The 52,661-nt window shown below is 48.7% G+C and overlaps 3 protein-coding genes across 3 annotated transcripts; 2 read left to right on the top strand and 1 right to left on the bottom strand.

Moving 5' to 3' along the window:
* The first annotated feature begins 296 nt into the window (after positions 1-296).
* CTRC (chymotrypsin C) lies at positions 297-6,794 on the top strand. Its single transcript, XM_070767680.1, has 8 exons — positions 297-336; positions 1,360-1,435; positions 1,698-1,869; positions 1,968-2,065; positions 3,222-3,347; positions 4,209-4,345; positions 5,136-5,281; positions 6,425-6,794. Exons 1-8 carry the CDS (start codon positions 297-299, stop codon positions 6,734-6,736), a joined length of 1,107 nt encoding a protein of 368 aa, XP_070623781.1. The 3' UTR covers positions 6,737-6,794.
* Positions 6,795-13,955: 7,161 nt separating this feature from the next.
* Positions 13,956-30,391, top strand: LOC109570435 (chymotrypsin-like elastase family member 2A). The gene is made up of 8 exons (XM_019976409.2): positions 13,956-13,995; positions 14,262-14,350; positions 19,282-19,379; positions 21,145-21,273; positions 23,498-23,634; positions 25,115-25,260; positions 26,416-26,568; positions 30,374-30,391. The coding sequence occupies exons 1-8, from the start codon at positions 13,956-13,958 to the stop codon at positions 30,389-30,391; spliced, it is 810 nt and encodes a 269-aa protein (XP_019831968.1).
* CASP9 (caspase 9) lies at positions 29,465-52,324 on the bottom strand. Its single transcript, XM_019976406.2, has 9 exons — positions 52,124-52,324; positions 46,502-46,898; positions 41,883-41,917; positions 40,850-41,026; positions 40,126-40,215; positions 38,806-38,953; positions 34,262-34,441; positions 33,524-33,633; positions 29,465-31,615 (listed from the first exon to the last, which is right to left on the bottom strand). Exons 1-9 carry the CDS (start codon positions 52,253-52,255, stop codon positions 31,526-31,528), a joined length of 1,359 nt encoding a protein of 452 aa, XP_019831965.1. The 5' UTR covers positions 52,256-52,324; the 3' UTR covers positions 29,465-31,525.
* Positions 52,325-52,661: the final 337 nt, after the last annotated feature.

Raw genomic sequence — 52,661 nt, 5'->3', positions numbered from 1 at the left:
GTGCCTAGTAAACGACAACTAAAAAGAATGAGTCAGGCCAAGTAGTGTGATGGGGCCCCCAAACGTGCAAATGCAAGAGTTTGCTCTGTCTGGATATTTGGGAAATCCATGCCTCCAAGCCAGCTCCATCTCCGCCCAAATTAAACAGTAACCACCCAAGGTCAGGGAAAAGGCCTTGGCAGAACAGGTTTCTTCCAAGTGGTGGCTCGGCCTTGATGAGGTGGGCCCACCCCCCACCTGCCTATAAGTGCTGCCCTGGCCACCGTGACATTCACCTGATTCTGAGCATTCACAACATGTTGGGCATCACGGTCTTCACCACGTTCCTGGCCTATGGTAAGCTGAGGCTCCATGACCAGCTGCAGCTATCAGGCTGTGAGCTCGGACAAGGACGGAGGCAAGGGCCCTCTGCTCTCCAGGGCTTTGGGAAAGGATCTTTGGGGTCCAGTGTGGGTCCAGTTACTACTGATCAGCTGTGTCAAATGAGCTACTTGCCCGCTGGGCAACTCTGCTTCTGTATCTGCGAAACAGGGCTGATGATCTGACCTCCCCAGGGTGAGGATGAGCGATGAGGTGCAGAAAGATGTAGCATCAACCTGGGGGAACAGAAGATGCCTCATCCCTAGGGACCCTGGGGACCATCAGGGTGTCTGGGCTTCCCAGCTTGCTCAGTGGTAAAGAACCCGCCTGCCAATGCAAGAGATGCAGGTCCCATCCCTGGGTTGGCAAGAGCCCCTGGAAAAGGAAATGGCAACCCATTCCAGTATTCCTGCCTAGGAAATCCCATGGACAGAGAAGCCAGGTAGGCTACAGTCCATGGGGTTGCAAAAGAGTTGGACACAATTTAGCAATTAAACAATTTCGGGGCCTACCTTTCCTGGGATCAGCATCTCTCCTTTGGGGATTCTGTGTTGGCACAGAGGGTGGCAGCTTCCCGTGTTGGCAGCCTTCTCCCAGATTGGGAGTCAAGGCACTTGACTCGAATGTCACTCTCTCTCAGCAGGACCTAAACAAGCCATATCACCTCTCTAAAGCCCACTGGCACTTTTAGCAAATATGAGCACTTCATTAAGAGTCCTCCAGTTGATAACAACAGTAGTAATAATAACAATAGCTGCTTCTGTGTATTGCATGCTTACTCTGTGCCAAGCGCTCTGCTAAGCCCTTGACATTCAGGAGCTAATTTGATTCTCCATCAACCTTGAGAGGCAGGGTCTATTAATATAGACCCATTTTACAGATGAGGACCCTGAAGCACAGTGAAGTTCAGTATCTTCTTCAAGATCCCATGGCTGGTTAGTGGTGGAGGCAGAATTTGAGTCCGAGTATGCCTAGCACTTGCTCTTGACCGTTCCACAGCTAGGACAGTCTGGAATTCTGTGGGTTCCATGTTCACACATCCTCACCGTGCTGTGGCTTCAAAAGGGACAGCAGGGTAAGGATGAAGAACACAGGTGTACCTGGGCACTCACACCAAGCCAGCCTATCTGGGTGTTTCCTTCAGTGGTTTAACTTTCACTCTATACCAGATCTTTTGCTCAACTCTTCATATGCATCATTTAGTTCTCAGGACAAACTTACCAGGTTAGTGCTATTCTACCCATTTCACAGAAAGGGAAGTTGAGGCCCAGCAAACTCAATGGCTTCCCCAAAGTCTAACAGGAAAATTCAAGCCCAAGTCTGCCTAGTCCCTAAAGGTGTGCTCTTTCCACCTGTGCCTTCCTCAACGAGATACCACCCACACTGACCTGTGCTCTCCCTCTCCTGTCTCCCCCAGCCTCCAGCTGCGGGGCCCCCATCTTCCAGCCCAACCTATCAGCCCGCGTGGTGGGAGGAGAGGATGCCATTCCCCACAGCTGGCCCTGGCAGGTAAGCTCACTGCAGTGGGCGTGGGAGGCAGGGTGGAGAGGGGCGTGGGCAGTGGGCCCCTGAGGGCTGACACGGCATCCTTCCACATCCCCCCCCAGATCTCCCTCCAGTACCTCAGGGATAACACGTGGAGGCACACCTGTGGCGGCACCCTGATCACCCCCAACCACGTGCTCACAGCTGCCCACTGCATCAGGTGAGCCGGAAGTCACCCAGACACACCGTCCGCCGCCCTTCCCGGGCACACACTCCAGACACCGGGACAAGCAGGCTACGCGTACCCAGTAACTCAGTTGTCCATTTATTCATTCAGTGAGTATTTAGTGAGCGCCTACTATGTGCCAGGGAACGTGGCAGTGAAAACGCAGTTTGTGCTCTCAGGGAGCTTATTACATTCTAGTGGAAGACAGTGACAGGCCATCCAACAAGTAAACATGTAGCAAAATAAGTGGGAGTGAAGGAAAACAAAGAAGCAGGAAGAGGATAAGAAGTATGAGGGGCTCTATTTTAAATGACATGACCCGGGGAAGAGATCTCTGAAAAGGGCATGCTTGAGTCAAGATCTGAAGAAAATAAGGGAAGAAATCTTTGGTCTGGAAGTAAGGTGTCACAGGTGGAGGGAAGAGCCAATGCAAAGGTCCAGAGGAAGGAGTCCATTTGGTATGTTTGAGAAATTAAGTGGAAGCCAGTGTGGCAGGAGCGGATTGTGTGAGGGGAGAGGAGGAGGTGGCTAGAGAGGAATGCTGCTGCTGCTGCTGCTAAGTCACTTCAGTCGTGTCCGACTCTGTGCGACCCCATAGACGGCAGCCCACCAGGCTCCCCGTCCCCGGGATTCTCCAGGCAAGAACACTGGAGTGGGTTGCCATTGCCTTCTCCATTGTGTGAAAGTGAAAAGTGAAAGTGAAGTCGCTTAGTCACGTCCGACTTGTAGCGACCCCATGGACTGCAGCCTACCAGGCTTCTCCATCCATGGGATTTTCTAGGCAAGAGTACTGGAGTGGCTTGTCATTGCCTTCTCCGATAGAGAGGAATACAGGTGAGATAATGCAGGCCAGCAGCAGTGTGGACTAGTTCATCCTCACAACATCCCTGGCAGGTGTTTTAAGATTATCTCCACCTTACAGGAGAGGAACTGAGGCCCAAGCCTGCCCACCCAGCAGTCAGAACGGACTTGACTCCAAGACCATGGTCCTTACCCCGTGCCCTAGGAAGGGTCAATGGGGTGAACCATGCCTTCCCCCAAATGAGTCCCACAGTGACCCCGAAGCTGCATCACCAGAGCCCCAACTTCCCTCTCTACCCTGCCAACCAGTGGGGGCAGGACCCTGACTTGGCCCCCTTGCTCTGTCCAGCAACACCCTGACCTACCGCGTGGCCCTGGGGAAGAACAACCTGGAGGTGGAGGACGAGGCAGGCTCCTTCTACGTGGGTGTGGACACCATCTTTGTCCATGAAAAGTGGAACTCCTTCCTAGTTCGGTGAGTACCCAGATAGCCATCACACAGCCCCTAGGGGCAGCTCAGAAGAAGAGGGGGTCCCTGAGATGGAGACAGAGCCTGTCCCTGAACCCCATCCTCACCCTGAACAGCCCACAGATGATGACTTTACACAAAATAGCAAAATGCTAAGAGGAGACGGACACCCCTCCCATTCGCATCATTGACCAAGGGGCTCCAGAAAGTACACATGGAATAAGAATCCCGGGGCCCCCATGGTATGTTACCTGAAGTGTCAGCCAGGGGATGAGTCAGCACTCCCCATTATTGATGCTTACTGCACGCCTGCCCGCATTGCAATAAGCACTTTACATGCCATCTCTTATTTAATCCTCACAACAGCCCAAGACAAGAACGCGAGGATCAGAGAGGTTAAGGAATGTGTCTCAGGTCACACAGCCCACTAAGTGGCAGAACCACAAGTCAAACCAAGTCTACCTAGGGTTGTCCACTTTCATTCGGGTGACACGGAAACATTAAAAATGGAATCTGCAAGTATTTTTATAGTCATAATTCCCAATTTGCTTTAGCTTAATTTCGCTTGATGCGGTGGTTCAATGACAGTGGCTCAGAAGGCTTCTGCTCTGTCACTTCTCTGTTAAGGCTGTCGTGATGTGAAGACACAGGTAGGGGAAGAAGCTCCATGTACAGGGGCAGGCGATGGAACTAGAAAGCAGATCATTCGTTCCCCAGCATCTCTGTCCACCAGTAAAACCCGGCAGTCCGGGATGTGTGACCCCTGGTCACCCTTGGCCTGACTCCCAGCTCCCAGGCCAGGCCTCTTGGCATTTGCTTGGTGCACCAGGCCCTCCTGTGATTCACCACCTCCACTTTGGATTCCAGCAATGACATTGCCCTTATCAAGCTGGCAGAGACCGTGGAATTGAGTGACACGATCCAGGTGGCCTGCCTGCCAGAGGAGGGCTCCTTGCTGCCTCAGGACTACCCCTGCTTCGTCACTGGCTGGGGCCGTCTCTACAGTGAGTATAGCCCCTGGCACATCACGAGCGCCTTCCTGGAGGAAGCAGCTCCCACAGTAAGCATGCCACCCACATTTGCCCACCAGTTTCCTTCCTGCCTTAACATTTTTGCATCTTCTTAAACTGTGTAATGATGGCTAATATTTATTAAGCACATGCCATGTGACAGACACGCCAAGTGCATATAAGGGATGCTATAAGGATTAAATGGACTAAAATTTGTCAAGGACTTAGAGCAAGGCTGGACATCTACTAAATGCCTTGTAAATGACTATTGAATCAATGAAACTAACCATTTTGGCATAGGAGATTAGATCATATACCAAGTATATTCCAGTGAATGGAATTCTCAAGTAAATTCTAGCTGAATTTAAAGGTTAAATGCAAATAAATGAACCTACAGAAGACTTAGAGGAAAATGGAGATCAGTACTTGGAAAATTTGGGGCTGAGAAAAATCTTTTAACATGTGACTCCAAAGGTAGAGAACTACAAGGAAACCATTGGCAATTAAAATCCCAGAACATAAATTAAAGATAAATGGTAGTTATTTCTTGAGGGTTTTCTATGGGTTGGTTTTACCTTTCCGACCCTTTGAAGGGTGTCTAACCCAGTTTGGGACCATTAGCTCAGAGTCTTGCCTCTCAATAAAAGGCATGTGAGTATGTCCCTTAAAGTCTTGCCAGAACTTGCCTGGCCTGGCCCAGCCCCATGTAGCCCTCTGCTCCCTGAAGGCCTGGGGCCAGGGCTTCCTGGGCTGCCTGCCCAGTCACCACCCATTCTCTCTCCAGCCAACGGCCCCATTGCCGCCGAGCTGCAGCAGGGCCTGCAGCCCGTGGTGGATTATGCCACGTGCTCCCAGAGAGACTGGTGGGGCACCACGGTGAAGGAAACCATGGTCTGTGCCGGGGGCGATGGAGTCATCTCAGCCTGCAACGTGAGTGTCCAGACTCTGCACCCCAGCCCTAACGCAGAGGGCCAAGTGCTAGAGGCAGGGATGAGAGCAAAGGAGTGAGAAGTGGGGAGACCCCACGAGGAACCCTCTCCCTGGGGGGAGACTGAGTCCCAGTTGGGCTCAGGAGACTTAGGAAAAACTTGTCACTGTCCCCCTTCCCCTCCCCCACCAGCACTACCGCCAGAGCTTGAAAGCTGAATGTCAGTCTCTGGATCCAAGTCCCAGTCCCACCCCTTCATAGTTGCATAACCTTGGGCAGGCTGTTCAACCTCTCTGAACCTCAGTTTCCCCACTATAAAACGGAGCGACAGTAAGCACAGAGCTGCTGTGAGGACTAAATGAGTCTGACGCATGTAGAAGAGACTTCATTCAAGTCTGGGCACACGTTCCGACATACCATCAACTCCATTGGTCCAGGGAGACAGAGGACTCAGGGAATCTGACACAGAAGCAAGAAGCACCCAGGGAAATCAGAGACTGTCCCATTTTTAAACACAGGACTCTTTCCCCATTTCCACTTTCCTCACTTTCCAGGGTCCCCTACACAACTCCCAGCATCTTCACCTCTCTGGACAGCTCAGACTCAGGCATGGGACACTGAGGCACAGAGAGGGTTCTCATCATCCCAAGATCACACAGCAAACCAAGACTTAATCTGATACTTTAGGGCTCCCCTAGGATAAAGGTCAATGGCACCCCACTCCAGTACTCTTGCTTGGAAAATCCCATGGATGGAGGAGCCTGTTAGGCTGCAGTCCATGGGGTCGCTACAAGTCGGACACGACTGAGCGACTTCACTTTCACTTTTCACTTTCATGCATTGGAGAAGGAAATGGCAACCCACTCCAGTGTTCTTGCCTGGAGAATCCCGGGGACGGGGGAGCCTGGTGGGCTGCCGTCTATGGGGTCGCACAGAGTCGGACACGACTGAAGTGACTTAGCATATAGCATTAGCATAGGATAAAGGTCAAGTCACTCCCAAATCATATCTTCTCTGCCTCCCTCACTATGGACAAGCTGAGGCCAAAACAGGAGGTAACAAGGCAGAGAGGCCAACTCCATGCCCCACTCTGACCCGCCCCTGTGGCCCAAGCCTCCCTCTGACGCCCACCTCATCTGGTGCAGGGGGACTCGGGCGGCCCCCTGAACTGCCAAGCCGAGAACGGCAACTGGGATGTGCGAGGCATCGTCAGCTTCGGCTCCGGGCTGAGCTGCAACACCTTCAAGAAGCCAACGGTCTTCACCCGTGTGTCTGCATACATCGACTGGATCAACCAGGTGGGTGCCCCTCCCAGGCCTCCTTCCTCACTGCCCACCCCTCACTTGCCTTTCCTTCAGTTGTTCCTCTACTCATTCCTTCACTCATTCATTCATTCACCTGCTCAAGAAGTATTGATTGAGTGTTTGCTGCACGCAACCTTGAGTCAGGTGCAGTAAAGGAAATGGCCATTGACTCCTCAACCCTTTAATCCATTTGCTTCAGCAAACACTTCTGTCCCAACCCTAGGCTCCCCACCAGGGCTCCCAAAGGTGAACTATGGCCCCCACACAGGAGAGGCGGTGGCATGGATGACCATCTGTCTTTTGAGGAGGGACAGGGGGTCACTTTGGGAGCAGGCAGTGTCCTGAGCCCACTTGCATGGTGGTGGGAAGTGCTGAGGGGGCCAACCCTGGGGGCAGAGGCAAGCCTGGCTCATTAAGGCCTGGTACTACCTGCTGTGCCCCCTTGTTCCTTCCCTCCCGGCGAGACTCATGCCGCCCTGAGTCCCTCACTGTTCTCTGCTTCTCCAGAAACTGCAGCTGTGATTCATCCCCAGGAGCCCAGGCCACAAATCCCAACAACCACAATAAACCTCTCTCCCCCTCAAGCTGCCTGCTTTCTTTTTTTCTTTAATTTATTTATTTGGCTGCACTGGGTCTTAATTACAGCACTGAACTCTTAGTTGCAGAATGTGGGGTCTAGTTCCCTGACCAGGGATTGAACCTGGGCCCCCTGCATTGGAAGCTCGGATTCTTAGCTCCTGAACCACCAAGGAAGTCCCCTGCCTTCATTCTTGATTCTCGTGTCCCCTGCGGGTTCGGAAGCTCTCTGGGAGCTGCCCCTTCCACACCAAGGATGCAAAGAGAGGCCCCCTCATTCAGGCTGGTTTGGCCTTGAGGGGGAGCTGTTGGAGGTGCTGGGGGAGGAGGCAATCCCAGGAGGCTACCCGGTGCCTGAGGGGACGTGAGTTAAGGACACACCAGAAATTTGCCGCCCACCCCCCCTCCTCACACACACACACACACACACACACACATCTCATAACACCACACCCTGGTCAAACAGCAATGGCTTCCACAGTAGTCACAGCAGGTCAGAGGTGGGCAAGCTTGCACTGCACTAGACAGGCAGGGAAACTGAGGCCCAGAAAGGAAAAAGTTGAGCCTAGTCACAGGAAGAAACGACCAGTAATGCACAAATAAGAGGCTCAGTTCAGGCTCCTCTTGTCCTGAGGCCGCCTGGAGGGCACATGGAGCCAGAAAGGTGAGGGACCCAGTGTCCAGTAAGGTGGATCCAAGTGGGGCCCCTGATCCCTGACCACAGTGTCCCTAGTTTAGGGCACTCCTGAGGATCGCCAAGGCTCCTAGTCCAGGGCTGATCTAGGAGGGAGGTGCCCCCACCCCTGCCTCTAAAGTCTTCCTAGGAAAACCCTCAACTAGGACTACCTCTGGTTGGTCAATGAGTTGCCCAGTTTCCCCATCAGACTTTGGTTCCTGGAGGTGGGGACCATGACCTCCCACAATGCCAAGCTCATTCTCAAAAAGTATTTACTCAACAAGCAATGGAGGCTACAAGAAGCCCAGCACCAACTCAGCCCTGGGAATCCAGGGAGAGTCCAAACAAGACCCATGTTCTGCAGGAGACAGACCCATAAACAGATCATTGAGGTCACGGTATAAGTGTGAAGGTAGGAATACAATCCAGGAGCACCGATAAGGGACACTTAAACCAGTGTCAGTTGGTGAGAGGAGTCCATGACAGCTTCCTAGAAGTGGTGATACCCCAGGCTGAGTCTTCACATTTGAACAGATGTTGCTGGTTGCTTGACCCAAGGGCCCCCTGGTCCTGCTTGACCTCCTTCTTTTGAAACTGTCTCTATATTGGAAGGTAGATGCGCTAAACATTAACACTATTTGTGCCCAAGTCCCTTACAATTATAATAATGAAGTAATAACTAACACATACTGAATACTTGCTATGTGCCAGGCACTGTTCTATAGGCTTTACATGTATTACCTCACTTAATCCCCAAAACAATCCTAAGATATAGTCTATTAATATCATCCCCATTTCACAGATGAAAAAACTGAGGCTAGAGATGTTTCATGACTTCCCAAGGTGATTTAACCAGAAGGTGATGGAGCTGGGATCCAGACTTTGTTAATCTGGCTCCAGAGCCCATGCTCTGGATCACCAAGCTCTACTGCCCTGTGATGAACATGAATGTGGATGTGATACCTAGAGCTAAAGCAGCCATTTTGTGGCCAAGAGAATTACAGCGATATGAGTTCATACATCATCAAGCCGCAGATCTGATGCCAGCAACCATTTTCTGAATATCAAGTTTTGTGGGAAAAAAATAAATCTGCATTTGTTTTAAACACTGCAGTCAGGTTTTCCATAACTTGCAGCTCAGAACACACCTAACTGATACTCTTGGGGATATCATAAGGGGTCACTACTTTCCTGGCTAAGGGAAGGGTATGAGCAAAGTCATGGTGACTGCTCAGGAGGATCTCGAGGCAGCAATTTCTGCTAGAGCATAAGGCATGGAACATGGATAGGGCGACCAATAGTCCTGGTACCATCCAAGAGCTTCACATACTCGACCTCATTTATACAATAATCTTGACTACCTTGATAATTATCCCCCTTTACAGATGAGGTAACTGAGGCTCAGAGGGGGTTTAAAAACTCACCAAAGGCCACACAGTTAGTAATGGGGCACCAGGACTTAAATTCAGGTGGTCTGACTCCAGAGTCTGTGTGACTAACAACCATGTTATTCTGCCATTAATCCCCAACTCTCAAGGATCCTCTCACACAGATTCCTCTAAAGGCCATACCAGGGAGGGGTGGAGGCTGTGGGTGTGCTGACAATCCTGAGCAAAACTGGCAATTTTGAACTCAAATAGAAACCTGAGGAGAGAGTTATTGCTCACAGATGTTCACAAAGGCCTTCACCAGCTGTATCAGCTACTTCCAGCATAATTAATAGTGCTTGATAACAACCAACCACAAACTTTCAGTAGCATCCAAAGACAGGTATTTATTGCTCACACACTTGGGTTCAGCTGGGAGTCAGTTAGGTGGCTTATTTTGGCTAACTGCCGATTTTGGCTGGAAACACTCACATGTCTAGGGGTCAAGTCTGGTTTTGACTGGGGAAGCTCAGCTCCACAGGGCTCTCTCTCATCCTCCTCCCAGGAGGCCATTGCAAAATTGCAAGGCAAAGGGCAATGGATAAAGTGAGAGGTGAAGAATCAGAGCCATCCTGGAAGTCTCTCATACCCTCACACTATCTAAGACACAAATTAATAGCATGAAATACGGCAGAGCAGAAAGGAGGATATTTATCGGCTAACAAGCAGTGACAGCAGCTGAGTCACCTAACCTCTCTGAGACTCAGTTTCCCCATCTGTAAAATGGGCACATCTTCCACCTCCCTTTGGAAGCCAACAGAAGCTTGTGACAGGCGGTGTCATTACTACTACTGACCTCATACCTGGACCCCCAGTGGCACATCTCCCCTCTCCCTTTTATTCCTTAGGAGGGGGAGCTTTATTCCTAGCAGGCCCTGGTGGTCAGTCCCCTAAAACTCACTCATCAAGCACATATCTGCAAATGTTCACATGGTGATAGGCCAGGGGGCATGTAATGGCAGAGAATAAGCACAGAGCATCTTCCCAAAGCACCGATTTCCTTTGAAGATTGTGTGGGAAGAAAAAAAATGCACATTAAGATAAACCCAGCTGTGTGATGAAATAAGCTACAAAATTCAGATCAAGCTTTCCAGGTGAAGAATGAAACTTCCCAGACATTTGCTGTTGTGACTGCCACATGCTAGACCCCAGATCATTAATCAGAACATCAGAGCCTGAAAAACAAATCTGTTTTGTAAATAAAGTTTTCCTGGAAAACAGCTATGCCTATTGGGCTGCTTTTTGCAATATAACAGCAGAATTGAATAGTTGTAACTGAGACCGTATGGCCAATAAGCCTAAAACATTTGCTGTCTGGTCATTTGTAGAAACAGGTTGCCAACCCCTGATCTCCTCAGATTCTTTGATGGTAAAGTTTGAATAATTCTGTGCTATTCTGATATCTGAGGTCAGCAGGTCTCAGGACTGAAGAGTGAACATTTTATTGCACATTGACAATTCTCAGTGTTCTAAGTGAATAAACCATTGTTTAACTCTAACAACAACCCTAAGAGCTGGATAAGATTTTTCTTGTTCTATTTCATAGGTGAAGAAACTGAGTTAGAGATGAAACTTGTTCTAGCTCAGGTCTTCTCAAATTTTAACAAACAGGAGAATCACCTAGGTATCTTGTTAAACTGCAGACGCTGGATCAGTAGGTGTGGATACATGAGTCTGCATTTCTAACCAGATCCTAAGCTATGCTGGTCCAAACCACTCTGTGAGCAGTCAGGATCCAAACCAGAGTCACTACCCAGAAGCACGGGGCTGCAAACCCAAGTCTCTAACCCCTGGGCACTGGATTTCTCAGAGGAACCCTTATAAGTGAGTCATAAATCTCATGAGAGTTCACATCTGCACCTCCATGGCCCCACTGAGACCTCAAGGACACAGCCCAGTTTAGAACTTCACAGATTGCCTGGTTGTCCATCAACATATAAATGGGGACTGAGCCCCAGTGGGAGGAAGTGGGCTATGAAACTCATCTGTTCTCCCAGCCTCTATTCCCTCTCCAGAAACCTGGATTACTATTTTGGTGCTGTCCCTCCCCCATACTTCCATCTGGAGCCTGGTGCCCAGATCCAGGGGTAGGACTTGTCCTTCAGGTCCTAAACCTGTCCAATCCACACTTGCATCCCCTCTCCCACCACAACCATTGGTTCAGAGATGGTCATGTGACCTGAGGCAGGTCCAATCAGAGAGAGTTGCAGGACTTCTGTGGGAACAACCAGGAAGCTCTCGCTCATTCCCTGATGGGTTTGAAGATGAGTCATGTGAGGCTACAGTAGCAAAATGGAGGGGATGGTTTTGCTCTCTAGAATACGTTCAACAATGAGTAGAGACACTTCTGGTTGTCACAACTTGGAGGAGGAGGGAAGAGACTACTGGCATCTAGTGGGTGGGAACCAGGACTGCTGCTAAATATCCTTCAAGGCACAGGATTGTAGTTCACAGGATTCTGGGTCTCATAACAAAGAACCATCATCCAAAATGTCAATAGCGCCATAGTTGAGAAACCCTGGACCAGAGATTCTGTAACCCGCTTGTCCCCATAGGACAACCCGGAGCTCCTACAGGCCATGTAATGGAGCCTGAGAGTGGACTCTCACAGTGAAAAGCAGAGACAAAAGATAGAGATAACCTGAGTGCTGGGGACATCACCAGAGCCCTGGATCCAGCCGTGCCTGAAATGAGCCCTGCTCCTGGGCTTTTCCACCTCGTGTCCCAGTGAATGATTCTTTGGCTTAAGCCTATTAGATGATGATTTTTGTCACTTCCAAACCCTCCCATAAATGTGATGAAATAGGCTGGGCATATGTCCTTCTCTGTGTTTCATTCATAAATAGCCCCAAGCCAGAGGACCTGTGTGACTTGCCCAAGGTCACACAGCAAGCCCATGGCATGTGCCAAACAAACCAGTATTTGTTCAGTGACCTCCTACAGGAAAATCTTATTTTTATAGTAAAATAAACACAGATACATGGAACAGAATGGCATATTCACATTAATTCAAGATAAAATAGGAAACTTCAGAAATAGTTTGTTGTTGTAGTGACTGCTAGACTACAAACAAGAGCCCAAACTGTTAAAGAAGTTAGGGATGGAGTTGGGACTAGAACCCAGGTATTCTGACATCTAGTGCAATGGGATTCTACACCCCAGGCTCCCTCATCCTCCTCATGATTCTTGGCCAATTAAAATTTTTTCTCATCCATATGACAATCCTGTAATCCAGGCCGGGATTGTTATTTAGGAAACTCAGGCCCAATGACTTGTCTGTCCAAACTATAACACTCAGTTCTGACTCAATGAGGACTTGAACTCAGGTCTTAACAGTTCAAGTCAAGTCCACTCTCTGCTCTGCTTTTCTGGCTGGGCAAAAGGTAGAATCTGTGGTCACAGGGCAGGTCTGTCTCACCAGAGCCTGGCCTTCCTAGAACTGTGCTCTGACCATAAGCGAGGAGAATGAAGTTTTAAGGCAGAGCAAGAACGTCCATCAGGAGCCCTCACTCCTTTTTTCCACCCATGCACCCTGCTACCCATCAAACACAGGGGCTTATTGCAGTGCTAGGAGGACATTTGAAATGCCACCTTCAGCATCCTCAAGTAAAGGAGCTTGGAAATCAGACCAGCCTATGTTGGAATCCCCCTTGTGCCACTTTAGAAGCTACGTGATCTTGAGCAAGTTCACTTTACCTCTCTGAACCTCAGCTTCTTCATTTGAAATATGGGACCTTTTGCTAGATTTCATAAGACTTAAGTTAGGTAAGACATGTGAGTGCATCTTATATGTGTGTTGGGTGAGTGTCAGCCTCCTTTTCTAAGAAGTTCCTGCTTTGACCTCATTTGGAAGTTACTGGAGAAGTACAAACTGCTGTGGTCCTAGGAGGAGATGATAAATACTCTTGAGCCATCTCAATAAAGCCCTCTGCAGCTGCCCATTCTGGGGCTGCCCAACCCCACCTGTTCAGGTCTAGTTTGTGCTTCTCCCATGTAAGCACATTTTTCAAATCCTCACCACATCATTGCAAAACAGACTGGGCACGCATTTCTCCCCTTGTTTCATAGACGGGCAGGCTCCAGGCCTTGAGACTTCTGTGGTTTATCCTAGGCCACCCAGCAAGCCAAGGTATGGCCTAGAACAGGCTTCCTCAACCTCGGTGCCACTGACAATTGAGGGGGAATCGTTCCTCGTTGTAACAGGCTGTCCTGTGCCTTTGTGGGATATTTAGCAACATCTCTAGACTCTACCCACTAGATGCCAACAGTACCCCACTCCCAGCCGTGACAACCAAAAATGTCTCTGGACATTGCCAAATGTCCCCTTGGTGGATAATACCAGCACCATTGAGAATCACTGGCCTAGAACTGTTTGTTCAGCATGTAACCTAATGTTTTCTTTGAAAACACAACTCCAAGGGCCAAAATTTTTCTTCTTCTCATAACATATAACTTAATCTGTTGAAAGCGGATAGAGCCCATATTTCAACATTCACATTTGGCATCTTTTTCCAAGTATTTCCAGGGTGTCAATTAGGGAAAATGGAAAAAGAATATTGGACACATGCCATTTTTCCATTGGGCTTTGAGAAAATCCCCATCTTGAATTTTCCTAGTATATCTCTGTCTGATAAGCCCACTCATAAAACCAGGGCCTTAGCCAGGGCCACACAGGACTCCTTACGGACACACCATGATCAGGGCCTTACTGCTGTCTACGTTGGTGGCTGGAGGTAAGCCCTGTTGCCCAGAGGCACTTTTCCAGCCTCCTGGTGGAACTGGGGATGGGACCTCCCTGCACCCACGGGGCTCAATCGTGTGGTTGTTAAGAAAGTTGGAGTGAAATTTAAGAAAAGTGCAACAAAGTGTAGGACTCTACAACCTGTAAGGATCCTTCCAGAACAGGGATTCTCTATTTGGGGGTTGGGAATTCAGGAAGTGTGGGGTAAATTGTTTGGGCCACTGCCTCCTGGGTTTACAACCCTTCCTCTTTCTACAGCTCTCAGCTGTGGAGTCCCCACTTACCCACCACAACTGTCCAGAGTGGTTGGAGGTGAAGATGCAAGGCCCAACAGCTGGCCCTGGCAGGTGAGTCCCCTATACTCTACTTCTTGCCTCCCTGTCCTTACATACGTAACATCATAACATGTTATGATGTTAGATACATAACATCACCACAGGGTCTATTGCACTGGCAAAAATGAGGATTGGTGGAGACTCAAAGGGCAGATGGGGGAATTCAACAATAAAAAATACATTTCTGTGCCCTTGGTCCACTTTGGGGGTGGAAGGAGAGGGGCCTTCTCTAACGCGGATAAAGATCTGCCCTAGCCCACAACCCATCCACACAAATTCACAAATACATTCTTTCTGTTAGCCAATCAGATGCTTGCTTACAAATATACTGTTATCTGATGATCCATTCATCACTCTCTATGCAAATATTCCTTGCTTTCAGGAACCAATCAGTGCTATTTTATGCAAATTAACTCTTGACTACAGGCAAATCAGTATTACCAATAAAGTAAATGCCTTCTTACCTTGAAATAATTCTAACAATAAGGTGACTACAAATGCTGGGTGGGGCACAGGCACAAATTACTAGGACCTGTTAGTGGTAGGACTCATGAAAGAAATATGTGAGGCTTATACTGACATAAAAAAATATAGTAAAATCTCTCTTATCTGACATGATTGGGATTGAGTAATAGGCTCAGTGATAAAGAACACACCCACCAATGCAGGAGACCTGGGTTCAATCCCTGGGTCAAGAAGATGCTCCAGAGAAGGAAATGGCAACCCACTCCAGTATTCTTGCCTGGGAAATCCCATGGACAGAGGAGCCTGGTGGGGCTACAGTCCATGGGGTTGCAAAGAGTCAGATATGAGTTAGCAACTAAACAATGAATCAAAAGATTGGTTATAGATAAATTATTAGAAATCACACATATCCTTTAAACATTTATTTTAATTGAAAACTTGTAAATACACAGTTAGTCACCAATCTATCTTATATAAATCATCCCTACAATATATCATCTGTAATTCCATTTCTTTAAAGTAGAGTAACTGACTATGAGATACTCAAGAAGCAATCTGACAGTCCTTCCAGATTGTGATGACCTTTTTTTCTCCATTTTTCAGTTTTTTCATCCATGCCTAATTCACAGCAATTTTTTAAAAGGCATGGTTATCTGGTCTCTTCCAAGCAGTTACCTTAGTTTCCATGTAAACCACAACCATCTTTTAGAACTCATATTTCATTGGTTACATATTTAATTAATACACATAATTACAATATGAGTACAACTGGCATATGCAGGTTTGGGAGCAGAAGGGTTGAGTGGGGTGAGTTTACAATGTAAGTGAGTGCTCAGAGTGCCCCATGCAGCCATCAGTAGGTTTCATGGAGGGAATGCAACATTCATTCATCTTCCTTTCAATTAGGAGACCTTCAGTCATAGATAGTGACAGACAATTCATAATTTATGTATTGGATTGGCCACAAAATTCATTCAGATTTTTCTATAAGATGTTACCAAAAGAAAACCCAAACGAATTTTTTAGCCAACCCAATACTTAGCTCTGTGTACTTTTGCCAGTTCTTCTACTTTTCTCACACTCCCACAATATATTTTTTTCTGGAAAGTTAGAAGAGGGGCCCTGGGGCCCTATACCTCCCCCTTAAGTAGAGGCCACCCTTGTGCTGAGAATCAGTCAATGCTGCCTACCAAAATATCTCCTCACCCTCTGGACCATTTGCTCACCTCTGTACCACTTGCTGATACAAAGGTATCCTTGCCTTGGGAACCAATTGATGCTAGTCTTAGAAGGGTCTCACTACACTTCCTGCTTCTGCTTCCCTAGGAGATTTTTTTAATCAGGATGGGTGGGCAGGTCAAGCAGGGTGGGGACCAGGGTGAGGCAAACGAGGCACTCACTTTAGGGGCAAAAGTTAAGGAAGTGCCACAAAACTCAGTAACCAAAATGAATTTTTAATGCAATGTTTTTTAAAAATCAAACTTTATCATAATGAAAAAAATATCAAAAATTTAAACAAATATAATTTGCTCTGCATTGGCTGAGAGGTCTCTTCTGTTCCACACTCATCTCAAGATTATGATTCTAGGTCACAATCCACTAGACACTGGAAAATAAAGCGCTAGATGATTTAAAATTAAAGTAGGGTGTGTAGGACTTCACTGGTGGCCCAGTGTTTAAAACTCCTCATCTCCACTGTAGGGGGCATGGATTCTATCTCTGGTGAGGGAACAAAGATCCCACATGCTGCAGGGCATAGCCAAAAAAAAAGAAAAAGATAATAATAAAGTAGGATGTGTAAAGATGTGTAAAGTTCCACATAGATTCTGGAGTCAGACTATTCATGCTATGCCACATACTAGCTGTACAAGCACAGCAACTCAATTTACCTTTCTCAGTGAGTAATATGAAAAATATATGGCACCGCTCATGATGTGGACCATGTTGTACAAGTTTCTATTCACTGCCTTAGTTTATTCATCTGTAAAGTGGGGATAATAATAGTGCTTCATGAGATCACTGTGACTGTGATGTGAGCTTACTTACACTCTGAGCTCAGAACAGTGCCTGGTATATGGTAAATGTTCAAATTATTAGACATTTGAAGTGTTAGCTATTATGATTATTAATCATCCCAGGAGCCCCAGACAAGCATTATAATCCCCATTTCCGAGACAAGGTAACTGGGGCTCAGATATGGTAAATGCTCAAATTATTAGACATTTGAAGTGTTAGCTATTATGATTATTAATCATCCCAGGAGCCCCAGACAAGCATTATAATCCTCATTTCCGAGACAAGGTAACTGGGGCTCAGAAAAAGTATATAATTGCCCTGAGTGACCCAGCGAGCCTGGGGGAAAGTACAGAGTCAAATTTGGCTTAACCTTTGCTCTTGTGGCCACACTTTGCTGCCCACAAATTATATGTTTACACATTACTTCAAATTTTCACATTGGTAGGATGATTTCAGCCTATTTGGAGATTTTGGGGTGGGGCATCCTTTTAGGTATCTTTGTAATTTTGTCTAGTTTTAAGCACTGTTTTTAAAAAGTCAGTTAATCTAAGTCCCCTTAATGTGAGGCAAACAAGAAGATGTCATGGGGATAATCAGAAATGATATTTGGAGAAAAGCAGCATCCCTCCTGCTTTCCCTCCACAGGAACCGTGGTCAGAGCAGGCCATGCTCTGCTGTCACCTCCCTCCTTTCTACTTGGCCTTGGCAGGGACTTCAAGGGGAAGGAGCTGGGACAGCTTCCACAGAGACCCAAATGGTGCCAAATGCAACCCCCTTCAAGTTCCAGTCCACACCTATCAAATCTAAGTGGAAACAAGTTTTTCTTTAAAAAAAAAAAAAGGTTGAGGAGTCATCAGGGGTAAAGTACACTTAAGTATTTTCATATTCCTATGAGTGGATTTAGTCTTCAAGGAAAAACTGAAGAGCAATAGGCAACAAGTTCGGCAAAAGAGACCAGACACTTGCCCTGCTGAGTCCATTTTCATTCATTCACTCACTTTCTGATTAACTCACTTGTTCAATTTATTAAGGACCCACTATGAGACAGGAACTGTTCTAGGCACCTGGAATACAGCAGTGGAAAGAAAATTCACAGAGCTTATATTAAAGTGGGAGAATGAGGCTATCAGCCATTGAATGCGCAAATTCATAACATCAGGTGATGATAGACACTATGATGAAGAATAAAACAGGACAAGAGGAAAGAGCTGTGTGCGTCCATATGTGTGCATGGGTGTGTAAGGATATGCGTGTACACTTGTGTGGACATGAGTGTGCATACCCTTAGATGAGGTGGTCACAGAGAACCTCACAGGGAAGGTAACCTTGAACACAGACCTGCAGGAAGTGAAGGAGAAAGCTATGCTAATACTTTAGAGAAGAATAGTTCAGGCAGAAGGAATAGCAAACGCAAAGGCTCTGAGGCAGAAATGGGCTTGTTATGTTTCCAGAGCCTCGCAGAGGTCAGTGTGACTGGAGCAGAAAGGGGAGTGAGAGCCTGTAAGGTGAGGGTGGTCATGTAGAACCTTGTAGGGCATTGTACAGTTTGGGGTCTACATCGTATGAGAGCGGAAGCCACTGGCAGGTCAGAGCAGAGGAGAAGCATAATTAAGCTCACATTTTAAAAGGATCATTCTGCCCACTGTGTTGAGAAATGGGGTGAGGAAGGGGCCAGACTGAGATCAGGGACAAACATAGGAAGCTGCAATAATAATCCAGGTGAGATGTGAAGATGATGAGGACCAGCAATTGAGGTGGTAGGAGGGAGGCGTTCTGTCCACATATTCTGGAAGTAGAGCTGGTGGGATTTGCTGGTGGGTTCGAATGAGGCATATGAGAGAAAGAGAAGCGTCAAAGTCACTGCCAAGAGTTTTGGCCTGAACAGCAGGTACAGCTGGTTTGCCATTTACCAAGACAAGAAAATTTAAGGAAAGCACGGATTCGGGGAGTGGGCAGAAGGGATAAAAATTTTGCTTTACACATATTAAATTGGAGGAATATGTCCTGAAGAAATAGCTCCCAAGAAAGGAAAAATCCCAACAAGTCGCGCTACAGAAAGATGCTCAAAACAATTACTTCTTGGACTTCGCTAGCAGTCCAGTGGTTAAGACTCCCCACTTCCAATGCAAGGGGTGTGGCTTCCATCCCTGGTTGGGGAACAAAGATCCTACATGCCTTGCAGCACAGCCAAAAAAAAATTTTTTAACTAATTACTTCTTAATAGAGTTTTTATTTACATTTTTGACATTTTGTGCATCATAGATTTTTTGTGTGTTAATTTTCTAAAGATTATTACAATGTTATGTAGCTGGATTAGCATTTCTTCGTGCCCCCTTAGATTTTGCACCTGAGGCGAGTGTCTTGCTTGCTCAACTTCCCGTGGCCCCACTCCCGGGGCTGGGATGCTGCAGAGCAGAGGGTCCAGCCCTTTCAGCTATGGGATCACCTGTGCCTCTTCCCAGGTCTCCCTGCAGTACAGCTCCAGTGGCCAGTGGCGTCACACCTGCGGAGGGTCTCTGATAGAACAAAATTGGGTCCTGACAGCAGCCCACTGCATCAGGTAATTGCTATTCCCCCGTCTCCCCGCCCGCTCACCCTACTAGCCAGCACTCATCTCTCAGTTAGAGCCCAGATGGCCGAAACCACCCCATATAAAGGAGCATCGCTCATAACCACTTCCTTGGCCAAGAAATACACTCTCTTCGATCTACAGTTCAGTCTGTTGGTCAGGTGATAGACCCATATATGTATATGGATTGACCGTCCTGTGCAGGGCACTGAGGGGGACTATGGGGAGGGAGAGGCCCATTTTCTGCCCTTTTGGGGCAAACTAGATACGGCCTCTGGATCTGGAACTGGGTTCACTTGAGCTACTTGAATGACTTCTTCATCTCAATACCATCACCCGCAAAAAAGCAGATAGCGGTGTTTGCAGTAGTTGTAGTTGGGACGCTCAGTCGTGTCTGATTCTTTGCGACCCCATGGACTATAGCCTGCCAGGCTCCTCTTTCCATGGGATTTTCTAGGCACGAATACTGGAGTGGGTTACCATTTCCTTCTCCAGGGGATCTTCCCGACCAGGAATCGAATCCGTGTCTCCTGCATTGGCAGGCAGATTCTTTACCACTAAGCCACCGGGGAAGCATCCATGGGTATTCAGTGTGGATTCAACGAGATGATGCATTAAACGGGCCAGCACAGAGTAAGCGCTCAATAAAAGTGAAACTAGCACCATTATAAAGGCCCACGGGGAAAGGAAAGGCTCTGGGACATCCATTGTTCACCTGTCCTCTTCCTTCCCTCCAGCCTCTGCTTAGCTTACACAGGCTGGCGCTCACTGGAGTTTCCACTGGGCCAGTGGGACACTCTCGTTGTCAAGGGTGGCCCCTTCTCTCTACCTAATTCACAAGTTCTATGAGGTGGTGGGGGAAATCACAGAGGTCTGGGATTCAGCAGTCCTGTTTCTAGCTCCGAGTTGTCACTAACGAGCTGGAGAGTAAGACTTTGGACCAGTTAGTCCTTCCTAAGCCTCAGGCTAGCTTCCTAGGTGGTTCAAGGGTGAAGAATCCGCCTGCCAAAGCAGGAGACGCAGGTTTGATTCTTGAGTCAAGAAGATCCCCTGGGGAAGGAAATGGCAACCTACTGCAATATTCTTGCCTGGAGAATCCCGTGGACAGAGGAACCTGGCGGGCTACAGTCCATGGGGTCACAAAGAGTCAGACACAACTGAGCGACTGAGCACGCACCCTCGCGTGCAAGCCGCAGGGTTCCCCATTTAAAAACAGGAAATGAGGAGTTAAACTAAAAAAAATGGCCTTGGGAACTTCCCTAGTGGTCCAGTAGTTAAGACCCCCGTGCTTCACTGCAGGGGGCACAGGTTCCATCCCTGGTTAGGAAGTTCTGCATGCCATATAGTTGTGGCCAAAAAAGATAATAAAATTTAAAAAGTAAAATTAAAAAAATGCCCTTTAAGTTAAATGACTGCGGTTATCTGTATCCATCTCACTTCCCCTATAGTAATATAGAGCTTATATTATTATAACTTTTATTTTATATTATAGTTTACAGTTGGTATAAGGTAGTTGTAATTACTGTTTTGTTGTAGTTATTATGTTACATCGTAACTAACCGATTGCCCCAAGGAAAGAAAAATTCCCAGTGCCAACTAGTGGCTCTTGGAGCAGGAGCTGGCTCAGGTCCCCCAGCACTGTCCAGAGCTTGGTCTCTAACCGGTACATTCATTGGGGTGTCCCAGCCCATAGGGCTCAGAGAGAGGAAAGGACAGCCCAGAGCTCACCTTCCCTGCCCGGCCCCCTCTCCCCCAGCTCCTCCAGGACCTACCGAGTGGTGGTGGGCCGGCAGAGTCTCTCCACCGTTGAGTCTGGCTCACTGACCATCGCAGTCTCCAAGTCCGTGATACACGAGAAGTGGAACTCCAACCAGCTCGCCCAAGGGTGCGTTCTGTCTGGGTGCACTTTGGGGGGTGGGTTGGCAGGGACACAGACTGGGGGTGGGCGATCTCAAAGAAAGCAGTGGGTGCTGTCCCATCCTTTGCTCCTTCTGTAGGGAGGGGGGAGAGGTTCTCAGCCCCAAAGAGGCCTGCACTGGCATGTGACTGGGGTGGCAGGGGGAACCTAGATCTCCTGCCAGTTAAGTCTACAGCGTTCCAGTCCACCCAGGCACTCACTGACCGTGGATTTATTCTGTGCCAAACCCTGAGGACACAGAGATGGGTCTACAGGCCCCACAACTGGGAGTGGAGTCCATGAGCAGAGTGGGACATGGTCCTTCCTGCCTTCCTCCACCCTGTACCTCCTCCCAGCAAGATCTTTTAAAAACAGACTCCCTGATACCCTGCAAAGCAGCCTCGGTAACAGACACAGGAAGCTAGCCAAGGGTTCAGAGCTCTGCAAAACCCTAGTGATGGTTCCCCGACCAGCAGGGAAACTCTACTTCCCAACTCCTTGGACAAACACATGCCACCCCATGCTCACCCTGAGCCTTTGGTGACCATCCCCCCACCCATGTTCCACACACCACACAGGGTGCTGGACGCACAGAGATGCACAGGTCACTGCAGCAGCTCTCAGGGAGCCCATGGCCGGAAGTGTGGCTGTGAGGCAGTGCGGGGGTTGGTTAAGGAGCCTGCTGGCTTAGATATGAATAACGACCATGTGGCATTGTTGGCATCTCCTTACCAGGGACAGAAAGTCATCTTCCCTTTTCCTGCTTCCCCATCAGAAGCAGGAAGTATCCATCATCCTCTTCCATCCCAAGAGCACGTCTGCAGTTCCAGAAGGGCCTTTAGAAAGAAGTACCCCAGCCATCTCTTCAAATTTGCATAATTTAACCACACACAGGCCTCTTCTGCAGCCCAAGATGCCACTCTTGAATGGCTGCCCAGAGAGCTCACTCACCAAATCTTCTGATGACTCTGCATCACAGCCCAGGAGAGAGCAGAGGATGCCTTGTGGCCATAACTCTCCGTGCTCTTTCATCTGGGCAGCCTGCTGTGGTCCAGCACTGACGATGGCTCACAAAGGATGCAAGGAGTCCATGAGCCATTAGTCTCTGCCCCCAAAGGGACTAGTCAACTAGATGAAACACACACCGACAAGACATTGGAAAGCCATAAAACGACATGGAATGTTTCCAGAGAAGCTTTAAGAGATGGGAAGGAGATGGCTGGGCAGAGAGTGGAGAGAGATTTTTAGCTACATATGGCCTCTCCATGTGGCCTTGGCTTCTTCATGGCACAGAGCTTAGGATCTAAGAAAAGAAGTCTTGAAAGATCATACAGAAGTTTCATCTCTTGTCATGACTTAGTCTCAGAAGTCAAATGGTGTCACTTCCTAAACATCACAGGCCCCCCATCCCCAACCAGGGGGAAGAAACTGAGACCCCCAACTCTCAATGGACAAAGTGTCAACATCACATTGCAACAAGCACCAATAGGTGGGAAATCTCATTGCAGCCATCGTGGAAAATGTGATTGGCCAATCGCTAAAGGTTTCCTAGACAAGGACGTGAAACTCAGGGATAAATCTGACAGCAGAGCTCAAGGTGGAAGAGAGAGTGAAGAATAAAGGCAAAAAGTCCTTTTGGTCTGAACATCTGCTATTTTCTAAACCAAACACAGGAAGTACAAGGCCAGCATGACATCACCAAGCAATCATGGATTTATTCCCTTGCTGATCCTGGAAAGAATCTCAGAGTCCTTGTCAACACAGTCTGCCAGGCAACCACAACTAATCCATCAGAGTGGACTTTGCAAGACAGACCTACTTGCCCTCTCTGTTTTAAACAGTCCCCTGAAAGGCCTTTAGGAATTTAGGGCTTCAAGCTCCACCAGGGACAAAATACAGTCCTGGAGGGACTTCTCCAGTGGCCCAGTGGTGAAGACTCTGCCTTTCACTGCAGGGGGCATGGGTTCAATCCCTGGCAGGGGAACTAAGATTCCACACGCTGCTGAATGTGGCCAAAATTTTCTTTTTAAATGCAATCTTGGGGGTTAACCATAACTGCTCCCGATCCCTCGGAACCCCAGTGGCAGGAAGATTCAGCATCAGTCCAGCCAGGGACGGGGTTCAGTGATCCAAGCTGGGGCTAGAATAAGAAATATATCCGGGACAGAACCAGTCAACCCTCTGGTTATGCTCTGCTTCTTTTCCAACCCAGGAACGACATTGCCCTGCTCAAACTGGCCAGCTCTGTCCCCCTGACTGACAAGATCCAGCTGGGCTGCCTGCCGCCTGCCGGCACCATCCTGCCCAACAACTACGTCTGCTATGTCACGGGCTGGGGAAGACTGCAGAGTAAGTGGGTGCTGGGAGCCCCATGGCTCCCAAGGGAGGTGGGCGATGTCACCCCGGTTCAGTCAGGGGTTTTCTCTGCACTCATTATCCAAGGAGTCTGGAAGAAGTGCCTGCTGCCTTGGAGAAGAACGATAGTGTAGACAGACAAGGCCTTCCCAGGTGGCTCAGTGGGTCAAGAATCCACCTGCAATGCAGGAGACGAGATGCAGGAGACAAGCGTTCATCTCCAGGGTTGTGAAGATGCCCTGGAGGAGGACACGGCAAGCCACTCCAGTACTCTTGCCAGAGAGGCCTATGGACAGAGAAGCCTGGTGGGCTACAGGCCATAGGGTCGCATAGAGTTGGACACAACTAAAGTGACTGAGCCCTCACACATGCATGCACATAGACAGACAAGAATTCAGAATGCCTGGGTTCAAATCCCAGTTCCTCCACTTATTTGCTGTGTGGCCACCTGCAGATTGCTTAGCCTTTCCACACTGAAGTTTTCTCATCTGTAAAATGGGGATAATAACAGGCTCTGTATCACAAGGTTGTCGATAATCCATTGGAAGCACTTAGCCCAGTGCCTGGCACCTGGTGCTCTGTGTTAGTTGTTGTCACTGTCACCATGACTACATGACATCTGGCACAGAAGTCCCTCCTATGGCCCAAAGCCAGGGCCTAAAATAGCATTCACTCCATGACCTCAGGATTCTACAGCTCCACAAAGGTCCCTGGGGTCCTCATCAGAGTCTCCCCTTCCCATCTCAAACCTCACTCGTCATGTGCCGCCTTACCATGCCACTCAGACTCTGATTACGTGTGGGTCTCCCTTTGACATAAGCCCTAAGGGTCAGAAATCCAATGACAGTAAGTCACCAAGAAGGAGCAGAGGACCTGCCCTCCCCTTGGGAAATCACCAGAGGTTTGGAAAATTCCAGGAAGGCCCATGCAAATAAGTGACTATTTTTTCTTATAATGACAAACCTATACGTGACATTTTTTTTACAGAGGTACGTCGACACACATACACTCAAATTGATATCACTCTCTTGCCTGGCTTATCTGCAAAAATAGGACCCACGGACACTTAGCAGAAGTGAGAAGTGGAGATGTATCTCTTACTTATTGAAATACAAATTCAGCCACTGGTTCATTTATCAGAAAACACCCAGGCAGAATGTATTTCACTGAAGGCAGCAAGAACCAGGGAAGGGTCCAAGTGCTTGACTTTATTCCCAGCTATGTTGGCCACTAGCTGTGTAACCTCAGCTCGTTGGCTTAGCTGGAGTCAGGTGTTCACCCCTGCACCAATCAGCAGTGGCCAATCAACTGTGAGGATACAGTGTAGGCAAATTGGCTGCTTCCATGGCAACCCTATGGATGGAAGGAAGGAAAAGGGACCAGAGAAAAAGGGGCTGGGCAGAAATTTCAGTAGGCATCCCCTACTTGCTTTTTCCCTTTGTCCCTGTAACACCTTCTCTCTTGTCTCATGCAGGCAATGGAGCTCTTCCTGACATCCTGCAGCAGGGCAAGCTGCTCGTTGTGGACTATGCCACATGCTCCCAACCTAGTTGGTGGGGCAGCACTGTGAAGACCAATATGATCTGTGCTGGGGGAGACGGCGTGACCTCCAGCTGCAATGTGAGTCCAGGAAGTCACCCCCCGCCAACAAAATGGAGCTGAAGGTGGGGAGAGTCTTTCGGGGTCCTAGACTCTATCCTCACACCTGCTGGCAAAAGTGCTAGGAAGCAGCTTCACATGTTTGAGACCCTGACCTTTGTCCTTGCAGTCTCCAGAAAAGATGTTTTGAGATTCTCCTTGTAATAGTGTCTACCCTTTCACTGCTGGAAAGTCCTGCCTTGAGTCCCATTGAGGGCTCTCATTACTGTCATCACTCTTATTCTTTCCTCTGTGTAGAAAGAGAGACAAGGGGACCTATTTGTTGAGTCAAGACCTTTCTGAGATGATTTCAAGTTTATCTGTTGAATTAACCCCATTCGTGATGGTCGCTTCAGGGTAGCTACCACACAGCCTTTCTAGACACACCATCTTAACCAATAGACTTGCTATGTGGTGGACTTTGCATCATGAGCACAGAGCAGGAAGGAGCCTCATGTGTCCTTCAGATCACACTGGAGACCTCCACTTTCTGCCCATGCAGACCAGCTCCCAGGAAACTCCCCCAGTGGGAGGAAACTCCCAGTGGTGGTGGAGCGCATGAATTTCTAACTCAGGGACACATCTCAGCTCCTTCACTTACTGCCTGAACAACCTCAGACTGAGGGGTTTTGCTTTTCTCTTTGGTGAAATGGTGTGTGTGTTAGTCGCTCAGTTGTGTCCAATTCTCTGTGACCAAGTGGACTATAGCCCTCCAGGCTCCTCTGTCCATGGGATTCTCCAGGCAAGAGTACTGGGATGGGTTGCCATTCCCTTCTCCAGGGGATCTTCCTGACCCAGGGATCGAACCCAGGTGTCCTCCATTGCAGGCAGATTCTTTACCATCTGAGCCACCAGGTAGCAATACTTACCTTGTAGATTTTTGTGAAGATGAAATGGAATAAGGCCTATAAAGTGCTCAGCACCATTCCAGGCACCCAGAAAGAGCAAGGGCTAGTTATGGTGCCATCTTGAGCTGTGACTGCAAGGGCTGGCCTCGGGGAACTTGGCGACCCACATGGAACAATATAAATACACTGCCAGTGTGTAAAACAAGGGCTCTGAAGAGCAGCCCCTGCCCCGCCCACCCCCCTGCCCAAGCCCCCAGGCCCCTCCTGACACAACTCTGCTCTTTCCCAGGGGGACTCCGGCGGGCCACTGAACTGCCAGGCGGCTAACGGCCAGTGGCAGGTGCACGGCATAGTCAGCTTCGGGTCCTCCCTCGGCTGCAACTACTACCGCAAGCCCTCCGTCTTCACCCGGGTCTCCAACTACAATGACTGGATCAGTTCGGTAAGAACAGGACACGCCGTGAGCCCCAGGACCCTGCCCGGCCCCGGCCCAATGAGGGCCATGCCCACCTATGTTCTAAGAATCCCCTCCCTCCTCCTGAGAGCTAGAAAGTGCAGGCTTGGGCAGTCTCCACAGGGCTCCCCATGGGCCTTGACAGTTTCTGTGTAAGTTGAGTGAAAGGCACATAGAGGACAGCTTTGTCCAAAGAGGTTGAAAATAAAGGTTACTCCTCCAGCACTAAGAGCAGTTTTCCTAGGATTCATGGAGTATTTTACTTTTCTTTATCTATGTGTAAGCCCAGACCCTACTGCCCAATGCTACATTTATCCGCAAAGCCCCAAACCCAATCATTTGAGTCCCCCACAGCCTTAATTGTTGGAAACTAGTCCTTCTAAAGGGGTTCCCCTATATTTTTAGCAGTTAAAGAGCAGTGTTAAACCTTAATGACCCCGATTAAGTGACACATAAGCATTAGTTACCTCCACCGTTAACTGTACATTTAATTTTATGTAGAACCTCTGATGTAAAATATCATTGCAACTTTCTTAGATAATTACAGGAGAGGTAAGAGATTTCCAGAGGCAAAAAGACTTCTTCTTGAATTCAGGAAAAGAGAACCAAACCGTTTTTTAAAAAAGCTGAATCACATGTTCTGGGGTTACATGTGTGCTGTGCTGTGCTGTGCTTAGTCGCTCAGTCGTGTCTGACTCTTTGCGACCCTATGGACTGTCGCCCACCAGGCTCCTCTGTCCATGGGGATTCTCCAGGCAAGAATACTGTGTGGGTTTCCATGCCCTCCTCCATCGGATCTTCCCAACCCAGGGACCGAACACAGATCTCCTGCATTGTAGGCAGATTCTTTACCATCTGAGCCACCGGGGAAGCCTTGGTTATATATTCAAAAAGCCGTATCTATGTTAATGGGGAAAGATCTATTATAGGTTATTTTATAGCCCAAAGTAAAAAGACTAATATATGTTATTTTATTAGCTGGTAGATAAAATTTTTCTAAATGTAATCAATGCTTGTTTATAGTGGTAGAATTTTTCATTAAAATCAAACAAGTTTAAAAAGTAACAAAAATAAACCAAAGGGTCCCCCGGATATTCTGTAGGGTGGCCAATCATCTCAGTTCACCCTGGACTGGGAGGTTTCCTGGGATGCAGGACTTTGTGTTTCAGACCAAGACAGTCCAGGTAAACGGAGCTGAGTTGGTCCCACTACAACTCCGACTGTGTCCTGTGAGCTCAAAATCAGTTCTTCACAAACTTCCAAACCAGCTCAATTCCTATTTTTTTTAAAACAATGGATAAACATTCATTTATAATGGAAACCAGAAAAAAATTGTATTTAAAAAAAAACAAAAACAAAACAAGCACCAATCTTGGGAGCAGCCATGGATATAATCAACGGTAGGTGGAAACAGCCAGAACATGGAGGGATGTCACAAGAAGGGCAGGTCTGGGGGGTACCTGGGGGGGGGGATTAAGGTGTCGTGCCTGATGATGGATGTTTGGGAGAGGAGGGGAAGAGGAGGACACTGTGCTGATTGGGGGCACGTTTACTTTTTTCCTTTCTTGTTTGCGCTGGTCTTCCTTGCTGTGTGCAGGCTTCCTCTAGTTGCAGTGAGCCGGGGCTACTCTCCAGTTGTGACGTGAGGGTTTCTCGTTGCAATGGCTTCTCTTGTTGCAGAGCACGGGCTTCCGTAGATGCAGCACATGGGTGTAGTCGCCTCTCGGCATGTGAAATCTTCCTGGACCAGGGATCGAACCCATGTCCCCTTGCATTGGCAGGGGGACACTTTTTAACCCACCCCCCAGCACTGCCACCACCTCAGTTTGCTCTTCTGTAAAATGGGACTTGAACTAGATCAAGACTCACTCACTCTTTTAGGAGCCAGAACAAGTGGGAGTTGTAGTGTCAGAGCTCTCAAAGACAGGAAAGTTGGCATCTGATTTCATTATTTTAAGTTGAATTTACAGAGAGCTGTTTAATGAAACCAAACCAACACTCTATTATAAAATCAGATATGACACCACAGCCGTGAGCATGTGGTCCCAGGAGGAAGACAGCACTGTCAAATGGGCAGTGTCAAAACAAGCAGGTGGCCGTCTCCAAGTTTTCCCATTAATACTTGCCGGCTCCTTGCTCATTTGTCTGTCTGTTGGCGTTCCTTTTGCCAACAAGTGGTTATAGGCACCAGAGGTTCCAGAAAAGTTTGTTAGAGAAAATGTAAAATCAAGAAGAGAGTGGCCATTAATTTACAAGATTTTTTTCAGTCAACGGGGGAAAAGCTATGATCTCATCCTGGCAGAGGAAAACCCAAGTCCGACTTTGGAGGTGCCACCAGCATTTCAAAGGAGCCTGGCCCAGGACGGATTAGATGGGAGGATAAGTAGGGTGTTTTCCAGCCAAATCTGAGGATGCTCTCCAGCCCCAGCTGCTGTGTGAGTCACCAGGCAGCTGGCCCTGGCAGTACCTTACCAGGAGCAATTGTCCTGTCTTCTGGTCCCAATATCAGCTGTTCCCAGCCACAGACACACGCACAACAGAGCAGGCCTCAGCTGAAAGCCTGCTGTCAGAGGGAATCAACAAGGCTTGCGAGGCAGCTGGGCAGGGGTCCTGCGTTCCCGGAACAGCAGTCAGGGTAGGCACTTGTGCCCGTGACAGATTCCAGGAGCAGCAGAGCCAAGCTGCCAGCTGTCCTCTGGGGGAGGCCACCCTGGCAACTGCAGAGGGGCCAGTGGAACCTTGCGGTGGTCCCAGCCCGGGGGGCACACTGTATGCAGCCTGGAGTTCCAAATCCAGACAGGTGACAAACCAAGGTCAGGAGCTGCAAAGTTGACAGGAGACAGGTGGCCGGGGGCGTTCATCCTTTCAATAGATATCAAATGAATCATCAGTATTCACCAGCTTTATTTTTATTTCAGAAGGTAATACATACTCTTGGTAAAAAATATGAAAAGAATATAGGAGTGTATCAAGTCAAAAAGTAGACACCCCTCACTTGTATGACACCTGCAATCCCACCATCCACACAACACTTGGTGTGTGGTCTTCTTGATTTACTTAGGTTCATCTATAAAACATTTATATATGTACATATAAACACGCTGTCTTCTAATCAAAAATAGGATTTTACTTCTCATACTGTTCTGCAACTTGGTTTTTTCACTTAACACTGTATCACACTGTACATGTGAGCCCATATATATCTATTCATTCTAAGTAAGATTCCATAGTATGAATATAATGAATGAAGCTTTCATCTCTTTTCCTATTTTCCCCTCTCACATGGCTGCAATGAACATCCATGGACATACATCCTTGCACTGGTCAGTCTCTACGCTACACAGATCCTGCAGCATCAAAGGATCATGGAGCTGGCACATTAGAATGTTTAATAGATGCCAAATAGCTTCTGAAAACGGGTTATGGCCCCTTCCGTAGTGCACAACAGTGCCTGGCAAACAGCAGCAATTGTTAACCATTTCGGGTCTCTCAAATCTTTTGAGAAGCAAATCACATCTACAAACATGCCCATGAGTTCCCAGCCCTACTCCACCTCCACCCTGAAGCCCAAACTGAACTGCTGGCTAAGTCTCCTTTTTTACAGGAAATCCATTTAAAGCTGTGATGACATCTTTTCTCCCAAGCATCATTAGAGCTCCTGGGGAGAGCTGCTTCAACTCCGGCTGCCTGATTCACACAGGCAGTGCAGAGTGGGGAGGGAGAAAGCTGGGAATCTGCACACAAGGCTCTGCTCTATTGAGTTAATCTGATTATTTTCTTGTGTGTCCTGCAGGTGATTGAAAATAACTAACCACCAGAAGTCCCTGGGACTGTTTCAGGCTTGGAAAGGTCACAGGAGAAAAATAACAATAAAGTGACTACTTGAATCACATCTTGATGAGAGTCTTATTAGCAAACCGTACTCATGTCTAGGGCCCTGAAAGCAAGAAACAGGCTCGGGGTCTTTAAGCTGAGCTTACAGGCTCAGCAAGTGGGTGGGGGATGGGGGGTACAAGGGTCCTGAAGCCAGGAAGACACAGGCTGGACTCAAGAAGGCCCAAGTCTGGCCGTGTCTCTCCACTGGTTAACTGTGTTCCGTGGACAAGTGACTTAACCTCCCCTAACACACGGCTCCCACCCCAGTCACTTCTTGGGATGGGGGTAGGGGGTTCAAAAGAAATAAGAGCTGGGGAAATATTTCCCAAATATTTCCCCAAAAGCCACAGTCTCCTTTATATAAGAAACAATAAAAAGTTAGAGCAAAATAAGGGGGAAATGGGTGAAAGAGAGTCCATATTCACCTTTTTATTTTTTTAAAGAACACTGCAATATAAAAAAACTTGATAATTTTTAAAATTTCATTTAGGATTTATGGATTCTAGCTCTTCAGATTCTGGTAGCCCTAAACTGATCTAAGAGAGATGCTAGTTTGTTTGTAGCCAAAATTTCCTAAAGATCAGTGGTTCTCCAGTAGGGGTCTATGAGGAAGATTTGGCAATGTCTGAAGACACGTTTGGTTGTCAAGACTCAAGAGAGGAGGGTGGAGGCCAGGCTGCTCAACATCCCACAGTGCACAGGATGGCCCCACAACAAAGGATTCTCTGGCCCCAGTGTCAGCTGTGCCGAAGCTGAGAAGCCCTGATGTAGAGAAAACACAGGGGTCACAGGCCACAGCCACCAGCCATGAATGGGTCACGGGCAAAAACTCCATGATGTCCACGGCATTCTGCTCCTCCTCCTCCACCGCTGGTCATCTGGCTCCAACTTGGAAGCTACTAGGACTGTCTGCCATCCGTGGGGAAAGAGCAGACCCTCTACAGGCTACAGAATCCTCTGATGGATATCGGCCACAGTTGTAGGAAAGTCCAGGCCTTAGCCACAGCCAGAGCTGGAGCAGGAAGGTTTCAGGGTGAATGGTAAGGCAGGGTGAGGGGTCCTGAGCTCATTATGTTTTAAAGAAAAGTTTTTTCCGGAGGAAATTAAAACAGCCCGGCATCTGTTTGTAAATTCCTTTCACTGAAACAGCATTAGCGACCTGTGAAAACACAACCACAGGGAGGCCTGTGAGTCAGAACTTTAAAAACAACTCTAGGGACTTCCCTGGTGGCCCAGGAGTTAAGACTTCACCTTCCACTGCAGGGGATGCAGGTTCGATCCCTGGTCAGGGAGCTAGGATCCCACAAGGCTTGTGGCCAAAAAACCAAAGCAGAAAACAGAAGCAATGTTGTAACAAATTCAATAAATACTTTAAATATGGTCCACGTCAAAAAAATCTTTAAAAAAATAAAATAAAACAAAAAATAGCTCTGGCTGCAGCCTTCTTGAGTGTGTGTATGTGTATGCGTGTGCTGGGCAGGGGGTGGAGATAAGGGAACAAGCATCTCAACTATAAGTTTAGAAAAGTCAAAATTCACCATAGAAATAACGAAATAATGCCATTTGCAGCAATATGGATAGACTTAGAGATAGTCATACTGAGTGAAGTCAAACAAAGACAAATACCGTAAGTGTAGTGAAGTTGCTCAGTCGTGTCTGACTCTTTGTGACCCTGTGGACAGTAGCCTACCAGGGTCCTCGGTCCATGGAAATTTTCCAGGCAAGAGTACTGGAGTGGGTTGCCATTTCGTTCTCCAGGGGATCTTCCCGATCCAGGGATTGAACCCAGGTCTCTCGCATTGCAGGCAGACGCTTTACTGTCTGAGCCACCAGAGAAGCCCATATACACACCACTATAAAATAGATAACCAATAAGAGCCCACTGTATAGCACAGGGGACTCTACTTAATAGTCGGTGATGGCCTATGGGGAAAAGAATCTAAAAAGAGTGGATAAATGTATGTATAACTGATTCACTTTGCTGTTCACCTGAAATTATTAATAACACAACACTGTACACAACTATACTCCAATAAAAGTTTTCTAAAAAGAAAATTCAAAATTCAAAAATTCACAAAATTCAAGTCAGATTAAAAGGTCTACATAAAGAAAAGTTGAGAGAAGAGACCAGGCCCAGGAGTTGAGCACATTGCTTAACCCTGATGGGCCCCCAACTGCCTGTGAGACTTTCTCTTCCACGGCCATGGCTCACGGCACCCCTGGAGTCCTGCCAAGGATGGCCCTGCACCTGCTTTTCTCCTCTCCTCTGCTCAGCAAAGCTGAGCCAGAGACTCCCCAGGAGGAAGGAGTGGTCGGAGCCCTCACAGCCCCTTCTCGTGGCACAAATAACCTGAGCAGAGCAGGAGGGGACCCCGAATGTTCTGAGCCCCTTGGAGGAGAAGCCACTCTGAGTGGGGCATTGTCCATCCGCACTTCGCTATTCTCACTGGGGCCTCCCAAGTTGGGAGATACTAAAGGGATTCCTGATTCTTGAGGGTCAAGAGTAAAGACTACACAGAGGGGCAGAGGGTACAGGCCTGCAACCTGCCATCAGGGGCTGTGCTCGGGTACTGGGCTGTCCCATGCTGGCAATGAGGACCGGCTCCATCAGTGGGGAGTGTGGGAGGTGTCAGCCTGGCACCTCAGAGGCCAGGGAAGGCTGTCTTTGGCATAATGAGCAAATGTCACTGCAGGCAGCGTTGCTGTTCGTTGTTTTAGTCACTTAGTCGTGTCCAACTCTTCTCAAGCCCATGGACTGCAGCTTGCCAGGCTTCTCTGTCCATGGGATTCTCCAGGCAAGAATACTGGAGTGGTTTGCCATGCCCTCCTCCAGGAGATGTTCCTGATCCAGGGATCGAATCTGCATCTCCTACACTGGCAGGCATATTCTTTACCACTGAGCCACCAGGGAAGCCCCACTACAGGCAGTAACTTCGTGCATTTACAGAAGCAAAAGCGTCAACCCTCAGGGCAAGCCTTTGGCTTGCAGAAGAAATCTTTGGCTTGGGCTTGGGGCCCTGCTCACCCCCACCCTGGGGAGGACACACTGGCCCTCCAGCAGCCTCACCCTGAGGAGGAGGGTCTGAAGGTCCTCACAGTGAGCCCACTGCTCAAAAATGCTGTCCAGGGTCTCGATGTACCAGGAGCCGCTCTTGGGATCCCTCCAGGAGACAAAGCCTGCAGAAAGAGAAAGGCTGAGCTTCGCTGGGGAGCCACCCTCCCAACGCAGGTGGGCCCGCCCCCAGACCTTGACTGATGTCCATAGCCCTCCAGAGCCTGCATCTCTGGGCTCTGCATGATCTAATTTCATCCTCGCCACCACCCTGTGACTTTGGTTAGGGTTCTTGTTTTCCCAACAAGGCAATCCAGGCTTGGAGAGGTCAAGTGAGTCTTCCAAGGGATAAGAAAGAAGGAAACAAACATTTGTCACACCTGCTGTGTGCCAGGCACTGGGCTCAGCAGTGGGCCAGCCACCTTGTTAAAATCACCATGATGATCCCCAAGGTACAGTTAATATTCCCATTTTAAAGATGAGAAGACTGAGGCAGGGCCAGGACAAGGGTGAGGAGACTAAGGCACACCGAAACAAGGGTGCTTGCCTCCTTTCATTGTGCGTTCTAGGCACCTTGACTGCCTCGCCCTGAGCTGAAGCTCAGAGAGGTGAAGTAACTTACTCAGGGTCACAGAGGCAACAAAGCGGCAGAACCAAGACTCACACCCAGGTCTTTACTTCACAGCACTGCTGCTTCCAGGGCAGATGAGGGGACTTGCCAGCTAGAAGGACGAGGTCTCCGGATCCGCTCACCTGGGAAGGTGGAGTAGGACACCAAGATGTCGCTGGGCGTGGGCAAACTAGACACGGCATCTGGCTCGTCAATGGAACGTGGGCCTTCCTGGAATGGGGTAGCATCCGCCTCAGGGTCGCTACTGGGGGTCTTATCTTCAGGGGAAGTGGACTCCACCTCAAACCCGTGGTCTTTCTGCTCTGCAGGAAGCGGAAACAGACTCAAGTTGTCAGTGAGACACCCAGACCAGGGCTCCCACTTCTCCGAGCCACCAGCCCTGAGAGGCCTGATCCCCTCTGGAGCCAGGGGCCTAGTGCCGGGCCAACATGAGCAGGAAGCCTCAACAGGAGCTTTACTTTTACTAAAACAAAATTTTTGCATGTTCATTAAATAAAGTGGGGGCGGGGGGGAGCCAGAATGCAGACATTTTAAAAACAGCAAAATAAACCAGTTAGATGGTATACACGCTGAAGAACTGGAAACAGGTGTTCAAACAGGAACTTATGTAGCAACGGTCATCGTATTATTAACAACAGACAAAAGGCAGAAACCACTCATGTGTCCAGGGACAGATGAATGGAGGTATAAACATCCAATAGAATATTACTCAAGCTTAAAAAGGGATGAAATACTGCATCATAATACACTGTGGATGGGCCTCCAGAGTAGGCTAGGTGAAAGAAGCCAAATGTCAAAGGCCACATGATATCCTGTTTATATGAAGTATCCAGAAGAGGCAAATCCAGACAGAAGAACGCAGATTAGTTGTTGTTAGAAGGGGGAATGGAGGGACTGCTACCGGGTATGCAGTTTCTTTGGGAGGAAGATGAAATGTTCTAGAATTAGATGGTGATGGTGTTCCCACAACATTGTGACTGTACTGACAAACACTGAATTGAACAATTTTAAACAGTTAAAATGGCAAATTTTATTTTATGTCATTAAAGATCAAGTCACAGGCTTCCCTGCTGGCTCAGTGGTAAAGAATCAGTATGCCAATGCAGGAGACACAGGTTCAATCCCTGGTCTGGGAAGATCCCACATGTAACTGAGCCCGTGCACCACAACTGTCGAGCCTGTGCTCTGGAACCCAGGATAACTACTTCATAACTACTGAAGTCCAGACACCCTAGAGCCCAGCTGTGCAACAAGAGAGGCCACCTCAGTCGGAAGCCCATGCACCACAACTAGGGAGTGGTCCCCCACTCACTGCAACTGGAGAAAGGCTGTGTGCAGCCACGAAGACCCAGCACAGGCAAAAATCAAAAATAAAAACTCAAGTCACATCAGGGAGTTCCCTGGAGGTCCGGTGGTTGAGTTACCACACTTTTATTGCCAGGGGCAAGGGTTCGATCCCTGATCGAGGAACTAAGATCCCACAAGCTACGCCACCAAAATGAGAGAAAGAAGGCACCTAAAAAGAGCTTCAGTAAAGACAGGCAGAGGGTGGAGTGGCCCAGAGGCTTCTGGAGCAGGCGGCTGTGACCCAGTCTCCCTTGTGAGAAGGGAGAACAGTCCTGCGGGGGGAAACCGCACCTGTCAGGCAGGTCCCAGGGCAGGAGAGCGGGTTTGTGTGGCTGGATCCATGCTGGGTAACAGTAAGGAACGGGAAGACCATGGTTCATGGGACAGAGATAGGCCGGATGGCTCTGGAAACCCCACAATAGTAACCCCAATGTCGACTGACCTCTCACCTGAAGCTCAGAAACGTGGTAATCTGTGATCTCACGGCTAATATGCAGGGGACCAGGACTCCAGCCTACATTCTTCTGGCTCTCAGCTACCCTGCTGCTTCCCATGGGGGCCCCCCAAGGCTGCACGGGGGGCTTCTTAGGTCTGTGAAAACTGGACTGCTATCCCAGGTCACTGCTTCCGGTTGTCTTCTTGACCAAGATTCTGGAATCCAGCCTGGGTTCCGGGAATGACTTGAAGTGGGACGGGGAAGGGCACCTGGGATGGGAGCGTGGGGCTGTGGGTCCGCCCCGGGCAGCAGGGTGCAGTGGGGGAGGGGCACTTCAGCGAGGGGGATGCCCCAGGAAGGGCTGAAGGCGACCGGGCAGGCAGAGGGGCTGCCTCTGAAAATGGAGCAGAGACGATGGGCTCCAGGAGGGGAGGATGGGGGACAGAGGAAGAAGGGGGCCAGACAGGGGATACCGGCTGTGTCTCGACTCACGCGTCACCCTCCTACAAATCTGAGGGGAAGACCTCACCTACAGGTCATGCAGGTAAGGCACTGCTTTCTTCTTAAGGAGACTCACTGACTCAAAACTCCTGGGAGGAAGCCTGACTTCCCATGAGCATAAACACAGTGGGAAGAGGAGCCGTTCCCTCAGGACATAAAATCCACAACCACTGTCGTCCATGATTCCTGCTTTCTGGCCTCTCAGCATGACCTCCAAAGTTCTGGAGGGGTCACCCCCAAACCTCAGGCCCCTCTGCTCTGGCCAAGGTCATCACACAGCTCACTCACTGACATTTCACACCAGAACTACTGACTCTGAGGTGCGTTCTTCCACCTTGGTGCCCACGCTCTCTCTTAATGACGGGGCAGATGACATTTAGAAGATTTTTTAATTGTTTTAAATTGCAACAACAGTGAATCTTAAAATAGCAACACGAGTCACCAAAAGCCAGGGCAGACCAGTTCAGAGACATGTAACAACAGGACACCTCACCAGACACTGGCAGAGATCCGCAGCCTTTGGGTATTTCTGGTTTCAGCTGATGGTGGCGCCCTCACGTGGCCACAGCGTTAAACACATGATACTAACGCATATATATGGAATTTAGAAAGATGGTAACAATAACCCTGTGTATGAGACAGCAAAAGAGACACTGATGTATAGATCAGTCTTATGGACTCTGTGGGAGAGGGAGAGGGTGGGGAGATTTGGGAGAATAGCATTGAAACATGTATAATATCATGTATGAAATGAGTCGCCAGTCCAGGTTCGATGCACGATACTGGATGCTTGGGGCTGGTGCACTGGGACAACCCAGAGGGAGGGTATGGGGAGGGAGGAGGGAGGAGGGTTCAGGATGGGGAACACAGGTATACCTGTGGCGGATTCATTTTGATATTTGGCGAAACTAATACAATATTGTAAAGTTTAAAAATAAAATAAAATTAAAAAAAAAAACACAAGGGGGCGAAGCAGGGACCAGAATTTCAAATGCCATGCGTGGTAAGTCACTTCAGTCGTGTCCGACTCTGTGCGACCCCATAGACGGCAGCCCACCAGGCTCCCCGGTCCCTGGGATTCTCCAGGCAAGAACACTGGAGTGGGCTGCCATTTCCTTCTCCAATGCATGAAAGTGAAAAGTGAAAGTGAAGTCACTCAGTCATGTCGGACTCTTAGCGACCCCATGGACTGCAGCCTACCAGGCTCCTCCGTCCATGGGATTTTCCAGGCAAGAGTACTGGAGTAGGGTGCCATCGCCTTCTCTGAATTTCAAAGGTGGCACCTTATTTACTGCTTTCCATCTCTGGAGTTCTCCTGTTCTCAGTTAATCTGTTTGGTTTAGTTTTTATTGGTGGAAGTCTACGTTACTTCAGATTTTGCTCACAGATATTTTTATATGGTTTTATTTCAAAGTCAAACAATTAGAATGCACAAAAGATGCACACATACTACGGGCGTTGTGTCAGGCAGGGGCCCAGCTGTAGGGCAGGTGGGACTACCCTGCCCTCAGAGGGCTGACCAAGGGATGAGGCCGTCTCGATACTAGGAGAAAGTGTTAAGGCAAGGGAAGAATAGGGGCTTCAGGAGAACAAGGGCCAGTGAACCCTGACTCTGTGCAAGGAAGGGGATATTCAGGGAAGACTTCCTGAAAGCAGTGACAATAAATTGTAACCAGAAGGATGGATGATTAAGAGTTGGCCAGGAGATAAGGCAGAGGGGTGGCACATAGGAAGGCTGAGGAGTAAGCCAGAGCCTGACATCCTAGGAAGCTTGAGCAGTGCTGGGGTGGGTACAGCATGCCAGGCAGGGGAGGCAAAGAGGTCAGGGCCAGTTCACCTGGAGACGACCTCATGTCCCATAATCCAGGACACACAATGTTCTTCTCTCTTCCCTCTTTTATTGTACAAGAAAACCAGGTAATGATGAAGTGGGGCTCAGGTTTAAAATCAGGACATATAGCGAAGCTACAAACAATCTAAATAATCCTTAAAAATTACTGACTCCCTAATACCTAAGCCTTTGAGAATTCCAACAGTTAATCCGGCAGTGGCCTCCCTTTCTCTGTAACAGTGGCAGGGAGGCGGGTTGATGGAGGTCAGGAGAATGACAGGAGGTAAGAAAAATGAAAGAAGTTTCCTCTTTCCTCTGCGTTGTTTGTTTTCGCCAAGTCTGAGGTTGAAGTGGCCACAGTTGAATGATCCCCTGATGTTACAGCATCATGAGATCCAAACCTCTAAAAGTTATACAGAGTTCAGGCTACTCCAACTAGATGGAGGTGCCACTTTCGGACAGCAGTGACCATGTCTGGGACCCCCTGGATGCCTGGATCGACCTCTACTTTCCCACTAGCCTCATCGGCAGCGATGCCGAGGGCTGCTTACCTCCACCACAGGCCTGGATGAAGAAGAGCTTGGGCTTCCCTCTCAAGCTGGGGCAGCCAGTACCATTGAAAGTGTTCACAATTCTCTCGACGGACACAGGACATCCATCTGTGCCATAAACAGCCCCTGGGAACTGGAGGTGGCTGGCCTAGAAGACCAAGAACTCTGGTGACAAACCCAAGAAGTTACAGTAGGAATCCAATGGCCTGTTTGTGCAGAGGCTTTGTGGGGACCAAGCATTTAGAAGGTTCCACCGGGGGCACAAGGCTGAGTGAAACACAGCAGGTTGGTCCCGGGCAGCCTCAATTCCAAGGGTCTCAAACTCACATGCCTATAAGCACCAGATAGCCTAACTCAAGAACACTGGCCAGCTTCCTCTAGATTGGTTGTTCTCAAAATGTGGTCCCTGGACCAGCAGCATCAGCATCACCTGGAAACTTACAAGACATGCAAATTCCCACCCAGATTTCCCAAATCAGAAACCTGGGTAGTGGGGACCAGATATCTGGCCCTTCGGGTACCTCTGTTACAGCTACATTGAGAACGACTACTCTAAAGCAATTACTCTTAAACTTTGTGTTTACAGGGGTCTTGTCAAAGCACAGGCTCTGAATGAGAACTTAAATTCTCCTGAGCTGCCAGACGATGCCCATGCTGCCGTCCAGGGGCCGCGCTGTGAATGAAAGGACCAAAGTGGTGGCCCCAGCCCAGCCACAGGCCAGAATTTTGCTCTTTGAGGATAAGGGCCTGATGGGTCAGACCTTTGTGGTTTTTCAGGACAAGCTGAAAATCGTGACTTCTGTGCTACAGTTGCCAGTTTTGAAAACACTGTACAATCCACTGGGGTTGTTACCTCTGCTCTGTCCAGCCCCTCAACTCAAAAGATGAGGAAACTGAGGCCCAGAAAGGGGGAGAGCCTTGGCCACCATGACCCAGCACATTAGCGGTCAAGGCCAGAGTGGGTCCCAGCGTCCCAACTCACAGCCAGCAGCAAAGGGCCCAGAACAACACCCAGCAGGACCAAGACAGGAGCTGGGAGCTCTCGTAAGCTGTGCCCTGCTCAGAACAAAATCCAGCTTACCTCTTCCTGCCTCTCCCAGATGGTTTCTCCCAGGGTCACAGCCCTCCCACCCAGGCAGGAGGAGCACCCAACTCCTCAGAGGGCCAATTGGCTTCTGAGAAAACAGCAGGAGGTGGACAGGGCCCTGTGGCTCTTCCCACAAAGGCCAGGGTGTCTTGGACACAGGAAGGGACGAGGCTCCTGCAGGGCCTCTCGGGGCAGCCTTCCTGGCACCTGCTAGAGAAGGTGAGGCCACCTACCTGACAGCCGTGAGACAGGATGACCACCACACAGCAGTCCAGAGCGCTGTGGTCCTGCCGCGCCAGCTGCATCAAAGCCTGGACCATTTGCTACAAGAGAGGGCCGTGGGTGAGCCCGACCACTGACGGATCAGGTCCTCATCCTGGGCCAGTCCCCTGCTCCCAGGGCCAGCAGTGAAGTTAGGACAGTCACAGTGATCACAAGAGAAGATAGGGGAAGAGATGCTGGGCTAGGCGCTCTTTATCTACTCCCACAATGTCCCTGCTGGCTCAGACGGTAAACAATCTCCCTGCAATACAGGAGACCTGGATTCGATCTCTGGGCCGAGAAGACCCTGCAGGAGGAAATGGCAACCCACTTCAGTATTCTTTCCTGGAGAATTCCATGGGGCAGAGGAGCCTGGTGGGCTACAGTCCATGGAGTCACAAAGAGTCAGACATGACTGAGCGACTAACACTTACCTAACGCAACCCTAGGAGGTGAGGACAGTTCTCGCTTTATAGACAGAGAAGCTCAGGCTCGGGAGTCACACGGGGAGTGGGGGAGTCAGTCCTCAACCCGAGTCTCTGAGTCTGGAGCTCTCGCTGGTAACCACTGAGCCATACTGCCTCTTGCGGTCCTCCAGACTGAAGGGCTTGTCTTGGGGAGGCGCTGGCTTTCAGGGGCCCTCTTTAGGACACTACCCCACGAGCCCCCGTTTCTGTCCGTGCACAGGGCCTGTACCTTGGCAGTCAGGTCACATTTCACCTCCACCACAAACTGCAGCAGGTGGAAGCGTCGCCGCATCCTCTCACAGTCGATGTTGGAGCCCGTGCGGGCCCTGAGCCCCGACTCGCGGCAGAAGTTCACGTTGTTGATGATCAGGCAGTGGCCACAGGGGTCTGCATTCAGGACATAGGCCTGCCCAAGCAGAGGGAGCAGCATAAACCAGGGTCTCGCTGCACTCCTCAGGAGAGAAGGCGACCCCCTGCGTCTCACCCACGGGAGGACAGTCTGGAGAGACGGGACAGAGCCCGCAGTCTGCCTCACTCTGAAGATTAGCTCCCCTCAGAGTACTCAGGATGGAACCGCTAGCTGAGAAATCCAGCTGCCCTAGACACTGACCCCCAAAGGACCAACAGGCCGCCCAGTCCTGGAGAGTACTGACAATCACGTGATCAGCTCTGCTGGCAGACTCCTGCCCAAGGCACCCTTGGAGAGTCTGAGGCCACTTCCTCTCAAGGTTCAGTGTTTCTCTAGTAATTCTCTCTCACAGCAGCCTGGGGTTTTTTGCTGCTGTTGTTTATGGCACTCTACATTCTACACTACTATGGCACTCTACACTCTACATCTACTCTATTTACACTTATATATTTCTTTGTGTGACTAGTCTCCGCTAGGCTGATGGCTCCACGAGTGCTAGAAACTTGAGTGGCTGGTTCCCAGGTGTCCTAGTGCGAAGTCCAGGCTGACACAGGGGAGTCACACAATAAATACTGTGACAGACAGGCAGTGACTTGGTCCAGGGTGGGTGCCACAGCCGATTCTCATACTGACCCCTCCTTAGAGCTAACCCAGCTTCACAGATGAGGAAAGAGCAGGGTGAGACAGTCTGCTTCAGGAGAGCTGTACCAGGGTCAGGGCGCTGTAGGGGGCCCAGGACTGAGCTGGGCTGAGCTCCTGGGGCTCCTGACACAGCTGCAGGAAGGACCTGGGAAGCAGAGAGCAGACGAGCCGAAAGCCAACACAATTGGCCCCAAATGACATGAAGACTCACCAGATCGGCATTTCCCTTGGCTCTGTCCTGAGGACCTGGAGAGAGAAAGAGGGAAGACGTGAATGTCAGGGTCCAGCAGGGAAGGAACAAGGGACCCTGTGAGGACACGTCCCACAGAAACGCAGAAGAGCAGGAACTCAGGAACTCCCGGGGACTGCTGGTGAAGTCAAGTGGCACAGCCACCTTGGGGAACTATTTAGAAGTTTCCAAGGGTTTCCCTGGTGGTACAGTGGATAAGAATCCACCTGCCAATGCAGGGGACACAGGTTTGATCCCTGGGATGCCCCACAATGACTGAGGACCGTGCAACTAGACCCCGTGCTCCGCAACAAGAGAAGCACCGCAATGAGAAGCCCGTGCACCGCAAGGAAGAGTAGCGCCTGCTTGCCTCAACTAGAGAAAGCCCATGCACAGCAATGAAGACCCAGCACAGCCAAAAATAAATAAATAATTTTTTTAAAGACATTAAAAAAAAAAAAGAAGTTTCCAATAAGGTTGAACACACACCTACTATCTGACCAGCAACTCTACTCTCAAGTACAGAGCCAAGAGAAACGAGCACAGTGGGCACCAAACAACTTGGCCATGAATGATCCTCAAAGCCTTATTCACACTCCCCAAACTAGAAACAACCCAAACATCCAGCAGCAAGTGGATGCGTAAGCCAACTGTGACACAACTATACAAAGGGACACGACAGAGCTTAAAAAGGAGGAGGTACATGCAACGCCACGGATAACTGCCAAACACCATTCCGAGTTTTTAAACAGCCAGCAGAGTGCATACAGTGTGATTCCATTTATGTGAAATTCTAGAACAGAGAGACATAGGGATGCTCCAGGTCTGTTCCTTCTCTGTGGAATCCATGGAGCCCAGCACACAGTAAAGTGAAAGTCGCTCAGTCGTGTCCAACTCTTTGCAACCCCATGGTCTATATAGTCCACGGAATTCCAGCACACACCAAATAGCTGAAGAATGAATAAATGAGTAAAGGTGTGATTTTTCTTTCCGTATCAAAAAAGGTTTCATTTCAATTAGCAAGAAGTCAACTGACCACCAGCCTCCAAGGTTATGGGACTTTTTATTTTTTAAATAAATAGACATTGACCATCACCCAGTCATGCCAGAGACTATACTCATGATCCAACCATAGTGCCATTCATCGCTCAGAGCTGGCATGGACCTTGTTAGGAGCTATTCTTTTGCCAGTTTAAAAATCATGCCATAAATGCATTTACATTCCATCTTTTAAATTAAAAACAGTTTTACCTATCCTGAAGACTCCCATTAGACCACAGATTTAATTCTTAAACAACTGCTCATTTCCAAAATTCCACTGCACTCCCAAAAATACCATTATCTACTACATATCCAGACATGAGAATTGGACCATAAAGCAGGCTGAGGACTGAAGAACTGATGCTTTTGAATTGTGCTGTTGGAGAAGACTCTTGAGAGTCTCTTGGACTGCAAGGAGATCAAACCAGTCAATCCTAAAGGAAATCAACTCTGAATATTCATTGGAAGGACTGATGCTGAAGTGGAAGCTCCATACTCTGGCCACCTGATGCAAAGAGCCAACTCATTGGAAAAGACCCTGATGCTGGGAAAGATTGAGGGCAAAAGGAGAGGAGGCAGAAGAGGATGAAATTAGATACTGACTCAATGGACATGAACCTGAGCAAACTTGGGGAGATAATGAAGGACAGGGGAGCCTGGTGCACTGCAGTCCATGGGGTCACAGAGAGTCGGACATGACTTAGCGACTGAACAACAGCAGCAACCAATGTTGAAGAATGTGTTTATTTCCTGAACTGGCAGTAATGATCACAAAGTGAGAGAGTAACACCATCAAAACGGCAGAATAAGAGTTTTCTACCACCTTCATTCTCCAAAAGAACATTGATTTTTGACAATTACCCACAGATAAGAATGCCTTTGTGGAAGTCCAAGAGTCTAGCAGAGAAGTTGTAGTATACTGATGGTGCAAAATTCTAATTACATAGGACATATTGAAGAATAAAGACTAGAGGAGATTGCTCCTTCTTCAAAGACAGCAACACAAGACTTTGAGGAATATGAAAAACTAAGGAAACAAGATACCACCAAAAACACACAATGGAAATCTATGATTTGCCGAATAAAGAACTCAAAATTGTTGTTAAGGAAGCTAAGTGAGCTATAAGAAAACATAGAAAGACAATATATATACCCACAAGTGGAACTGCTGGATCACATAGTATTACTACTTTTTTTTTCAAGTATTAGGGCTTCCCAGGGACAATGCAGGAGACCTGGGTTCAGTCCCTGGGTTGGGAAGACCCCTGAAGAAGGGAATGGCTACCCACTCTGGTACTCTGGCCTGGAAAATTCCAGGGACTGTATGGTCAATGGGGTCACAAAGAGTTGGACACGACTGAGCGACTTTCACTTTCACACCTGAAAGCTGCTGAGCAAGTAAATCTTAAATGTTCTCACCACATATACAAAAAAAAAGTGTTAATTATGTGAGCTGATGGATGTGTGGTCATTTTTCCATAATACATCCAAGTATCGAATCATCACCTTAAACTTACACAATGTGTTATACGTCAATTATATCTCAATGAAGATGGAAAAATTTTTTTCAATTTTTACCTAAAAAAAAAAATCTACTAAGCAAAACGGTTGCTCTTGGGAGGTCCATAGGCCACAGCGACATGTAGAGGGAGTAAACTGACAAAGGCACCGAAAGAAAGAGGTGGGGAGGGGGTCCCCTAGTGCTCCAGTGGTTGCCCTGAGTTCATTCCAGGAAGATCCCACATGCCTCGGGGCGACTAAGCCCATGTGCCAAAACTACTGAACCTCGAACCCTAGGGCCCATGCTCCGCAACAAGAGAAGTCACTGCAATAAGAAGAGTAGGCCTCACTTGCTGCAACTAGAGAAAGCCCGAGTGCAGCAAGACCCAGCACAGCCAAATAAGTAATTTTTAAAAAAGGAAAGAAAAGAGGTAAGGAAGGCTCCAGGCAGCAGTCACTGTACTAACAAAGGCAGGGAGGGGTTCTAGTCCCACACGGAGGATAGAGTAGTCAGATATAACATGCATGAAACCCATTTCTCCCAAAATGACAGCTTCCAAGGGGACAAGAAGCACATATGGGCAAGTGTGTCTGTGAAAGAAGCAGTCATAGCCTGAGCATCGCTGAGCACATGCCCATGGCTCCAGCAGAGACAGAAGGCAGAAAACACACCCCCTCTGCTGCCCAGGGGAAGGAAGGGTAGATGTCCTAGTGCTGGGCCTAGGCAACACAAATCACACACAGAGCACTTCCCGGGTCATCCAGTGGCTGAGACTCCAAGCTCCCAATGCAAGGGGCCTAGGTTCGATCCCTGGTGGGGGAACTTGATCCCACGTGACACAACTAAAGATCCCACATGCCATACTCAGTTAAGTTAACCATTAGTACTAATATTATTATCAGCATCCATACCATGGCAATGGCCAACTGGGCAACCATGAAATAGAAAGTGCTAGGTCTCCACATGCTGCCATGGAAACAAAGCCCTAAGAAAAAAACACATGCGCATCAACAAGAGAATGGGTAAATAAACCGTGGACAATTCAGAATAAGAACTAGCTCACAATGAAACAGAATTAACTTCTGATACACACAACAGCATGAGTGAATTTCACAAATATAATGATTGCAAGAGAAGCCAGACTCAGAGAGTACATAGGATTTCATTTGCACTGAAGTTCAAGGACAAGCAAAAGGCATCTGTGGCAACAGAGGTCAAAATAGTGATTCCTTTGGAAGGGGGAAGAATGGGAATAGACTGGAAAGAAGTACAAGAGAGTCTTAAAGGACACCAGAATGCTCTATATGGTAATAACCTGGAGCGTGGTTATCTGTGGCTGCTGTTTAGTCGCTAAGTCATGTCCAGCTTTTTGCAGTCTCATGGACTGCAACCCGCCAGTTCTCCATCCATGGGGTCTCCCAGGCAAGAACACTGGAGTGGGTTGCCATTTCCTTTTCTAGGGGATCTTCCCCACCCAGGGATCAAATCCATGCCTCCTGCAGTCGCAGGCAGATTTTTTACCGCTGAGCCACCAGGGAAGCCCAATTGGTAAAAACCATCCAGCTGCAGCCTTTGGATTTATGTATTTTACTGGATGTAGCTTTGTGACCATAGGCAATTACTTCACCTCCCTGGGTCTTGGGTTCCTCATCAACAAGAATGGGTCTAATGATGCCCCGCCTTGCAGGGTTGTTGTGAGGAGAAGAGGTAAGGGTATGTACAGCACCTGCTTGAGACAGACTCTAATAGACGCCTCCTTCCTGCCCTCAAGCTTGCGCTAGTCCACTTGATTCACCTGGACCCAAAGGCAAATCACAAACACTAGATCGATCTGGAAACACTGACCAAAGCCCATGACGTGAAAACCAGACTTCAACACATGCTTTTCAGAGGAGGGGCTCTCCTGAACCCCTACCGGAATATTCCACCCATCCCCTATGAGTACTCAGAAAGACAACACCAAAATTAAGTTATGAAGCTCACGCTACCCAGCTGTACCACTGGTCACTTGTCAATGACCGCTTGGTACTCCCACCCACCACCCCCTCTTGGTACTCACAGACATCAGTGAATCCTCCAGAACCAGCGTCCACTGCCCTGGGTACCTCTGGTCTGAGAACCTCAGGCCTGAGCTTGGCTGGCCAGAGCTCCTCCGGCCCCAGCACCACTGGAGCGAGTTTTCCTTGGCTCGGCTTTGATGGGTCCTGCTTCATCACTCTCGGTTCCCCGGGTTTGAGGCCCTCTGGTCCAAGTACCACCGGCTTGAGATCCAGGGGTCTGATGGCCTCCACATCCTGTTTTGCTGCTTGTCTGCTGGTCTTCAATAATGAAGCCAGAGTGTCCTGGCCTGTGTCCTCCAAGCAGGAGATGAACAAAGGAAGGGCCTGACTCCCTCGAGTCTCTAGATCTAGGATTAGCTGCCTGGCCTGATCGCGCCGAGATCCTGAGCCTGCCCTCTGTTTGGAAAGAAAGACATGTCATTATTATCTACACACTTTGCTTTGATTCTTACCCTGACCCCCAATTCCCATCTACCTAAATCTAAACAATCAGGTACATGGGCAAAAATTGAGCCTGAGGTTACTCTGAGCATAGGCCACCTGCCAGTCTTCATTTATCTATTCAGTCTCTATGTTGGGGATGTCTACTGTGTGCCCAGAATGGGCCAAGTGCTGAAAATGCAGGAGAGAACAGTCTGTCTTCGTGGAGTGACTTCTAACGGAAGATGTAAACAGGAGTTCCCCTGGTTGTCCAGTGGTTAGGAGTCTGCCTGCCAATGGAGAGGACACAGGTTCAATCCCTGGTCCAGGAACTAAGATCCCACATGCCACAGGGCAACTGAGCTTGTATGCCACAGTTACTGAAGCCCACATGCCCTAGAGCCTGTGCTCCACCACTAGAGAAGCCACTGCAATGAGAAGCCCGTGCACCGCAACTGGAGAGTGGCCCCCACTTGCCACAACTAGAAAAAGTCATGCATAACAAGAAGCCCGTGAACAGCAGGGAGAGGTCTCAGCCCATGAGCTCCACTGCAGCCAAAAACAAAAACTGATAAATAATGGGGAAAGGAAAAAAAAGACAAGACAATGACACGGCAAGGACAGAAATGCCAGAAGGAAAATCACATGGGGCTGGAAGGGTACGGGTGTACTCAACCCGGACTTGAGAAATCAGGGAAGCCTCCAAGGAGGGGCTAGCTTGCCTGAGCCCCCAGAACACTAAGAAAGGAATAGTGAATTCAGAGAAACGGGAGATTAAGTTGAGTGGGAGAGAGATCTTTGCACAGCCAGGCCAAGAAAGCTGTGAGAGCTACGTAAGAGCTTTAAGAAAGAAGCGACAGTGTCCGATCTGCCTTTTAAAAAACTCAGCCTGGGGGCAAAGTGGACAATGGCAGGGAGTGGCCACAGCCAAGTTCCGTGGTGGCAAAGACTTGCAGCTGGAATGGAGAAAAGTCAGAGGACAGACAAAAGAAATAAGGAGGGGAAATCCACAAGACCTGGGCATTGATTGGGCGGACTGTGAAGTTGCAGGAGTGGTCGAGGTTGACAAGTGTCGGGATGGTGAGATCAGAGGAGACAGGGAGCAGGAGGAAGATGCTGGTTATCTGCTGGTTCTCCTTTGAGGCCTAATTCTGGGCAAGTTCCACAGGGATAAGACACCACCCTGTGCACAAATATCCTACAGCAGTGTGATCCAAGAGAATTTTTCATGACAAAGGAAATCTTTATCTGAGCTGTCCAAAATGGCAGCCATTAGCCACATGTAGCTACTGAGCACTTGGGTCATGTGACTAAGGAACTGCCTTTTCTGGGTTCAATTTTAATTACTTATATTTACATTTAAATAGCCACATGTGACTAATGGACACTCCACTGAGTAGCACGTGCTTCAGTCAAGTTCAGCTCTTTGCAACCCTATGGACTGTAGCCTGCCATGAGATTTTTCAGGCAAGAATACTGGAGTGGGTTGCTATTTCCTTCTCCAAGGGGTCTTCTTGACCCAGGGACTAAACCTATGTCTCTTATGTCTCCTGCACTGGCAGGTCATTTCTTTACCATTAGCACCACCTGGGAAGCTCCTTGAATAGCACATATTTGTACTATCACTGAGATGATTGATTTTCATTAGCGAAAGTTAGCTACATGCCTACTTTTCTACAAGTAAGTCATGGGGTTTTGATTTCTCTCAATGTTTACAAACACTCACAGACACGTGTTAAACGCATCATTTCATTTAGTCCTCCTCAACAACCTTGTAAAGAGGTTAAATTACAATTACCCCCACCTTAAGGATGAAGGAAACTGAGTCTAAGAAAGTTGCTGCAACTTGCTAATATGTAATATGTCACAGAGCCAGGATGACAGCCCAGATCCACATGGTTCTGCCATAATAGGAGTGGTAAAACGGTGGCCCATTGTTCATAACACATTCTTTAAAAATTCTGAATTTGTTGCTAACGTTTATTTTTAATTTTATATTGGAGTATATTTGATAGTACTGTCTTAGTTTCAGATATACAACAAAGTGATTCACTTATACAAGGATCTATTCTTTTTCATGTACCAGACCACCTTATCTGCCTCCTGAGAAACCTGTAGGCAACAGTTAGAACCAGACATACAACAGAACTGGTTCAGAATTGGGAAAGGAATACATCAAGGTTTATATGGTCACCCTGCTTATTTAAATTCTGTGCAGAGTACATCATGTGAAATGCCAGGCTGGATGAAGCACAAGCTGGAATCAAGAGTGCCAGGAGAAATTTCAACAACCTCAAATATGTAGATGATACCACTCTAATGGCAGAAAGTGAAGAGGACTAAAGAGCCTCTTGATGAAGGTGAAAGAGGAGAGTGAAAAAGCTGGCTTAAAACTCAACATTCAAAAAACTAAGATCATTGCATCCAGTCCCATCACTTCATGGCAAATAGATGGGGAAAAAATAGAAACAATGGCAGATTTTATTTTCTTGGACTCCAAAATCACTACGGACAGTGACTGCAGCCATCAGATTAAAAGATGCTTGCTCCTTGGAAAAAAAAAAACTATGATAAACCTGCTGCTACTGCTAAGTCACTTCAGTCGTGTCCGACTCTGTGCGACCCCATGGATGGCAACCTACCAGGCTCCTCCATCCATGGGATTTGCCAGGCAAGAGTACTGGGGTGGGGTGCCATGGCCTTCTCTGATGACAAACCTAGATAGAGCATTAAAAAGCAGAGGTCTATATAGTCAAAGCTATGGTCTTTCCAGTAGTCATGTATGGATGTGAGAGTTGGACCACAAAGAATTGATGCTTTCAAACTGTGTTGCTGGAGAAGACTCTTGAGAGTCCCTTGGACTTCGAGGAGATCAAACCAGTCAATCCTAAAGGAAATCAACCATGAATATTCATTGGAAGGACTGATGTTCAAGCTGAAACTCCAATACTGTGACCACCTGATGCAAAGAGCCAGCTCATTGGAAAAGATCCTGATGCTGGGAAAGATTGAAGGCAGGAGGAGAAGGGAGTGACAGAGGATGAGATGGTTGGATGGCATCACTGACTCATGAGATGGTTGGATGGCATCATGAGTTTGAACAAACTCCGGGAGATAGCGAAGGACAGGGAAGCCTGGGGTGTTGTAGTCCATGGGGTCACAAAGAATCAGACACAACTTAGCAACTGAACAACAACAACAATTCTTTTTAAAATTGGTTTTCCCTTTGGGTTATCACAGATTATTGAGCAGAGTTCCCTGTGCTATTTTTGCTAACGTGTAAAATCAGGAAACAGGAATTCCCTGGTGATCCAGTGGTTAAAATTCCTCACTTTCACTGAAAGGGCCTGGGTTCAACCCCTGGTCAGGGAACTAAGATCCTGCAAGCCTCAGGGCGTGGCCAAAAGACCAAAATAATTTCCCACTTGAAATTGCAACCCACTCCAGTATTCTTGCCTGGAGAATCCCATGGACAAAGGAGCCTGGGCTACAGTCCATGGGGTTCCAAAGGGACAGACATGACTGAGCGACTAACACTTTCACTTTTCTCAATATAAAAGATCTGGCAACACCGGGCCAGCATTCTTGTATGATCATACTCAGCTGGAGTCGGAGGGCAGGGCAGAGGCTGCCCATTCTAGTGCCCACCTATTGTGCCTCCAAGCACATTCAAGTTTATCACTCCTGTGAATGTTCCTGGTAGCAAGCATAAGGCCTCAAATTATTTCCACTCCTTAGTACACAGCAGATGCTCATAAGACTTCTCTTAATATTATACATTGGTGACTTCCCATATGATATTTGTCCTATTAAAGACTTCCTCAGTGGTCAGGCCAAGTTCCTGGATGACGCAGAAACTGGCCTGCAAGCAGCCTACAGGGCGCTATGCAAGAGCCTCTAGGAAGCCACACATTCCCACTGTATCTCCTGGTAAGAAATACATCCTGTTCCCTCCTGACCTCACAGGCCTGTGATGAGGGTCAAATACGACAAAGATATGACAGTGCTTTTAATGAGAACCTCAGGGACTTTCCTGGTGGTCCAGTGGTTGGGGATCCACCTGCCAATGCTGGGGACATGGGTTTGATTCCTGGTCCGGGAGGATCCCACATGCTGCAGGGCAACTGGACCCATGCTCTCCAACTACGGAGCCAGCAGTCTAGAGCCCTTGAGCTGCAACAAGAGAAGCCACTGAAATGAGAAGCTCACCCACTGCAACTAGAGTGTAGGCCCACTTGCCACAACTAGAGAGAGCCTGTGAGTAGTAACAAAGACCCAGAACAGCCAAAAATAAATGCTTTTAAAGAGAACCTCAAATGTTTGATTTTATTATTCTCTTCATTATCTGCAGTAGGCCCCTCATCTCTAAACCCCTTAAAAGACACATAATACACGAGGGGCTGGCCAAGGAGGACAGGGCAAAGACAGGTACCATCTGATGTGTCCTCATTCTGTGCCTGAAGCTTTTCTGTTTCACAACCCTTATCTCTTTTAGCCCTCACGGCAATATGACATTTTTCCCATTTCACAGCATGGGAAACTGAGGCTCAAAGAGGGTACAGTGCCAGGCAGTCAGACCTCCCTAGTGGGTGCTCTGAACCTCCACCTTCGTGCATGCTCAGAAGCTCAGTCATGTCTAACTCTTTGGGAACCTCATGGACTGTAGCCCACCAGGCTCCTCTGTCCAGGTGATTTCCCAGGCAAGAATACTGGGGTGAGTTCCTTCTCTAGGGGCTCTTCCCCACCCAAGGTTCAAATCCATGTCTCCTGCCTTGGAGGTGGATTCTTTACCACTGAGCCACCTGAGAAGCCAGAACCTCCACCCCAGAGGAGGAAAAAACAGGTATGCCTCTAGACAAGCATCCAGCACTGCAGCGGTTCACAGGTGTACTCTGCTCGTGCAAGGCGTGTAATCGCTTTAGCAAACCCTCAAAAAGGTGTTTGGGGGTTGTTTGGTTCCTCTGGGAAATTTAGCAGGCTCGACGCCCTGGGGGAAAACGGGGTTCCCTCACGATGGTTCCCCAAAGGGAAGGGGTACTGTGTGGCACAGACCGCGGGGTGGGGGGGACGCGACGGGGGGAGGCGAGGGCGGGAGCCGGGCCATTAAGTCACGATGTGGCTTCAGCAACCCTCTCCGCGCGGCCTCGCAGTCCCCAACTGTGACCTGAAGTCTGCGCTGCGCGGGAAGCTGGGGACCGTACCTGAATGTCCTCGATCATGTCGGGAGTGAAGAGCTCGCGACTCAGCAGAGCGTCCCAAAGCGAGGCAACCTGCAGCTCACCGACCAGCCGCACCCGGTACCGCCGCAGGAGCAGCCGGTCAGCCTCGTTCATGGCGAACAGACGGCCGGGACCCCCGTAGCCTCTGTCCGCTTCCGGGCTTCGGCCGCCGCGCCCCGCCTCTCCCCAGGACCTGCCCCCGCGTTGCGCCCCGCCCCCATTCGCCCACGCCCCCGGGGTCCAACCGCCCCCAGGACCCACCTCCGCGTCACTGCACCGCTCCCAGGCCCCGCCACCCCGCTACATCCAGGCTATTCAGCTTCGTCCCCGGCGCCCCACCCACCTCTAGAGCCCGAACCTCCCCAAGATACACCCCCGCGCCGTTGTCAGGGTTCTCTAGCCAGGATTCTCTAGCACTTCGCTTTCTGGTGGCGCAGTGGTAAAGAAACCGCCTGCCAATGCAGGGGACCCCTGTTCTATCCCTAGACTGGGAAGATCCCCTGGAGAAGGAAACGGCAAC

This window comes from Bos indicus, chromosome 16 (assembly GCF_029378745.1).
Source record: "Bos indicus isolate NIAB-ARS_2022 breed Sahiwal x Tharparkar chromosome 16, NIAB-ARS_B.indTharparkar_mat_pri_1.0, whole genome shotgun sequence".
NCBI classification, from domain to species: domain Eukaryota; kingdom Metazoa; phylum Chordata; class Mammalia; order Artiodactyla; family Bovidae; genus Bos; species Bos indicus.
Note: the sequence above shows the minus strand (reverse complement) of the source record. Positions and strands in the feature narration are given on the sequence as shown.

Bases quoted from the DNA above. Each gene is read 5' to 3' on its own strand.
- CTRC (XM_070767680.1), top strand. From the start codon at position 297: ATGTTGGGCATCACGGTCTTCACCACGTTCCTGGCCTATG. The intron at 2,066-3,221 runs GTGAGCCGGAAG...TGCTCTGTCCAG, and splicing joins ACAGCTGCCCACTGCATCAG to CAACACCCTGACCTACCGCG. The intron at 4,346-5,135 runs GTGAGTATAGCC...TTCTCTCTCCAG, and splicing joins TGGCTGGGGCCGTCTCTACA to CCAACGGCCCCATTGCCGCC.
- LOC109570435 (XM_019976409.2), top strand. From the start codon at position 13,956: ATGATCAGGGCCTTACTGCTGTCTACGTTGGTGGCTGGAG. The intron at 13,996-14,261 runs GTAAGCCCTGTT...CTCTTTCTACAG, and splicing joins GTCTACGTTGGTGGCTGGAG to CTCTCAGCTGTGGAGTCCCC. The intron at 25,261-26,415 runs GTGAGTCCAGGA...GCTCTTTCCCAG, and splicing joins GCGTGACCTCCAGCTGCAAT to GGGGACTCCGGCGGGCCACT.
- CASP9 (XM_019976406.2), bottom strand. From the start codon at position 52,255: ATGAACGAGGCTGACCGGCTGCTCCTGCGGCGGTACCGGGTGCGGCTG. The intron at 40,216-40,849 runs GTACAGGCCCTG...CCTCTCTTGTAG, and splicing joins AATGTGACCTGACTGCCAAG to CAAATGGTCCAGGCTTTGAT. The intron at 33,634-34,261 runs GTGAGCGGATCC...CTCTTTCTGCAG, and splicing joins GTCCTACTCCACCTTCCCAG to GCTTTGTCTCCTGGAGGGAT.